Source organism: Nicotiana tomentosiformis, chromosome 12, assembly GCF_000390325.3.
Source record: "Nicotiana tomentosiformis chromosome 12, ASM39032v3, whole genome shotgun sequence".
Classification (NCBI taxonomy): domain Eukaryota; kingdom Viridiplantae; phylum Streptophyta; class Magnoliopsida; order Solanales; family Solanaceae; genus Nicotiana; species Nicotiana tomentosiformis.
In genome coordinates, this window is record NC_090823.1 from 86,119,786 (window position 1) to 86,191,874 (window position 72,089).

The 72,089-nt window shown below is 38.4% G+C and overlaps 1 protein-coding gene and 1 long non-coding RNA gene across 2 annotated transcripts; one reads left to right on the forward strand and one right to left on the reverse strand.

Moving 5' to 3' along the window:
- Positions 1–7,641: 7,641 nt before the first annotated feature.
- Positions 7,642–18,033, reverse strand: LOC104104647 (uncharacterized). The gene is made up of 5 exons (XR_688169.4): positions 17,502–18,033; positions 9,273–9,399; positions 8,891–9,164; positions 8,699–8,769; positions 7,642–8,054 (listed from the first exon to the last, which is right to left on the reverse strand). It is a non-coding gene; the product is annotated as an uncharacterized lncRNA (long non-coding RNA).
- Positions 18,034–33,615: 15,582 nt separating this feature from the next.
- On the forward strand, positions 33,616–41,912 carry LOC104104648 (short chain aldehyde dehydrogenase 1-like). Its single transcript, XM_070190881.1, has 3 exons — positions 33,616–33,739; positions 34,379–34,611; positions 40,929–41,912. Exons 1-3 carry the CDS (start codon positions 33,616–33,618, stop codon positions 41,775–41,777), a joined length of 1,206 nt encoding a protein of 401 aa, XP_070046982.1. The 3' UTR covers positions 41,778–41,912.
- Positions 41,913–72,089: the final 30,177 nt, after the last annotated feature.

A 72,089-nucleotide genomic window follows, 5' to 3' on the forward strand; every position in this document is an offset into this window, starting at 1 on the left:
CTTGCCCGGAATGTGCTTCAAGGCGAAATCCTAGACTAACTTGGTTGGAAAAATGATGTTGGGCCTTCCTTGGACCGCTATTATGCCTAATCTTCCTACCCTTGCATATTTTACTTAGTCAACCCCTTTTGAGACTTTAAACCTTTTCTTTGGCAACCATGTTACAAACTATCGCTCTTTATTGATTTTCTTTTCTACCCTTCACCCCCAAACTTAGGCTTTTAGCCTATGTTCATACTTCAAAGTACTTAAAGAGGTAGGGTTTTGGCTCTTTGATTCACTAAATAGTTTCTTAGGCTATATGTGATTTCCTTGAGATTCATTGGTTTCAATTGGCTTTTGGATTTATATTCCACTTGAGTTTTCATGTGCCATGTGTGGTGAGATTTATTGTGAAGTTCTTTTGCATCATTTGTAGTCTAGAACTTGCCCGCAATGTGCTTCAAGGCGAAATCCTAGACTAACTTGGTTGGAAAAATGATGTTGGGCCTTCCTTGGACCGCTATTGTGCCTAATCTTCCTACCCTTGCATATTTTACTTAGTCAACCCCTTTTGAGACTTTAAACCTTTTCTTTGGCAACCATGCAACAAACTATCGCTCTTTATTGATTTTTTTTTGGTACCCTACCTCTTTAAGTACTTTGAAGTATGAACATAGGCTAAAAGCCTAAGTTTGGGGGTGAAGGATGGAAAAGTTGTGATGTGAAAGTTGCTTAAAAGGTGAAAGGTGATATTAAAAAAAAGAAAAAAAAAAGAAAAAAAAGTGAATAAATGGAAGACTAGGTGGTATAAAAAAAAAATCAAAGAAAGGGTAGAAAAGTTCTTGAAGGAAGTGTACTTTGATTGTTGAAAAATTATAGTGCTTAGGGAGGTTTTGAGTCACTCTTCCAAATTGTGCCCTACCTTAACCAAAAGCCTAAACTACAACCCTTTTAAGTCCTAATTGATTTTGAATCAAGTTTGTCTACATTAGTGGAGAAATACATGAAGGGCAAGCCTATGGTACTACTTGTATGCATTTGAATATCTTTGTGAAAGAGAGTTAATTCTTTCCATTTGATATCCCGTGTACGTGTTGAATTGCAATTTATGAGTTGGGGATTCTCTCTTAAAGTGTGAGGGCACATGAGATTTGAGTTGTGAATTTAACTCCATTTTTAATTGGGAGGAATGAGTGAGGGAAGATAATTGTGATAGAGAGGTAAATTTTGAAGCTTTAGTGTCATGACTTGGTTGCTACTTTAATTAATATAGTGTATGAGCACTTGAATTAAAATAAAATTTGTGAGTAGTTGGTGATTCATATGCTTTGGATTAAGTGTTGATACCAACCGAAGCCATTAGATTGTGCTTAAGTGAACCCTTTTGACTTGCAATGATGTTTGGTATGCCATTGAGCTTGATTGGTAATTTTATTGAAGGATGTTCTTAGTTGTTGAATTGCTTGAGGACAAGCAATAGTTTAAATTTGGGGGTTTGATAAGTTGGTATTTTACCCACTTATTTCTTTTTAATATTTAGGCTTTTGTATGATTTTGTTAAGAAACTAAGGCATTTATTGAGGTTTATTAGCATATTTCAGGTATCAAGTGATTTAGAAGTGATGGTGAAGAAACCAAGTGAAAACGAGTCAAAAAAAGCTAAAATGGACAAAGGAGATCTGCCCAGTGAATTACCCTTCGCGAACGCGAAGGGTTAGATGCGAACGCGAAGCATCAGGACAACAAGCCTTCGCGAACACGAGATGCTGTACACGAACGTAAAGAAGGAGGAATCCAACCTTCGCGAACGCGAAGGAGATATCGCGAATGCGAAAGAAGCAGAAATCAAACCTTCGCGAACGCGAAGAAGAAACTGGGAGGAAAAACTGGGCAGTTCTGGAATTTTACGATTTTGACTCCAAACCATTTTAATACGCGACCTAGCTCATTTATCGGAATCATATCATATCTTGGAGGATTTTTGGCTTATTTTTAGTGCATATACTAGAGAGAACAAGTCTTGGAAGTTAGGGTTCTTGCACACACACTTGGGTCTTGAAGATTTGAAGCTTTTGGTTGAGAATTTCTTACTCCTTTATGCTCATTTCTTCATTTTCTTGCTTTGTATTGTATATCTAAGTGTGTAATATTTATTTCCAATACTTGAATCTTGTTTATGAAAATATTCATATTTAAAGTGTGGATTAAATACCTTGTTGTTCTTATGTATTGAACGATTTTTATTTATTATGAAGCGAGTTGTTGTTTCTTTAATTATTCTTGTTCTTGAATATTTCCAAAGGGATTAGCTAACCCTAGGACTCGCCCATTTCCTTCGAATTAATTTTGAAAAAAATAGTTCGGGGTTGGGAAAGATTAATTAACAAGAACTTGAGGCGTTAACCCTCACTTTATAGATTCTACCTAGGGATAGGAATGATCTACTTGTAGCCATATTCGGGTGTGCTTAATCTCTTAATTGTTTTAGGGATAATTCAATTAGGAAGTCTTGTTAGTCTTCGAGAGAAGCTAATTTAGAATTATTATCCGAGGCTAATAAATAATAAACTCATTCATATTTATAAAATTATGAAATATATTGGATCGTTACTTGAGTGTAAATCCCGATGCACCCATGCTTGTAGCCATTGATCATTTTACTTGCTTTCTAGGTTAGTTTATATTTTCGCATTTAGCTATAATATTTTCTCAACAACCATTCTAAGTGTTTGGCATTGCATAATAAGTGATAATTCTCTTATATTCCTAATCGCCTATATATTGTTCTCAGTGGGATTCGACCCCGACTCATAGTTGAGTAAATTATATTGCATGCGACCGTGTCCATATACTTTTTAGTAGTGGATTTGGACGTCATCATGTAGCGGCAAAATTTATGTAGAATTAATTTTTTTGAGTTAAATTAGGAGTGATATACTCTAATTGATTCTCTTTCCGTTATTAAATAACTGGACTCTCCTTTTTTTAGGTGAATTCCGCTATTGTATTCATGAATACAGTAGCATTAGCGAATACAGTCGAACAGTTGGGCTCCCCTATATTTTAGACAAATGTTTCTACTGTATTCATGAATACAGTAGCGTGAATACATCGAATACGGTCGCATAACAACTAAATAATAGTTACATGAAGTAATTACGTATATGCTAGTTATAGGAAGTTAATGGTGTTAGAAATATGCTTTAGAAGCTGAAATTAGTAAAATTATTTTATTGTTTTAGTTTAAGAGTTATTTACTGCAGTAATTTAGTTGAATTTGAAATAATTTTGAATTAGTCTTTAGGAGTGAACTAGTCTCTAGGAGTTTGTTATTTTCAGCAGATTTTGTGTTGATTTTTAGGTCTTTTAAGTTAGTATTTCTCTTATAAATTGTAGTCCAAATGCAGTAAAATAACATAGAATTTTTAGCTTCAGTTCCTTTTACATCTATTCTAGTATACTCTTTTTATGTTCTTGTCATCTTCCCCTGTTATTTTTCTTTGTTTCTTTCATCAAGAACCAACAAGTGGTATCAGAGCCAGGTTCTTAAGAGACCTAAGTAAAATCTTTTCTTGAGTGAGATGGAGACTGAAACGAGTTTTTCTCAATTGGCTCCTCCAGTCTTTGATGGTGAAAATTTCCAATTGTGGGCAGTGAGAATGGAGACTTACTTGGAGGCTTTAGATCTTTGGGAGGCTGTGGAAGAGGATTATGATGTTCTTCCGCTACCTAACAATCCCACCGTGGCCCAGATCAAGAGTCACAAGGAAAAGAAAACTAGGAAATCAAAGGCGAAAATAACTTTGTTTGCTGGTGTGTCTGCAATAATTTTCACGAGAGTTATGGCTCTCAAATCAACATTTGAAATTTGGGATTATCTTAAGGAAGAATATACAAGAGATGAAAGAATACGAGGCATGAAGGTGTTGAATTTAATAAGGAAATTCGAGTTGCAAAAAATTAAAGAATTTGAGACCGTCAAAGAATACTCAGATCGGTTGCTTGGCATTGTTAACAAGGTAAGGTTGTTTGGTACTAAATTTAAAGATTCAAGAATTGTTGAAAAACTTATTGTTACGGTGCTTGAAAAATATGTAGTATCCATAACTATCTTGAAAAATGCAAAGGATCTATCCAAGATTACCTTGGCAGAATTGTTAAATACATTGCAGACACAAGGGAAAAGGAGGCTTATGAGGCAAGATGGTATAGTTGAAGGAGCCTTGACAGCCAACCACAAAACTCAAAGTAAGGGTAATGATACAAAGAAATATTACACACCTTATCAGCACTGTGGCAAAAAAGGTCATCCACCATTCAAATGTTGGAAGAGGCCAGATGCAAAGTGCAAAATCTGCAACCAACTTGGTCATGAAGCTGTAATTTACAAAGGCAAATCTCAAAAGCATGAAGCGGATGCCCAAGTCGCCAATGAAGAAGAAGATCACTTGTTTGTGGCAATTCTTCTTTCAACCACGAAATCTGATTTTTGGATAATTGATAGTGGTTGTACAAATCACATGACATATGACAGAAATCTTTTCAAAGAATTCACGTCTATGGGAAATGAGAAAGTCAGAATTGAGAATGGTGATTATATTCTTGCTAAAGGAAAAAGAACCGTTGCAATTGTAACAAATTCAGGTACTAAGAAAATTTCAGATGTTCTTTATGTTCCTGATATTTATCAAAATTCATTGAGTGTTGGACAACTAATGAAAAAGAGATTTAAAGTATCCTTTGAAGATAAACATTGTTTCATTTATGATGCAACTGGACTTGAAATTATAAAGGTTAAAATGAGAGGTAAAAACTTCTCATTTGATCTAACAGAAGATGAAGAATGGAGCCAAAAGAATCTACAAAGTACAGATAATCCTCCAACTGAGGATATATGTGAAAATAAGGCAAAGAAGAAGTTGTCAATATTTCAAAAAAATAAAATCTGGAAGAAAGTTGACAAGCCTCAAGGCAAAATACAAATATAGAAGAAACTAGACAAGTCTCAAGGCAAGATGCAAATGAAGCCAAAAAAAGAGCCAACTTATTTCAGATGCAACAAAGTAGAAAAGTGATCTCGATTTACTGCAAGTTCAAAGATCAGTTGGCAAATTTACGTACAAAGTCACTTCCAGTTAAAGGTTTACAAGGCATAAATTCAGAATTTGCAGCTTCAAAAGCAAGGAGGAGTGTTAGAAATAAGCTTTAGAAGCTGAAAATAGTAAAATTATTTTACTGTTTCGGCTTAAGAGTTATTTACTGCAGTAATTTAGTTTGAATTTGAAATCATTTTGATCTACTTTTTAGGAGTGAACTAGTAGTCTCTAGGAGTTCTTATTTTCAGCAGATTTTGTGCTGATTTTAAGTTAGTATTTCTCTTATAAATTGTAGTCCAAATGCAGTAAAATAACATAAAATTTTCAGGTTCAGTTCCTTTTACATCTATTCCAGTATACTCTTTTTATTTTCTTGTAATCTTCCTCTGTTATTTCTCTTAGTTTCTTTCATCAAGAATCAACAAATAGCCACTAAACATTAGTTATTTCTGAAAATTTCTCTATTTTAAACACATGTGGTGGAAGTAATTAGTAAAAGCCAACATTAACCTATGAATTTCAAGAAAAGATTATGAAGAAAAATAGAAGAAACGAAACCCGAGAAATGAAGGGAAAAAACTAACCTACAGAAGTAAGATACATTCTAGTAAAATAGTGGCGTTCCTCTAGACATATAATAAATGATATTTTTGATAATTATTTGCTCTAAGTTTAACCTAAAAATAGTTCTTATGGTCAAAGCTAATATTAAAGAAAATCGGCTCACTGATGACCAAATTCACTTCACTTTTATGGTAAAGGAAATAAAATAAATAATTAAAATAACAAGTAAAGGAAAGAAAGCTTATTGATGATTGTTGATCACTCCTAAAATTGCGGAATCTTAAGTAAAATAAAAGACTGATTACATATATTTTGAGATATTCAAATGAGTGTACAAAATAAGGTATTGGACCTTATATAAGAATATACGGTTGTAACGTTTCCCTACTTAATTCTGACTCATTATTAGCATTAATGGTCTTAATTGCTCGTTACCAAATTTACTTGTAACAGTTATGGTAATACTCCCTCTGTTCCACTTTATGTGAACCTATTTCATTTTTGATCCGTTCAAAAAAGAATGATCACTTTCTAAATTTGGTAACCATTTAGCTTAAACTTACAATTCTACCCTTAATGAGAAGCTTTTATAATTACACAAATACTTTGGGCCCCTTTTTGACTTGTTTAGGACCACAAATTTTAAAAGTCTTTATTTTTTCTTAAACTTCGCGTCCATTCAAACAAGTTCACATAAATTGGAACGGAGGGAGTAATACATAATCAAAACCAACATCGATTCCCTTTCCATATTTATTACCAATTCGTGAATCTTCCCTTTTTATGGTTTTCATACATCTCATTTCCTCTTTTCTATAGGTTGACAGTGGAGGGCCTACAGAGAGGTAGAGGTAGGCCAAAGAAGAGGTGGAAAGAGGTGATTAGGCAAGACATGACGCAACTTCAGCTGACCGAGGACATGACCCTTGATAGGAATGTTTGGAGGTCGAGGATGAGGGGTAGTAGAGTAGGTAGTCTAGAGTGTTCATAACAGTAGTATTGGCACGCAGTCTTGCTTTCTGTTAGTAGTAGATTTTTATGACTAACCATTATTTTTTTTCATTGTTAATCACCTTAATATCTTGTTGTTTTTATTCTGCCTTTATATGCCTTTTTGGTACTGTCCCTTCTTGTCTATATTTTCATTAATGTAGTGCTTATACTTTCCTGAGTCGAGGGTCTATTGGAAACAACTTCTCTATTTTCATAAGGTAGGGGTAAGGTCTGCGTATATACTACCCTCCCCAGACCCCACAGTGTGAGATAATACTGGTATGTTGTTATTGTTGTACTTGTCACCTCGCTGATGGTCCACATGTCATGTCACTACAAGAAAAGTGCCATTTACATGGGGATTGTTTTAGGTATTTTAATGCAAAATTCGCAGGTAAAATATATACCTGGGGATTTTCATGCAAACATGAATCCGCAGGAATAAAGGTCGTGGGTAACTATTCCTACGAATTTTAAAGTCCCTAGGTACGTTACCTGGGGATAAATTGGCCGCAGGTGCATTACCTGGGAATGTTAAATCCCTATGTAAATTACTTGCGGACTTTTCCGCAAGAAAAACCAAAAGATCGTAAGTAAAATTTGGTAAAGAATTGTGAAAGAAAGGAGTTTTCCTTGGGATTGTCATGGGCAAATATTCGCATGTAATTCCGCAACAAAACCCCCAAGTAAATTTGGAGAAAATATTCAATAAAAATTCCGTGGGAAAAGAGAATTTCGTGGGAATTTGATGTGATAATTACGCAGGAGAATTCCTAAAAAATTCACATGTAAATCCCCATGTACTGTATATTTGCAAGTAAATTTCCAACAAAAGATTGTTCCGCTTCAGGGCACTTTCCCATGAAAATTCACGAGTAACTTGTACATTTTTAAAAGCAAATTTATTGGTATTTAGTCCCAAATTATATTCCACACAATTCAATGTACATATGATATTAATCCTTTTTTTTTCAAACAAACAACTCTGCACAAATCTGAAGTAATATATAACCAAAATATGATCCATAAATTAATAAATAATAATGCATAATTCCTAAATGAAAAAAATGAAAAGTCTAAACTGTAAATCTTAAATAGTACTACCAAATATCTCAATCCTAATCATACTCATCTACAGAGTTGTCGTTATCATCATTATCACTCTGAATCTTAATTGTCTTCCGAAGATGAAAATGAAAAATCTAAACTGTAAATCTTAAATAGTACTACCAAGTATCTCAATCCTAATCATACTCCTCTACAGAGCCAAGACCTGCAACTATTCCTTTTTTCTTTCCACCAACTGATAGCACCCAAATATCCATTTCACCTAATTGAGATAGCTCGCTAGCTGAATTAGTTTCTCCATCAACAGATGCACTTTGGGAAGCTAATAATTCTTCTTTTTTCAAACTTATTCTGCACAAAAGTATTGAAACAAATATTAGTATTTTGCATTAAAACAAATATTAATAATTTTGACAACTGCTAGCACTTAAGCACATCTTTCCCTGGCATTTTAATTGGACTGGAAAATACTAAAGAAAATGGAGCAAAGACTCCACACAAGTAATCAGATGTTTACCTGAATTAAACCAAAAAGGGTACTTAAGAATAGAGTTCAATATAATTAGTTTTTTGGGATTAACTAATATAGGCTGACGAGTATAAAAATATATCTACACTATCAAGTTACTTAAAAGGCAATTACATGCCTAAGTTTAAAGTTCAATCAGAAGCTTTAATTTAATAAAGCTAGTAGGTCCAATTTAGAAAGATTAATATTACTCTTGCTTATTATCACTACAATAAAATAATGGCTACTTGGCCGCTTCCTTTTTCTTATCTCCTTTTCTATCTTTTATGTTTTTCATAATGGTCTAATCTAAAGATCTGCCCAGGCCCTGATAAGGCATATTAATTACATAGAGCAAGTGTGTGCATAAGTTTATTGGACTACTAAATTCTCTGCTCTTCTTGAAACAACCAATTATATATCAACTTAATAGAGTAATGACAGTTAAATAATTTCAATACATATATGTTGTAGAAGAAAGACTTACATAAGTAGCTTTAGCTTTCTCATTTACCCAACTTTTATCTTTCTCCTTTCGATGAGTGCGAAAATAAAATTCTGAAAATGAAGGATCTTTTTCAGTAGCTTCCTTATGTAATTAAAGGAAGATGTGTATGCTATCAACATTTATATGATCTATGTACTAGAAAAAATAAATTAAAAAGGAACTATATATTACCAATCTCTTCCAAATCACGCGATGAAGTATACAACCACCTGTATGAACCGAGGCACCCGCATTTGCATCGCGATTCTTTTTGTTTTGTTCCAACTTTAACTTAAATTGAGGAGACTCACAATGCTCCTTCATCTCCTTGAATACTGCATCACCCATCCAATTTGGTTTCATCACACACAAGTCCTTTCTAACATCTGGGAAAAGTTGGGTCATTCTTGAAGATGCCCTTTTCTCAAAATTGTGTCGTATAGCATCATTATAATGAGGGAGCCATCTAAATTTAGTATTTTATAACACAACACATATAAATATAAAATCCGAATCAGTCCTATAAACTTACACACCAACATTTGAACATGAATCGTATTATAAATATCCTTACCTTGAATTCTTCAAACCACATATCCCGAGTAGGTTGTGGGAATTTCTTCCAAGAAGGTTTAGCCAGCTCAAATTTACTACGAATGCAACTAGCAATGCCTTCAATAACCGGCTTATGAGGATCAAACCTACATAAACCCTCAATGGTAGAAAAAAATTAAAATGTCCGAAAACATACCTTCTAAATTAGTCATAGCAAGTAGGGTACTAAAGTAGAAACAACCAATATAATAACTTAAAGTAAAGAAAACTTTTACCAAAACTCAAGCTATTCAATTAACTCCAACAAAATAAAGCGAATGAATAATTCAAGTTTCTAAAGCTTAACCAAATATTAATGAAATATAAATCCTCAAAGCAAGTCAAGCCATTATATGTCAATGGGTCTCTATAATTCACAATTCTTAAGGAGAAAATCTGGGCAGCAGCTTTGCCCTGTATTGCGGCAGATTTTTGAGGCAGTAAACCACAGAACTGGATATCTTGGTCTTTATAATAATTGTAGATATATCTCTTATCTTTTTACAGCCTTTTGAATCACCCCAATTTGATTTTTAGAGAAAGGGTTATGCCCAAAACAGTAACTGCTGTCCAATTCAAAAACAGGATTAAATTTCTGATTTTAAATGACTAAAATTCACCATGCAAAAGATATATTAATTCACATATAGATAGAGTAAGAAACTTACTGCAAGTTTGAGAGAGTTTCTCCACAAAATCCAAAACCTAGGGTTTCCAAAATAAGCTCATTCCATTTTGATTCTTGAAGGTAAAATCCAAATCTTCTTTCAATAGGTAAATAGGTTTTAATATTTTAAAACTTGAATTTTAATGATGGAAAAAGAGTTGCATGTATATGTGTTAAGCTCTTCAATGGTGTTTGATATATGAAGAAAGAGGAGAGGACAGGACTTTGATAGATAAGGGGACTGCCAAACGAATCCCCCAAAGAAAAATCCTAGTATCTAGGGTTAAAAGATTATGCTTTATAAATTTACACTATAACCCCATTTTACCTAGAATGGGTAAAGAATAGTCATTACTCTCTTAAAATATATATACTAGACCCATAAGATTCTTTTTTTTATCTTTCTATTTGTCTTATTGGCCCTTAGAAAATCTCTACATCTCCTTAAAGGTCCGTCACTGGTATAAATTATTTTTCATAAGTTAACTAAGCAATACATTCTAAAGTATCTAATGAACTAAATACAAATACATATTTGAATTAAATAAAAGAAAATCAATTCTATTAACAAAATAACTTTTAAATAACATGGAAACTTAAATTTAAAGAAAGGGTGAAAATATTTTAAACAACATATACATGGTTAAAAAAATAGTCAATTAATACATATAATATTTTATAAAAATTAGGGTGTTACAAAGACAAGAACTCAAATGATAAAATTATTCTCAAATAGACACATTCAAACCCCTAATGAAATAAGCCATGAATATGTTGCCACTAATAATTTAATATCAAAAAGTAATTGATTGGATGTCTTAGTGAGATTTATCGTTGTATTTAGAATTGTGTTCAAAATAAATAAATAAATAAATAATTTCTCACTAAAAGAATTATTTTAATAAGATAAAACTATAATTAATAAAACAATACTTATAGTAATCTTACTGTAATCGAGGCCAAAAGCAATATGTGGCAAAACATCAATGATAGTAAGATTAATATAAGTATTATCGTCGAGCAAACGGAGTATAAAGGTGATATATTAGTTTATATAAGCAATATATTGCTTATATCACCTTTATATTGGTTTATAAACCAATAAACCAATATATCACTATTATAGTCAGTTTACTCGACGATAATCATCTTGTTCTTTATATATTGCTTATATAAACCAATATATCACATTTATAATCAGTTTACTCGACGATAATGACTATAACAGCAAGTCCCTTTACTCCTTGATATTCACTAATTATAATATTTTTTAAATAAAACGCTCTAGAGAGGAGCGTTAGTAGACATGAAGTAGGCGAAGTGTATGGTTCGTAATGCAAAGAAAGATACCATAAAAGTCAATTATTTGCTGATAATATACTTCTACAATGTATTTCACGTGGCTCAATAACACATGAAATTCCCCAAATAATACCACAGGTATATATATCCCCATGTAAATCCCCAAGAATAAGTCCCCATCTAAAATCGCAACAACTTTATTCCCATGTAATTCTGCATGTAGTAATATCCCCAAGTAAATCCCCAAGAATAAATCCCCAACTAAAATCGCAGCAACTATATCCCCAAGTAATTTCACAGGTACGTATATCCCAAGGTAAATCCCCAAGAATAGATCCCCAGCAAAATCCGTAACAATAATATCCCCAAGTAATTCTCCAAGTAAATAATATCCCCATATAAAACCCCATGTGATTATCCCTAGCAAAACTCGCAGGTAGACTACCTGGAGATATTCATGCAGATTATCAAAGGAAAAGTTTTTATTATTTTTTCGTTCTCGTTCCTGCGGATTTACCTGCGAATATGATATATGCGGATTGAATTCCCAACTAATTTTTCAAGTATTATTTTCGCGCTAGATGGCGCTAAATATACCTGCAGAATTTCCTGGGAATTCTGTTTTCGCAAGTACAATATTCTTATATTTAGGAATTTTAGATTTTCCCATGAAAATCCGCATGTATTACCTGCAGAAAAAATTCCCATGTAAATGACACTTTTCTTGTAGTGTGTCTTTTTCCACCAATACAAATAGTCCCCCTACTTTTTGAATATTCTTAACTGAACGTTCGGGAAGTGGTAAGTTTATTTATGGCTCACTTCTAAGAATAATAAGCGTGTGCATAATGAAGATGTGAAACCTCCAGCAGTGAAGATAGCAATGAAGGTTAAAGTAAAAGAGGCAACAAAAGTTAAGGAAAATGATAGGTTGAGAAGATCATGGGATGAGTCATGTGCATGCAAAGGTTACAGTGGTTGTAGTATTTGCAGTGCTGATGAGTATGAAATCTTTGCACTTGGAGCTGCTTTAGATGCCCTTTAAGCCTCACGAAAATAGGCATAACACTAGGGTGCTTTTGGCTTGGATTCATTTTTAGGTGAGAGGCTAATTTTAATTAATTTGTAATAGTAGTAATTTTAAGTTTTGTAGTTTTTAGAAATTTTATGTCTGGGATAGAATACAAGCTTTTAAAAGAAATTGTTCTCGAGTTAACTTCAGTTCCCTTAAAGTGAATCATGACTTGTTATTTTTCCACTTTCAGCAACACAATGGAAGGATAATTAACATGTATATCATATACTATATGTGATTTCTTACCATTAAATAAATATCTAACACAAATGATAAAGCTACATTGTTCATGCAAATTAAAATTAGGAAAAAAGTTTAGACCCGCACCACAATAGTGGTCTTTAATTGTCACCACTCACCACTCACCAGAATCAAAACCCGCAAAGAGGATCCAAAAAGAATTTCAAAATTACAGGAAAATTAAAGAATTCAAATCGAATGACATATTTAATTTTTTTGTTCTTTGGAATATAAAGGAAAATCAATCATAGCCCAAAGCTCAACCAAAGTACAGAAAATTCAAGGATTAAAATCAAATTAGACTACCAATTTTCTTTTAAAACAAAAAAATAGACAACAAAAGAGACTGAGTTGGACGATGAAACGAGGTAAACTCTAAAAGAGAAATATTTATTCAATTAGAAATTTGGCATATCCTTTTAGACTTTATCTTTTGGTTAGATATAAAGATATATATGGAGTAGTAGTATATAATTTTATTGGTTTATTGGGAAGAAATAGAAAGGTGACGGAAAGAGGAGGAGATGGTGGCAGCAAAAAGAAAGAAGAAAGGTGTGGTGTGGCGCTGAGTAGCGGTTTACAAACCGAACTGGAACCGGAGCCGAAAAGTCAAATCAAACCGATTAAAAAACCCAATGAGGTTTGGTTTGATTTGATTTAGTATTTAATAAAAAAAAAATAATTTATATATACTTTTAAGGCTTTATATAGAATTTTCTTTAAATAATGTCTAGAAATATTTGGGATTCTCTTATTGAAGTAATATTTAATAGAATATGATGTGCTCCATTTTTATTAACTTTAAATAATGTATTTTATGATCACTTTCTTATCAAAGGTTATTGCAATGCATCAATCTCTTTGTTTTTTCATATTCATATGTCAATATCTATTAGATTCTTATATTTTTTTCGAATTTGAAGTGGTATTTCGATAATTGAAAATTAAATAGAACATACATTATTATTTACGTATCGTATTATTTTTTATGTTTAATTATTAAATTCGGTTAACTTTGAAAGTTTACATCAACGAAAATTTATTGTCACACAACTAAAAAAATATTATCATGTGTTAATAAGAAAATTCTATCATAAGAATATTTTAACGGATCATATATTTGTCAATTTTTTCAATTTTTATTAAACATATATTTACTTATCAAAAATCTAGCAAAGTAAAATTGACATATTATTCATGTAAAATAAAACCCTGAAAAATCCGAAAAATCCGATAAAACCGAACCAATCCAAACCGATATAGTTGGTTTGGTTTGATTTTAATAAAGACCGAACCAACCCGATCCATGTACACCCCTAACGCTGAGTTTGAAACAAAAATGTGATCCCTTTCTTCTATTAATTTTCAGACCTTTTACCCCCTTTTCTTTTACCTTTTCTTTTTTTGTTTTTATTTATTTTAATCACTTTTAAAGATAAATCGGAAAAGGGTCATCAATGCCCCTAACGTATTGAAAATGGCTCAAAAATGCCATCAGTTAACCTTTGGGACTAGAAATACCCTCAACGTATTTTTTTTGGGCTCAAATCTGCCCATGAGATTTAACAGACCAGTTATGGTCAAATTTACAATTTAAATTTTCACATGGCACGTTATAAGTGTGCCACGTGTATTAAACAATAAACAAAATTAAAATCCTTCTCTAAAAAGATACCTGACCCGACCCGCTGACCCATAATACATATAGCCCATTTAACTAAAACCTAAAAACGAGCGTAAGTTAGGTTAAACACACACACACCCATTCCTTCTTCCTCATTTTTGCTTCTTTAATTAGGTAAATTGTCTTTCTTCCTCTTATTTCTTCCAATTTAGTTTATCATAATCTCCCGTTATCTTTGTATAAAAATTTGTTCTTTTGTGATAGAATGTCTAAATATTTTGTTTCCTCTCAAAGCTCAACCAATTGAGTAGATGTAATTGCGGACAAGTTATGAGTCAATTTACGGCCAAAATTCCTATTAATTTATGAAATTAATTTTTGCCGAGAAAGTAATTATCTGCTATTGACATGGCCTGAAGCTTATTTAGTGCCATTACCTGAAGCAAACTGTTGAAATACAAAGAAACAACTGAATAATACTAAAATGCTTACTACCAAACTGCTTAAATATATATAAAAATTTTGAAAAATACTAAATTGCTGAAAATCACCATAAAAGCGTCATCGCCATAACATCAAGTTCACCACAAAAGCAAAGTCATTGTCGTAACTGATTCGACACAAATATATTATTGTTTAGAATCAGTAAGACCATTGGCGTAACTGATTCATCACAAAAACAACAAAAGATAATCAGTTTACATGTCTAATTTTCCTAAAGCATGGCCTTTTTAACTTTCAGTTTTGTAATTCTTCTTTCCTTTTCTTCTACCAATGGGTTTTTCCTTCCCAAGTGATCTTTCTTGGGGAATATGGCAGATCAGTAGGTATTATACACCATTTTCATCTCCCATGAAATTGATCTTCCAGGTACCAGTAGGATTTTGCAGCAGTTGCCTTTGTTTAGTGTTAGCTTCAGAAGAGAGGAATGTTTTGCCGAAGAATAGTCGTCAGTTTTAGGTTTTAGTTAAATGGGTTATATATGTTATGGGTCAGCGGGACGGGCCGGGTATCTTTTTAAAGAAGGATTTTAATTTTGTTTAGTGAAAATTTAAAGTGTAAATTTGACCATGACTGGTTTGTTAAATCTCATGGACAAATTTGAACCCCAAAAAAAAAATATTGAGGGTATTTCTGCTCCCAAAGTTTAACCGAAGACATTTTTGAGTCATTTTCAATACGTTAAGGGCATTGATGACCCTTTTCCGAAGATAAATTCACCAATTCACGCTACTCAAACACATGCATATCATACATTTTGTAAGTGTTATACTCCATTTTTAAACGAGTCAAATTAGAGTATAACGTATTGTTGATTCCAGAATTAATTATCAACTAAAGAGTCACCACCTAACTATATTAAAAAGTAAGTTAGGGCACCTAACTTGTCCATTATTCTCCATAAGGTCTGCTAAACATTAGAGATTCTAAGGTAAGGGTTCAATTAATCTTAAAGAGAAGGTGTAAGGCAATCCTTAAGATCCATATTAAAATAGTTGCTGACCGGACAAAATTTAATTAAGGGTAAGAGTTTTAGACCTAAACGTTAAAAAAGTTAATACATGAAAAACTATTTTTGCTATTGTTAACTATTGTGTAAAGAAAGACCTGACTTGATTGAAAAGACGAGTAGAACTAGCATTTGGGAGAAAATGCTTTCAAGGAAATAAGTTACTGCTTTTAAAAGTTTTGAAAATATATGTAGCTTTGAAAACAAATTATCTTTTAAGCTCTTCCAAATTTGATACCTAAAACTTACATTGTCCGAAAACCTTAGATGTCTAGACCAAGAAATCAGTTAACTTAAGATACTTCAAACTTTAAACACATTCACCAAAGCAAATAAGAATTCGTAATAAGCAACTGAAAGAAAGTTATCGAGCATAATGTCCAGAGTAAACAACTAAAGGAGGACTATAGCAGGATGTTCGCTATATTCCTTCGGCCCTCTTCATTCATTCTCTGTTCGGATGTATTTTGAGAGAGGCGAGAGAGAGGTGTGGACGCAATGAAGATATGGATGCGTGTTCTTGGTCTAACGGCGGTATCGAGTATTTCAGTAAGACTCAAGAACGCTCCAGTGCAAAAGAAAGACAGAAAGATTAGAAGGTGGAAATCTATATCTTTATTTTAAAAGACAGAATAAGTAAAATAAAGTCACCACCATTCAAGTCCCTATTCTGTAAACTAATATTTTCATATAAGGAAAGAATCCAAGACTTAAGCATGCTAATAATTGCCCCTAAAATGCATTCTCTGACCAGCACACTAATTACAATAAATGTGTCTTTGTTTTACTTAAACAGAAACAAGAAGAGGCATGTTCTCTAATGGCCATATAAGAAATGAAATAGAAAGATATAAGTACTTCCTACTATCAAAGAAAAGGAAATATTCTAGCATTTATTCACATAACTCATGTATGAATCTCATAAACCGATTCCCTTTAAAGCACATGTAAAAACCTTAAGTAGTAGTATCATTATCATGGAGGAATAGAAGCGCAAGTCACCCATTTCTTTTTTAACTTAGCGATTGGTTTATTGGAATAGCTCCTACATTAATGTTCCTAATGTAACATGAAGATGTGGTGGTAGCAGGTAATTTAGACTATGATAACCACTTAAGTGAAAACTAAAATGATAGTTAAGTTAAAGATATGATCTCTAGTTTGTAACTAAATGTCTAAAAACTTTGTTGCACATTTTTACACAATATGCTTTCTACAACAGTATTCATGCTTAGAGTTATGTCAGGAATGTAATTTAAGATACTTAAAAAAATAGGATGTATGTTAAACAAACATGACTTCTAAATTAATATTTGGACACTATGATTTGAAGAATAGTAAAAAATCGACAAGGTTTGGCCAACAAATCTGAAAACAATGGAACATTAGAAGCATGAAAACGTCAACCTCTTTAGACAAACACGGACTTGTTAACTCTAATAATGAAACATTTGGACATGGTGTCTATGAAACAGTATATCTAGATATTATCTATTCAAGAGAACAGTGAGATATACTAGTATTCAATGTTAATAGAGACCCAAACAAACTATTAAAGTTAGCTAGATCATGATATCACATTATTCAATAACCAACACTACTGTACATACAAGAGCTCACATAAGCATTTTTATCGTCATTTATCATTCAGTTACATGGAAACAAAAGATTCCTATAGTCATGGCATCTAAACGCACAGGATCAGAGAAGCAAATCAACACTCTTTGAATTGCATGACAGAGCATAAATTATCTAGAACAAATGAAAGCAAGTGAAAGGAAGAGCACTGACTTGTTTGGGGGCAGTGAACTAGGACTTTGAGGGCTCAGATCTACCACTCCTTAGTTGTCGAGAGTGTAAAAATGGAGACTAAATATTGAGAAGTTTTCCACAGATTGTAAAGCTTGAGATTAAAAGAAAAGTGGAGTATGATATAAACGGGATTTCCAAGATGTTTCAAACCCGGTTCTCACCGTGTTCAAGCCCCTCCTTCGGCTGAAGATTTTGAGAGGTATTTATAGGTGAAACAACTGGGGGTTTTTATGAGAGGGAATTGAAAGAATCGTTTGAAATTCAAAATGCCCGTTTGAGATCAGTCCAAAATGTGGCAGAAAAGAGATCAACCAAATCGTCCCTCTGCCTCAGAGTTACATCGATTTGGTCAATATTTGATACAAAAGTTTTCTTTTCAGTAATGGATTTGAATACATATAAGCTAGAGAGGGAACTTTGCTGAAATGGTGAAATTTAGTGGTGGAGGCGAGTTGAAATTTGTCCAAGAGAGGAAAAGGGTGGGGGCAGCCACATAGAGAGATTAGGATTTCAAACACCTAGCAAGTCAGAACACTGTTAGGTTTTAATCTTAAGAAAGGAGGATCGTTGGATCATTCCAATTTTAATCCTACGGCCTAGATAAGAGCTTCCGGATTGGGCTTAAAAGAAATCTGATTGGTTAAATTTACTTGGGCTCATTAAGTTAGTCCTTTTAAAAAAAGAATTTGAATACATGGGCTAACTTTGGGCTATGAAATTGGTCTGAATTTTATGGCCTTTTCCTTCTTCAACTTAATTTCTTTTGGGCTCCCTTGTCTTAATAATTTAGACTCAATAAAAACACTTTGAGCTTATATAATATTATATATTAAAATAAGTGGTTAACTTCAATAATAGTCATGTTAATGATAATAATCATGCTAATTGTACTAATAATGACATTATTATTAATAATAAAAATAATAATATATACTATTATAGTAGTAATCACTCCTATTGTAATTATAATAATAGTAATAAATAATTTAAAAAAATAGAGCATTAGATTATTAATGACTAGGGAGCACCAAAATAATTAATCAGAAGAAAGGTAGGACATAATTGGGTATCAACAGTAAGATCGGTCAACAACTAAAGGGGTTTAAAATATTAGATTTGAGCAAATTTAGGTATCAGATAAAACCTCGTGAAGTAGGAGGGTCGGGATATCAAATCAGTGCAAGTACAGGTGTCTGTTGCGTTATTCTACCGAATTAATTGGCACATTTTAAACATGTGTTAGGTTTTTAATAGGTCAAGGATTAGTTGAAGTATTAAAATGACAATTGAAGTTAAGTTTAGGAGCTATATATATTTATGCATTAGGTAAAGCTTTGAATTTTCTGATTTACAATTACCATGTTAAACTAGCTAGTATACCTAATTTAAGTGATGAGCATAAACAAGTAGATCTTCAGCTCCAATCGTGATTGTTTTTTTTTTTTCATTTGGTACGAATAGTTTCTTTCCATCACAAATAACAAGTCAAGATGTAGTGAATGACCTAGCGAGAAGTATGGTCCCGCACCTACAATTGCGTAATTATTTATATGTAATTAGACACGTTTCAAGTTTAACTAATTAATTAGGTTTGAAATTTTCGAACCTTGCGTCCATGGTCTTCTAAATGCTTAGTCATGTTCACGTAGCTTCTTATCAAGTTTGAGACTCCATAACTTCTCAAAAGAGTTGAGTTATATGTATGATAATATTATATTTATACTCAGTGGGTAATAGTAAGTCACTTATTATAACAATCCAAATCACACTAATAATAATCTATATAAAGACTGCCACGTATAACTTAGATCCCTTCTCAAAAGTAACCATAGCTTTAAAGCGCTAAATCTTCGGCTTAATGTTTTATTTGTCGGAGCTTATAATCAATTACTTTTACTCTGAGGCGTTGTTTCTTGTGGGAGGGAAATATTGGGGAGGCCAGGGAGGTATGATGAAATATTGTGGGACCCACATATGCTATTTGAGAAATACTGTCTCGTTTTAATTTTTTTGTTAAACTCGTCTTTATTCTATGTAAAAAAGAATGATTTTTTATATATTTAGTAATGTTATAAATAATATTTTATTTATACTGAATGTATATCTTTTAGAAAAATTTTTGAGTTTGTTACTTTGTGTCTAAGTCACTTTTCTTATAAATAGATGGGTTCTATTTCATTGCTTCATCCAAAATCAATAAGAATTTTCTCTCTCTACTTTTGTCTACAATACTCTTCGTCTCCTTATATTGTTTTATAACATGTTATCAGTACGAGACTCTGACCAAATTGAGTAGAGGGAGGTTGTTTTAATTTGTATATATACTATTAATTAGTTGTCTAATATTTGAGATATTAGTTGTCTAGGAATTTGCGTGAGGCTATTGCGTGAATGCATTGATATTCAGATACTAGGCATCTGCTTTGGTCATCAAGCTTTGGGATTGCATGGTGCTCAACTTGAACATAGTATTGAGCATAATAATTGTCAATTGATACATGAACTTTCTTTAAGAATAAATCTGGATTTAAGGTAAGAATTTTACCTTTTTTCCTTTTAAATTCTTGAAATTCTATAATTTAATTTTAAACACAAGGAAAGACAATACATTTTGTTTATAACTCTAAAGGAGTTTGTAATAAATTATAACCACCAGAAATGATAAAATTTCTATGTCTACGATCAAATTCATGTATGATTGTGAGCACAAGAAGTGGAAACTTGTCCCATTGAATTTGCTTCATTCTCGTTCCTTTAAGAGTGTAACGACCCGATCGATCGTTTTGCTTTCTAGATCCCCATTCCATTAAATAAGACTCCCCGTATGTACTTTTACTATTTTATGACTTGGGGGATAGTTAGTTCGGGTTTGGAAGGGTTCAAGTTGAAATAGGAACTGTTAGTTCCTCAATATTGGCTTAAAAGGGATAAGTTTGACTTCGGTCAACATTTCTAGTAAATGACCTAGGAACCGAGATTTGACGGTCCCAATAGGTTCGTATGATGATTTTGGACTACGGCATATGTTCGGATCGGATTTTAGATGACCCAGGAGCATTTTGGCGCATAAAGTTGAAAGTTGGCGCATTGAAGGTTTTATAGTTCTTTAAACTTGGCTTGAAGTTGGTTTTGGTGTTATCTAGTTATGTTTGGGATTCTGAGCTAGGGAATCATTTCGTATGGTGATTTAAGACTTTCACGCAAAATTTGGCATCATTCCGAGTTGATTTGATAGGAATCGGACGCAAGAAAGTGTTTCTAGAGGTTTTTCAGTTTCATAATTTGATTCATGTGTTTTGGCATCCGACTCGTACTTCTAGATGTTATTTTGGTATTTCGAGCAAGCGAGCGGGTCCTTGTTATGTTGTTAGATGTGTGAGTGTTATTGGATGGGGTCCCGAGGGCTGAGGGTGTGGATCGGATTGGAAATCGGACTCGAAATTTGGTTTGGGGGACTGCTGGTGCACCAGTTATGGTGTGTCCGCACCTGCGAGATTTTGGCCGCAGGTGCGGGCTCGCAAGTGAGAGCATTTGATCAGAGATGCGGTTTTGGACGAGGTGTATGTGGCCCGCAGAAGCGGAGGAATTTCTGCAAAAGAGACCTCGCTTCTGCGATGAAGGAGCCACAAGTTCGAGAAGGGGTTGTCCAGGCCTGGGTCGCAGGTGCGAGAGGTGAGCCGCAGAAGCGGACTCTTAGTTGTGGTGCCCTTCCGCAGGTGCACCCATAGCTAAGCTTTGTGTCTTTCGCAGAAGCGGACCTTTGTCCGCAGAAGTGGCGTGGCAGGTGCGACCCAAGGTCCACAGAAGCGGGATCGCCTGAGGTAATGAGGTCTTTTAATATCGGGACTTAGGAAATTTTAGCTCATTTCTTTCATCTCGTGCTCGATTTTGGATCTTTTTGGAGGCGGTTTCCATTTAGCTATTGAAGGTAAGTAATTTCTATCCAATGTAAATTAAATACATAGATTATGGGTAGATTTTAACATGTAAAATTATGAAAATTGTGGGTTTAGTCTAAAACACTAGGTTTTGATAAAAATAGGATTTAACCACGAAAATGATTATGAAATTGTGTGAAAATTATATATTTCAGTTCGTGAGGTTATGGGTAATAATTATCTACGAAAATTTCTGGAATCCGGACATGTGGGCTCATGGGTGAATTTTAGGAATCTTTCAATTTGGGTTGGGTAATTACTCTAATAACTAAAGTATTAACTTTTGAGTGTATATTGATTATTTTATATGACATTTGGCTAGCTTCGGATTGTTCGGCACCAAGTTGGGTCCTTGCAGTAAATTTGTGGCCGGAAAGTGAGTTTTAAGACAAAGTAAGTCTCTTGCCTAACCTTGTAAGAGGTTATTTACCCCATAGGTGATTTAAATTGCTATTTGATTCTAATTTTGGGGGTAACATATGCACGGGGTGACGAGATTCCATGCGTAGCTACTAATTATGCTTAAGTCCAGGTAGTTTAGGACCCAAATCATGAAATACTTGTGATGTTTGCATCCTACTTGTTAATTAAAGTGCTTAAACTATATTGAAACTTGTGAAAGGATTTGTAAAGACCGAATTTCACTTACTTGGGTTGTGGCGGGTCACTTGAATGTTAATAGAGATTGTGCTTCTTTGTGTATTAGCCTTATAATGGCTTTTAAATCAGATGTTCATAGAGTAATCTCTCTTCTTGTGGAGCGGGTGGAACGCCTCATCAGTATAATAGATCCATCTATGGTTCATGTCGCTCGACCCTTAGCAGTGTAGACATTATTCTGGATCGGGTCGTACGACCTCGGCATCAATCGTGCGTGCTAATGCTTGGAGCCCAAATACACTTGATATTATTTTCATGAATTGAGAGATTATAACTTATTTAATTGCTCGACATTTATTTGGAATTTGTATGTGTTAGTGGATGACTTTTGGAATTTATTATTAGTTAAAGAATTATTTAATTACTGTTGTCCTTGTGTTAATATTATTATTCACATATTCTATGTCTATTTAGCATTCTGGTATTTTATTGTTAGCCCATAGTAAGTATCGATGTCGACCCTCGTCACTACTTCTTCGAGGTTAGACTAGATACTTACTGGATACATGTTGTTTATATACTTACGCTACACTTCTGCACTAATCGTGCAGGATATGAGGCAGGTGCATCTGCTAGTCATTCCGGCGCGCACCCCCGATACCCCGAGACTTAGTGGTGTGCTGCTTTCTGAGTCCGCTCTATAACACCCGGAGTGTCTCTTTTGCATTTTATTTTTTGTGTACTCTATTTCAGACAGTAGTTTAGAGTTTTGTATTTTCTACTAGTGCTCATACACTTGTGACACCGGGTCTTGGAATATATGCTAGTAGACTTTATGGTTTTTGGGAGCATTTATTTCACTGTATTTGCTCACTCATTATTTCACTGCCTATAGAGAAAATTGGGTTGTGACAACATAGCATTAGAGAACTAGGTTCACATAGGTCTCACAAGTTATGAGCAAGCCTAATAGAGTCTTGCGGATCGGTGCAGGGACAGACTGCACAACATGAGGATATTGGAGATCCATGGGGTGGACTTTACCATCTTTCAGCTGGAGAGCAGGGCCCGTAGATGGTGGCAATCCTATCTTCTCGGCAGACCGACAGGTTTACCTCCCATGACTTGGGACCAGTTCACACGCCTCTTCCTCGATAAATGTATTCCACCCTCTTAGAGGGAAGAGTTGCGATTGCAAGTCGAGCAGCTCCAGTAGGGCCAGATGTTGGTGACCGACAATGATGCGAGATTCTCTGAGTTGTCTCGCCATGCACTTATAATACTTCCTACTGATGCAGAGAGAGTGCAAAGGTTCGTTACGGGTTTGCACTCTGGTATTCAGGCCACTATGGCATGAGAGGTTGCAATGGGGACCTCCTACGAGCTAATTGTAGAGATAGCTCGGAGGATCGAGGGTGTTCGTCAGTGGAGCCGAGAGAAGATTACTAGGGATAAGCGGTTTTGATATTCTAGAGGGTTCAGTGGTGCCCTGGTTGGGGACAGAGGTCAGTTTCTGAAGGGTAAGTTTAGCAAGCTCACATATCCAGCACCGCCGCCTCCTCAGGGTGTTCTAGTGCGGCTCTATTTTAGCGCCATGCCAAAGAGCTCCTACCGCCTACCAGTTATTCAGGTTTCTCCAGTGGTCCTTCAGGCCATCAAGTTCAGACTTCACGTCAGCATTCCACCATGTCGTAAAGTTGTTTCGAGTGCGGGGATCTTGGTCATGTGAGGAGGTTCTGACCCAGCCTTAGAGGCAAAGTAGTGCAGTAGGGTCTACAGCCGATGATTACAGTACCAAGCTGCCACACCAGCCGTCCGGCCACCCAGAGGTAGAGGGCAGGTGGGTAGGGGCCGTCCTATAGGATGAAGATATATCGAGACCTGAGGCAGTATTATTGGTGGAAGTGGATGAAGGACATAGTTGAGTATGTTGTGAGGTGCCTGAATTGCCAGCAGGTTAAGTATGAGCATCAGAGGCCAGGTGGCCTACTCCAGCAAATGGTTATACTTGAGTGAAAATGGGAGTGCATCACTATGGACTTCATATTTAGGTCGCCTCGGACCTTGAGGAAGTTTGATTCAATTTGTGTCATTGTTGACAGGTTGACCAAGTCGGCACACTTTATTCTGGTTGTGATCGCGTATTCTTTAGAGACATTAGCCCAGATTTACATTCAGGAGATTATTCGGTTGCACGGTGTGCCTGTATCCATCATATCAGATAGAGGCCCTCAATTTACTTCGTATTTTTGGAGGGCGGTACAAAGTGAGTAGGGGACTCGGTTTAAGCTCAACATAGCCTTTCATCCGCATACCTACGGGCAGTCGTAGTGAACGGTGCATATCTTGGAGGATATGCTTAGAGCATGTGTAATTGACTTCGGAGGGTAGTGGGATTGATTTTTTCCTTTGGACGAGTTTGTTTACAATAACAGTTATCAGTCAAGCATTGAGATAACTAAATTTGAGGCTTTATATGGTCGGCGATGTCGTTCGCTCATCGGATGGTTTGAGCCCGGTGAAGCTAAATTATATGGTACTGATTTTGTGAAGGATGCCTTGGAAAAGGTAAAGTTGATTCAGGAGCAACTTCGCCAAACACTGTCTAGACATAAGAGTTACGCGGATCAGAAGGCGCATGATTTATCATTTATGGTGTGCGAGAAGGTTCTCTTGAAAGTCTCACCGATGAAGGGAATTATGAGGTTCGGGAAGAAGGGCAAGTTGAGCCCAAGGTTTATAGGTCCATTTGAGGTTTTGAGACGAGTTGGGAAGGTTGCTTATGAGCTTGCTTGGCCTCCCAGTATATCGGGAGTTCATACGGTTTCCACGTGTCTATGCTCTGGAAGTATCATGCCGACAGGTCGCATGTGATAGACTACAACACGGCTCAGTTAGATGAGAGCCTAGGTTATGAGGAGGAGCTATTTGTCATTATTGACAGGCAGGTTCGTCGGTTGAGTTCGAAGAAGATTTTCACGGTAAAAGTTCAGTGAAGGGGTCAACCAGTTGAGGAGGTGACTTGGGAAACTGGGGAGGAGATGCAGAGCAGATATCCAAACTTATTCGGCACTCCAGGTACGATTCTAGACCCGTTCGAGGACGAACATTTATTTAAGATGTGGAGAATGTAACGACTCGACTGGTCATTTTTCTTTCTAGATCTTCGTTCTCTTAAATAAGACTCCCCGTATGTGCTTTTACTTTTTTATGACTTACGGGGATGGTTAGTTTGGGTTTGGAAGGGTTCGGGTTGAAATTGAAATACTTAGTTCCTTAATATTGGCTTAAAAGGGGTAAGTTTGACTTGGGTCAACATTTATAGTAAACGACCTCAGAACCAGGATTTGACAGTCACAATAGGTTTGTATGATGACTTTGGACTTGGGCGTATATTTGGATCAAGTTTTGGACGACCCGGGAGCATTTCGGCGCATAAAGTTGAAAGTTGGCGCATTGAAGGTTTTAAAGTTCTTCAAACTTGGTTTGAAGTTGGTTTGGGGGTTATCGAGGTCCATTTGGAATTCCGAGCTCGAGAATAGTTTTGTATCATAATTTAAGACTTGCACGCAAAATTTAGCATTATTCCGAATTGATTTGATAGGAATCGAACGCACGAAAGTGTTTCTAGAGGTTTTTTAGTTTCATAATTCGATTCATACGTTTTGGTGTCCGACTCGTACTTCTAGATATTATTTTGGTGTTTCGAGCATGCAAGCAGGTTCGTGTTATGTTGTTGGATGTGTGAGTGTTATTGGATAGGGTCCCGGGGACCTCGGGTGTGGATCGGATTGGAAATTGGACTCGAAATTTGGCTTGGGGGACTGCTGGTGCACCAGTTATGGTGCATCCGCACCTGCGATATTTTGGCCGTAGGTGCGGGCTCGCAAGTGTGAGGTTTTGATCAGAGATGCGGTTTTGGATGAGGGGTCTGTGGCCTGCAAAAGCGGCCTCACTTCTATGATGAAGGAGCCGCAAGTGCGAGAAGGGGTCGTCCAGGCCTGGGTCACAGGTGCGAGAGGCAAGCCGCACAAGCAGGCCCACAAGTGCGGTGCCCTTTCGTAGGTGCGCCCAAAGCTGGGTTGGATGTCTTTCTTAGAAGCGGACCTTTGTCCATAGAAGCAGACCTTTGTCCGCAGAAGCGGCGTCGTAAGTCCGACCCAAGGTCCGCAGAAGCGGGAACGCTGGAGGCAGTAAAGTCTTTCAATGTCAGGACTCAAGCAATTTTAGCTCATTTCTTTCATCTCTTGGGTTATTTTGGAGCTTCTTGGAGGGGGTTTCAACTTAGCTATTGAAGGTAAATAATTTCTATCCAATGTAAGTTAAATGCATAGATTATGGTTAGAGTTTAACATGTAAAATTGTGAAAATTATGGGTTTAGTTGAAAAAATTAGGTTTTGATAAAAATAGGATTTAACCACGAAAATGATTATGGAATTGGGTGAAAATTATATATTTGAGTTCATGAGGTAATGGATAACAATTATCTTCAAATATTTCTGGAATCTGGGCACGTGGGCCTAGGGGTAAATTTTAAGAATCTTCCAATTTGGGTTGGGTAATTACTCTAATAGCTAAATTATTAACTTTTGAGTGTATATTGATTATTTTATATGACATTTGGCTAGGTTCGGATTGTTCGACACCAAGTTGGGTCCTTAGAATATATTTGTGGCTAGAAAGTGAGCTTTGAGACGAGGTAAGTCTCTTGAAACTTGTTAATAGATTTGTAAAGACCAAATTTCACTTACTTGGGTTTTTGTGGGTCACTTGATCGTTAATAGAGATTGTGCTTCTTTGTGTATTAACCTTATAATGCCTTTTAAATCGGATGTTCATAGAGTAATCTCTCTTCTTGTGGAGCGGGCGGAACGCCTCGACAGTATAATATATGCATCTATGGTTCGTTCTGCTCGATCCTTGGCAGTGTACACATTATTCTGGATCGGGCCATACGACCTCGGCATAAATCGTGAGTGTTAATGCTTGGAGCCCGAGTACACTTGATATTATTTTCATGTATTGAGAGATTATAATTTATTTAATTGTTCGGAATTTATTTGGAATTTGTATGTGTTAGTGGAAGATTTTTGGAATTTATTATTAGTTAAAGAATTATTTAATCACTGTTGTCCTTGTGTTAATATTATTATTCACATATTCTATGTCTATTTAGCATTCTGGTATTTTATTGTTAGCCCATAGTAAGTGTCGATGTAGATCCTTCGTCATTACTTTAGATACTTACTGGGTACATGTTTTTTATGTACTCACGCTATATTTTTGCACTAATCATGCGGGATCTGAGGCAAATGCATCTGGCAGTCATCCCGGGGTGCACCCCCGATACCCCGAGGCTTAGTGGTGAGTTGCTTTCTGAGTCCATTCTGCAGCACCCGGAGTCTCTCTTTTGTATTTTATTTTCTGTCTACTCTATTTAAACAGTAGTTTAGAGTATTGTATTTTCTACTAGTGTTCATACACTTGTGACACCAGGTCTTGGAACACGTGTTAGTAGACTTTATAGTTTTGGGGAGCATTTATTTCATTGCATTTGCTCACTCATTAGCTTTTGCTTTACTCTATTCAATTTTCTACTCCGTATTTTCTTGATAAATGAAATTCAACTACTTGAAAATTTATTAAAAAGAACAATTACATGAGTAGTTCACTGTTGGCTTGCCTAGCGGCGACGTTGGGCGCTATCACGGCCTATAGGAAAATTGGGTCATGATAAAGAGAATGTGGTAGAAATATGTAATAAATCTGAAAGAAGACAAAATTAGTATCGTGAATATATCAATGGATGTGGACATGACAATAGATGAAATTATAATCGCCATTATTGTGGTAATGAGAATTATAAGGGTTCTCAAAATAATCCTTCACTATGTGAAAGTAATGTTTGTCATCGATTTGACATGAGATTTTGTAAAGCACACATAGATGATTATGGTCCATTCATGATGTGAATGTGACAACATGTGATTTATGAATAAATATTCATTCTTGGAAGAATATGAACATGCTAGTGGTAGTGGATATACTACACTAACCTCTAGAAAGAGGTTTGAGATGAAATAAGAAAATAATTTCATTATTATGGTATGAATGGTCATTGATCACGTACTTATAATGATTATGCCAAAATATTATGAAAATGTGATTATTAAAGGATAACAATAATGCAAGAAACAGATCTTGCATATAATTCCAAAGTCTATTTATATAGCTTATATGACGTTAATTATATGAAAATCCATGACGGATTTAAATGGCTTAACGCATATACAATTCTTGATCTTCAAGTACCACATCCTCAGTGAAATTTGTGCATAAATATATCTTACTATAACTATAAGCATGACAATATGATAGCAAGAGTTTTTATCCCTCTGTGAAGATATTGAAATGACGATTCCAACAAGATCATATGAAGACAATACATCTATCAAGGATGATAATTTCAAGGTGAAACAAATTCGTTCAAATTAATATGGTTGATTTGTTTATCATATTTGTACCAATGATCTTTTGAAGATGGTACACAAGATTGGAATACATAGGCTCAAAGATGTAAATTAATTCTCTTATCAGGGGGAGTTCATATGCGTTGTACTCTTTTTTCCCTATAAGGTTTTGTCCCACTGGATTTTTCTTACAAGGTTTTTGTAATGACCCGACTGGTCGTTTTGCTTTCTAGAACCCCATTCCCCTAAATACGGCTCCCCATATGTGCTTTTACTATTTTATAACTTACGAGGATGGTTAGTTCGGGATTTGGAAGAGTTCAGGTTGAAATCGGAACACATGGTTCCTTAAGGTTGGCCAAAAAGAGGCTAAGTTTGACTTCGATCAACATTTTGAGTAGACGACCTTGTAATCGGGGTTTTCCAGTTTCAATAGGTTCATATGATGATTTTGGATTTGGGTGTATGTTCGGATCGGGTTTTTGATGACTCGGGAGCGTTTCGACGCCCAATAGCGAAAGTTGGCTCTTTGAAGGTTTTAAAGTCCTTTAAATTTGGTTTGGAGTAGATTTTGGAGTAATCGAGGTCCGTTTGGGATTCTAAGCCCGGGAATAGTTCCGTATGATGATTTAAGACTTGAACGTAAAATTTGATGTCATTCCAAATAGTCTAAGTATGATTCGGCGCGCTCGGGGCGATTTGGAAACTTGGAGTTTAAAAACTTGATTCAATTTGATTTTGGGGTGTGATTCTTGGTTTTTTTTTTGTTTTACACGTTCTGAGAGTTTGATAAGGTCCATATTATGTTTATAGACTTGTTTGTGTGGTTGGACGGGGTCCCGAGGGGCTCGAGTATGTTTCGGAACCACCCGGAGCCAAGTTAAAGAAACCAGATTTTTCCAGTTATGGTTTCCTTCTTCGCGTTCTTGTACGCCCTCTCACGTTCGCGAAGAAGGATTTGGGCAGTGGGGCAATTTTCCCTTCGCGTTCGTGAAGTCCCCCACGTGTTCGTGTAGAAGGAAGGGACTTGGGGGGAGGTCAGTATCATTTCTCTTCACATTCGCGAAGGTGCCCTCGCGTTCACGTAGGGCAGGACTAGTAAGCCTTCGCATTCGCGAGTCCCCTGTCGCGTTCGCGTAAGCCAAGTTTTCCTGGTCCTGGACCATTTGCCTTCATGAACATGAGGCCTTTTTCGCGTTCGCGAAGAAGAGGGCAGGTGGGCAGGGAGTTTTAAAATCGGGACTTAGCCATTTTTGGGTTCATTTATTGCACTCTAGGGCGATTTTGGAGCTTCAAAAGGGGGATTTCAACCTAGCTATTGAGGATAAGTAATTTCTACCTAATGTGGGTTTAATACATAGATTATGGGTAGATTGTAACATGTAAATTTGTGGATAGAATGGATTTAGATGAAAAACTTAGGTTTTGATAAAAATGAGATTTTAACCACTAAAATGGTTATGGAATGGGATGAAAATTGTATAGTTGAGTTCTTAAGGTTATGGGTGACGATTTCCTCTGAAAATTTTCGGAATTCGGGCATGTGGACCCGGGGTGAATTTTAGGAATTCTTTAATTGGGGTTGGGCAATCACTTTAATAATTAGGATATGAACTTTTGAGCATGTATTGACTGTTTTATATAATATTTGACTAGTTTCAAGTCGTTTGGCACTGAATTGAGGGTTTAAACACAATCTTGGACCGGAAAGTAGGCTTTTAGACGAGGTAAGTCTCTTTTCTAACATTATAAGAGGGAATTAACCCCATAGTTGAATTTAATTAATATGTGCTTCCATTTTTGGGGGGCTACGTACGCACGATGTGACGAGAGCCCGTACGTAGCTACTAATTATGCTTATGTCTGGGTAGTTTTAGGTTTACACCATACTTTGTTGATACTGTTAATTGATTATGCTTACTAATTATCTTGGATAGATCTGAGGTTGAGGATTTCAATATTTTAAAAGTTTCGAGTTGAATTTCTTGTTTTGGAAAGAATTGAGGGATATTATGATAACTTGAGAAACCTATGTTCAATCGCGTCGCAAATATATTCTGCGAACGGGGTAAATTTCCACTACTCTCATGGGAACGGGTCGTTCGCCTCGGTAGGTTAATAGATGTATCTATGGTTTGTGTCGTTCGACCCTCGACTGTGCACACAGTATATGTATATGTATTTTGGATCGGGTCGTACGTCCTCGGCATAATTCGTGCGTATTAATACTGGGAGCCCAATTGTAATTGATATTGTTTCATTGGCTTGAGAGGTTAAATGGCTAAATGAGGAAAATTGATTTGGTACTTACTGTCGGTGAAAGGATTATTTATTTATTCATTGCTTGCTTCTGAGTTCTATTGTCATTTACATATCCTATGTTTAAGTATAATTTTATATATTTTATTGTTGACCCATAGTAAGTGTCAAAGTTGACCCCTCGTCACTACTTCTTCGAGGTTAGACTAGATACTTACTGGGTACATGTTATTTATGTACTCACGCTATACTTCTACACTAAATGTGCAGGAGCTGAGGCAGGTGCATCTTTATATCAGTCCGGCACGCATCCTTGACTACTACTAGACTTTGTGGTGAGCTATCTTCCGAGCCCGTTCTGCAGCAGCCGAAGTCTTTCTTTTGCTTTATTTTCTGTCTATTTCATCTTGGACAGTAGGGTAGTACTCTTTTGTGTATTCTACTAGTAGCTCACACACTTGTGACACTAGGTCTTGGAGATTTATGTTATGCAAGTAGACACTTGATGGTTTTGGGTTATTTTACTTATCTCACTTGCTTTAAAATTTTTATCTCTCATTTTTATTAAACTCTTACTTCTTATTTATGCATAAACTAAAAAATCAACTATTTCAAATCTTTAAAAGTGAGGATCACAGAGTTAGTTCATGGTTGGCTTGACTAGCAGTAATGTTAGGCGCCATCACGGCCTATAGGAGAAATTAGGTCGTGACAACATGGTATCAGAGCACTAGGTTCACATAGGTCTTACAAGTTATGAGCAGGCCTAATAGAGTCTTGCGGATCGGTGCTTAGACGTCTGTACTTATCTTCAAGAGGCTATAGGGTATTCGAAAACCACTTTTTCTTCTTCTCCTATCGTGCAATTGATGTTATACTAAGTGTCATTCTCTTATTCTCTCACAGATGGTGAGAATGCGCATGACAGATGTTCCAGACCCGGGAGAAGCTGATCCCCCTGTTGCCAGAGGCCGAGGCAGAGGCCGGGGCAGGGCACCAGCCTGAGGTAGGGGACGAGGACGTCCCAGAGTGGCCCCAGCTATACCACCAGCAGATCCAGTAGAGGATCTTATTATCGAGGATCAGGGCGAGATGCCTACAGTAGAGCCAGCCCTAGTGGATTTCATGTCCGCACCAGGATTTTAGGAGGTTATGGGCCGTATGCTATGGTTCATGGATACTATAACCCATGCTGGTTTATTTCCAGCAGACCCAGCCATATCTTAAGCGGGAGGGGGAGCACAAACCCCTACTGCTCAGGCTCCTGGGCATGCAACTATTGTATATCAGACCCCGGGCACACTCCCCGTGGGCGGAGCCCAGCCAGTGGTAGCAACCGTACCTGAGCCCATACCAGCTGCGGACGGTGAGCCGTAGAGTCTACTAGACAGATGGACTAGGCTACACCCTTCTGTCTTCGGGGGTGAGCGACATGAGGATCCCCAGGACTTCATTGATCGGTGTAGGGACAGACTGCACAACATGAGTATATTAGAGTCCCACGGGGTGGATTTCTCTACTTTCCAGCTAGAGGGCAGGGCCTGTAGATGGTGGCAGTCACATCTTCTCAGCATGCCAGCAGGTTCTCCTCCCATGACTTGGGATCGGTTTATACGCCTTTTTCTTGGATATGTATATTCTACCCTCCCAAAGGGAAGAGTTGCGGTTTCAGTTTGAGCAGCTCCGACAAGACCAGATGCCAGTGACCGATTATGAGGCGAGGTACTTTGAATTGTCTCTCCATGCACTTATGATACTTCCTACTGAGACAGAGAGGGTACGAAGGTTCGTTGCGGGGTTACACTCCGGTATTCGGGCCACTATGGCCCGAGAGGTTAAAATAGGGACCTCTTACCAGCTGGGTGTAGAGATAGCTCAGAGGATTGAGGGTTATCGTCAACGGGACCGAGAGCAGATGCCGCGGGACAAGCGGTTCTGTCATTCGGGAGGATTCCATGTTGATCCATCTGGGGGAAGAGGTCAGTTTTGGAGAGGTCAGTAGAGCAGGCCTACATATCCAGCACCACTACCTCCTCAGGGTGCTCCAGTTCGACCCTATTTTAGCGCCATGCCAAAGAGTTCCTACTATCCACCAGCTATCCAGGGTTCTTCCAGTGGGTATTCAGGCCATCAAGGTCAGATAACAGCAGTCCATCGCTCTAAGGGGTTGTTACGAGTTCGAAGATACTGGCCACATGAAGAGATTTTGTCCCAGACTTCGGGGCAAGGTAGTACAACAGGGTCAGCAACCCATGATTATAGCACCAGTAGCCGCACCAGCCGTCCGGCGACCTAGAGGTAGAGGGCAGGTGGGCAGGGTCCGTCCTAGAGGTGGAGGTGAGGCAGGTGGCGCTCCAGCTAGATTCTATGTTTTCCCGGCCAGACCAGATATAGTGGCCTCAGATGCTGTGATCACAAGTATTATTTCTGTCTGCGGTAGGGATGCTTCGGTATTATTTGATACAGGGTCTACCTATTCATATGTGTCATCTTTGTTTGCTCATTTCGTGGATGTTCCTCATGAGTCCTTGGGTACTCCTGTTTATGTGTCCACTCCGGTGGGCAATTCTTTTGTTGTGGATCGGGTCTATCGGACCTGCATTGTTACATTCTATGGTTATGAGACTAAAGCAGATCTTCTGCACCTCGATATGACCGACGTTGAGGTTATCCTAGTCATGGACTGATTATATCCATATCACGCCATCCTTGATTGCCATGCCAAGACTGTTACCTTGGCGATACCAGAGTTGCCTAGATTGGAATGGAAGGGTTCATTTGTTAGCACACCTAGTCGAATCATCTCTTTTATGAAGGCTCGACACATGGGCGAGAAGGGTTATTTGGCTTATCTAGCTTATGTTCGGGATACTACCACAGAGACTTTGGCAATTGATTCAGTACTCGTAGTTTGGGAGTTCTCCGATGTGTTTCCTTGTGATCTTCCAGGCATGCCACCAGATCGTGACATCGATTTCTATATGATTTGGCTCTAGGTACCTAGTCTGTATCCATCCCACTGTACCGTATGGATCCGAAAGAGTTGAAGGAGTTGAAGGAACAACTTGAGGAGTTTTTCACAAAGGGGTTCGTCAGGCCGAGTGTATCACCTTGGGTTGCACCAGTGTTATTTATGAAGAAGAAGGATGGGACTATGCGGATGTGCATTGATTACCGCTAGTTGAACAAAGTTACCATTAAGAAAAAGTACCCGTTATTGCGGATTGATGATTTGTTTGACCAGTTGCAGGATGATAGGGTGTTCTCTAAGATCGACTTGAGATCGGGGTACCATTAGTTGAAGATTCGGGATTCGGATGTTTCGAAGATTACTTTCCGGACTAGATATTGCCATTATGAGTTTCTAGTGATGTCCTTCGGTTTGACTAATGCCCCAACGATGTTTATGGATTTGATGAACATGGTGTTCAAGCCTTATATTAATTCGTTTGTCATTGTCTTCATTGATGACATTTTGATCTACCCGCACAACATGGAGGAGCATGGGCAGCACTTGAGAGTGGTGCTTTAGAACCTTACAGGAACATAAGCTATATGTTAAGTTCTCCAAGTGTGAGTTTTGACTAGATTATGTAGCATTCTTGGGGCATGTTGTATCCGGCGAGGGTATTAAGGTGCATCCCAAGAAGATTGAGGCAGTTCAAAGTTGGCCTCGTCCTGCTACGGCGACTAGGATCAGGAGCTTCTTGGGGTTACCAAGTTATTATTGTCGGTTCATGGAGGGCTTCTCATCTATTGCATCACCTGTGGCTAGGTTGACCCAAAAGGGTGCTCCGTTCCATTGGTCCGACGATTGTGAGGTGAGCTTCCAGAAGCTCAAGACAGCTCTTAATACAACACCAGTTCTAGTGTTGCCTTCCGATTCGGCGATGCATACCGTGTATTGTGATGCTTCACGCGTTGGCTTGGGTTGTGTATTGATGCAGGAGGGGCGAGTTATTGCATATGCTTCACGTCAGCTGAAGCCCAATGAGAAGAATTATCATGTACATGATTTGGAGTTGGCCGCTATTGTTCATGCTCTTAAGATCTGGAGGCACTATCGTTATGGCGTGTCTTGTGAGGTTTACACTAATCATCGAAGCTTGCAGCATTCGTTCAAGCAAAGGGATCTCAATTTGAGGCAGCACAAGTGGATTGAGTTACTAAAGGACTATGGCATTACTATTCTTTATCATCCGGGCAAGGGGAATGTAGTTGTGGATGCCTTGAGCAGAAAGGCAGAGAGTATGGGTAGCTTGGCATTTATTTTAGCAGATAAGAGGTCATTAGCTTTGGACGTTTATTCCTTGGCTACTAGATTTGTGAGGTTGGATATTTTATAGCCCAGTCAAGTTCTTGCATGCATCGTTGCCCAGTCTTCACTATTAGAGCAGATCAAGGCTCGACAGTTTGATACTCCGCACTTGTTGGTTCTCAGGGAGACGGTACTACAGGGTGGTACCAAGGAGGTTACTATCGGTGAGGATGGTGTTCTATGACTCCAGGGTCATCTATGTGTTCCTAACATTGATAGCTTGAGGGAGAGGATTCTACAGGAGGCACACAGTTCACGATATTTTATTCATCCAGGTGCTACAAAGATGTATCGCGACCTGAGGCAGCATTATTGGTGGCGGCGGATGAAGCAATACATAGTTGAGTATGTTGCGAGGTGTCCAAATAGCTAGCAGGTTAAGTATGAGCACCAGAGGATAGGTGGCTTACACCAGTAGTTGGCTATACCTGAGTGGAAATGGGAGCGCATTACTATGAACTTTGTAGTTGGGTTGCTGTAGACCTTGCGGAAGTTCAATGCAGTTTGGGTCATTGGCGACATGTTGACCAAGTCGGCACACTTCATTCCGGTGGTGACCACGTATACTTTGGAGAGGTTGGCCCAGATTTATATTCAGAAGATAGTTCGATTGCACGGTGTGCCTGTTTCCATCATATCAGATAGAGGCCCTCAGTTTACTTCACATTTCTGGAGAGCGGTATAGGGTGAGTTGGGGACTCAAGTAGAGCTCAACATATCATTTCATCCACAGAACGACGGGCAGCAAGAGCAGACAGTTCAAATCTTGGAGGACATGCTCAGGGCATGTGTGATCGACTTTGGAGGGCAGTGGATCGATTCTTTCCTTTGGCCGAGTTTGCTTACAACAACAGTTATCAGTCGAGCATCGAGATGGTTCCATTTGAGGCTTTATATGGCCGGTGATGTCGTTATCATGTCGGATGGTTTGAGCCCGGCAAGGCTAAGTTATATGGTACTGATTTTGTGAAGGATGCCTTGGAAAAGGTAACGTTGATTCAGAAGCGACTTCGCACAGCATAGTCCAGACAAAAGAGTTATGCGAATCAGAAGTCACGTGATTTATCATTCATGGTGGGCGAGAAAGTTCTCTTGAAGGTCTCGTCGATGAAGGGGATCATGAGTTTTGGGAAGAAGGGCAAGTTGAGCCCAAGGTTTATAGGTCCATTCGAGGTGTTGAGACGAGTTGGGGAGGTTGCTTATGAGCTTGCCTTTTCTCCTAGCCTATCGGGAGTTCATCCGGTTTTGCGCGTGTCTATGCTCTGGAGGTATCATGCCGACAGGTCACATGTGTTAGTCTTTTGTACGATTTAGTTAGATGAGAGCCTGGGATATCAGGAGGAGCTAGTTGCCATTGTTGATAAGCAGGTTCGCCAGTTGAGGTCCAAGAAAATTTCTGCGGTACGGTTTCAGTGGAGGGGACAACCAGTCAATGAGGCGATTTGGGAGTACGAGGAGGACATGCGGAGCAGATATCCACACTTATTCAGCACTCCAGGTACGATTCTAGACCCGTTCGAGGACGAACGTTTATTTAAGAGGTGGAGAATGTAACGTCTTGACCGGTCGTTTTACTTTCTAGAACCCCATTCCACTAAATAAGGCTCCCCGTATGTGCTTTTACTGTTTTTTAACTTGAGAGGATGGTTAGTTCTCGATTTGGAAGAGTTTGAGTTAAAATCGGAACACTTGGTTCCTTAAGGTTGGCCAACGAGGCTAAATTTGAATTCGATCAACATTTTGAGTAAACGACCTCAGAATTGGGGTTTACCAGTTCCAATAGGTTCGTATGATGACTTCGGACTTGGGCGTATGTTCGGATCGGGTTTTGGATGACCCAGGAGCGTTTCGACGCCCAATAGTGAAAGTTGGCTCTTTGAAAGTTTTAAAGTTCTTTAAATTTGATTTGGAGTAGGTTTTGGAGTAATTGAGGTCCGTTTGAGATTCCTAGATTGGGAATAGTTTCGTATGGAAATTTAAGACTTGCACGCAAAATTTGGTGTCATTCCGAGTTGTCTAAGTATGATTCGGTGCGTTCGGGGCGATTTGGAAACTTGGAGTTCAAAAACTTGATTCAATTAGATTTTGGGGTATGATTCTTGGTTTTGTTATTTTTTTACGCTTTCTGAGAGTTTGAGTAGGTCTGTATTATATTTATAGACTCTTTGGTGTGGTTGGACGGGGTCCCTAGGGGCTCGCTCGGGTGTGTTTCGGACTACCCGTAGCCAAGTTAAAGAAACCAGATTTTTTCAGTTCTGGTTTCCTTCTTCGCATTCGCGTACGCTCTTCGCGTTCGCGTAGGGCAGGGCTGGTAAGACTTTGCGTTTGCGAGTCCCCTATCGTGTTCGCATAGGCGAATGCGAGGCTTGTTCTGCGTTCGCGAAGAAGAGGGCAGCTGGGCAGAGAGTTTTAAAATCGGGACTTAACCATGTTTGGGTTCATTTATTGCACTCTTGGGCTATTTTTGAGATTCAAAAAGGGGGATTTAAACCTAGATATTGAGGGTAAGTAATTTCTACCTAATGTGAGTTTAATACATAGATTATGTGTTGATTTTAACATGTAAATTTGTGAAAAATATGGGTTTAGATGAAAAACCTAGGTTTTGATAAAAATAATATTTTAACCACTAAAATGGTTATGGAATGGGATGAAAATTATATAGTTGAGTTCTTAAGGTTATGGGTGACAATTTTCTCTGAAAATTTTCGGAATCCGGGCACGTGGGCCCGGGGTGAATTTTAGAAATTCTTTAATTGGGGTTGGGCAATCACTTTAATAATTAGGATATGAACTTTTGAGCATGTATTGACTGTTTTATATAACATTTGACTAGTTTCAAGTCGTTTGGCATTGAATTGAGGGTTTAAACACAATCTTGGACCGGAAAGTAGGCTTTTAGACGAGGTAAGTCTCTTTTCTAACCTTGTAAGAGAGAATTAACCCCATAGTTGAATTTAATTAATATGTGCTTCCATTTTTAGGGGGCTACGTACTCATGATGTGACGAGAGCCCGTACGTAGCTACTAATTATGCTTATGTCTGGGTAGTTTTAGGTTTACACCATACTTTGTTGATACTATTAATTGATTATGCTTACTAATTGTCTTGGATAGATCTAAGGTTGAGGATTTCAATATTTTAAAAGTTTCCAGTTGAATTTCTTGTTTTGGAAATAGTTGAGGGATATTATAATAACTTGAGAAACCTATATTCAACCACGTCGCAAGTATATTCTGCGAACGGGATAAATTTCCACTACTCTCATGGGAGCGGGTTGTTCGCCTTGGTAGGTTAATAGATGTATCTATGGTTTGTGTCGTTCGACCCTCGGCAGTACACACAGTATATGTATATGTATTTCTGATCGGGCCGTACATCCTCGGCATAATTTGTGCGTATTAATATTGGGAGCCCAATTGTAATTGATATTATTTCATTGGCTTGAAAGGTTAAATGGTTAAAAGAGGAAAATTGATTTGGTACTTACTGCCGGTGAAAGGATTATTTATTTATTCATTGCTTGCTTCCGAGTTCTATTGTCATTTACATATCCCATGTTTAATTATAATTTTATATATTTTATTGTTGGTCATAATAAGTGTCGAAGTCGACCCCTCGTCACTACTTCTTCGAGTTTAGACTAGATACTTACTGGGTACATGTTATTTATGTACTCACGCTACACTTCTGCACTAAATGTGCAGGATCTGAGGCATGTGCATCTGGATATCAGTCTGACGCACATCCTTGACTACTGTGAGACTTTGCGGTGAGATGCCTTCCGAGCCCGTTCTGCAGCAGTCAAAGTCTTTCTTTTGTTTTATTTTCGGTCTATTTCATCTCGGACAGTAGGATAGTAGTCTTTTGTGTATTCTACTAGTAGCTCATACACTTGTAACACCAGAACTTAGAGATTTATGCTAGTTGACACTTGATGGTTTTGGGTTATTTTACTTATCTCACTTACTTTAAAATTTTGATCTCTCATTTTTATTAAACTCTTGCTTCTTATTTATGCATAAACTAAAAAATCAACTATTTCAAATCTTTATAAGTAAGGATCACAGAGTTAGTTCACGGTTGGCTTGCCTAGCGGTTATGTTGGGCGCCATTACGACCTATAGGAGAAATTGGGTCGTGACAGTTTTTAACGAGGCAACCAAAATGCGTATTGTTAGATATGTGTACTCTTTTTCCTTCACTAGAATTATTCTCCATTGGGTTTTATTTTAGTTAAGGCTTTTATGAGGCACATTATATGTTGAATAGATATTCAAGGGGAAATGTTATAAATAGTATTTTATTTATGGTGAATGTCTATCTTTTAGAGAGATTTTAGAGTTTGTTACTTTGTGGCTAAGTCACTTTTCCCTATAAATAGAGGGGTTCAATTTCATTGTAATTCATCACAAATCAAGAAGAATTCTCTCTCTCTACTTTTCTCCGCAGTACTCTTTTTTCTCCTTATATTGTTTTATTTAGCTTGAGAATAAAGTATAGCATAAGTTTTGCCAGAAATTTTGTATTCTTACAATGGTTGTTGATTTATACATATAATTAGGAAACAAGATCATAGGATCACGCCCCTCTTAAATGACAAAAAAGGGCCATTGATAAATGTGTAACGGCCGGCCATGAATACCAAAATTCTCTGCAACGGCTGCCCATTTAATTCTAGGGAATATTCTTCATTAAATGTCATCTCGTGACAAACATTCGACCTGCTCCCGTTGATTATGCTCCCTTTTGGGTCTATTCGATACCGTCTGCAGCTATTGTTCCCGGCCTTAGTTCTTACTCGATTCATCTTTCGTCTGTCTCCGATTTCACATGTCATACAATCATTCGATCATTTAATATAAACCAATTTACCCTACACAATATGCACTCACAATGTTATATGTACTCACATAACTTCATACTCAAGTCATTTAATGGGTAATATAACAGGTAGTCACCTGTTCTAACAAATGAAAATACCCTAATGATCGATATAAAGACTGCGAGTGTGTATAATTTAGATCCCTTCTCAAAAGTAACCATAGCTTTAAAGCGCTAAATCTTCGACTTAATGTTGCTTGCCATAACTTACAATCAATTATTTAACTCTGAGGCGCTGTTTCTTGTGGGAGGGCAATATTGGGGAGGCTAGGGAAATATGGTAAAATCTTGTGGGACCCACATATGCTTTGGAAAATATTTTCGAGGAAATAGACTTTCATGGATTTTTACAATATTAAAATTAAAAAAATATTCTTTTTAAATCTTTTATGTGTAAAAAAAAATAGATCTCTAAAAGCAAATCTTCCTATGTATAAAAAAAGAGATAGAGTTATAAAATTAAAAATAAGTTTAATAAATTATATAGTTGGTTTTGTAATGGGCCACAAAACCAATTGATTATTCTATTTAAAAAAGGATAATTCTTTATATATATAATAAATTCTTAATTTTAACATTTTCATTTTACTTTTAATGACACTCCTGTAGATACGACAACTCCATGTGGATATATGACATGAGATATTTAAGATTACCAAAGAATAGAATATTTTGATATATTATACACACTTTTAAATTTAGGCGGTAAGATTTAAAAGTTTTCTTTATATTCTTAAATTCCGATACTCATATTTGATTTCCCACTTTGGCCAAATTCATTTTCTTATAAATAGAGCCTCTCTCGTATGTGAACAACAGAGAGCTCTCTAGTTTGAGAAAATGGCCAGCTCATTTCTTCAACCCCCAGTAGCCAAAAAGTTATTTCCTTTCTTTATTTTCCTTATATCTTGATAATTCTTTTCCTGTGCACTTAGATAAGGATCATACTAATCTTTATTTTAACTTCTTTTTACAGGTTAGAAGGTAAGGTAGCATTTGTAACTGGTGGTGCTAGCGGCATAGGAGCAGCAACAGCTAGGCTTTTTGTACAACATGGTGCAAAGGTTATAATTGCAGACATTCAAGACAGACTCGCAACTAGCGTTGTTCAAGAGATTGGCACAGAAAATGCAGCCTTTGTCCATTGTGATGTCGCGATTGAATCGGACGTCCAAAATGCGGTGGATGCCACAGTTGCCAAATTTGGTAAGCTCGACATAATGTTCAGTAACGCTGGTGTACTGGGCAAGCCAATATCCAGCATCTTAGAGGTCGATTACGACATAATTAAGACCGTGTTTGATGTAAACATTGTTGGCGCCTTCTTTTGCGCGAAACACGCTGCTAGAGTGATGATTCCGGCCAAGAAAGGTGTCATTCTTTTCACGGCAAGTGCTTCGACAGAGGTCTACGTTCCTGCTATCATGCACACCTCTTCGGCCTCGAAAAATGCACTTGTGGGGCTTTCCAAGAACGTTGGAGTCGAATTAGGGGAGTATGGAATAAGAGTTAACTGTGTTTCTCCTTATTACATTAGCACACCGCTTGTATTAAGCGGATATGGAATAGACAAACAAACGGCGGACAAATGGTTTGCAGAAGCAGGAAATCTGAAAGGAGCATTACTAGGTGTAGAGGATGTTGCAAAGGCAGTATTGTATTTGGCAAGTGATGATTCCAAATACGCGAGTGGTATGAATCTCGTTCTTGATGGTGGTTTTAGTACCACAAATGTGGCTTTAACAGACACCTACAAGAAATTATTTCCATCAACTATTGAGTAACCATTTGCTTGGCGAGAGTGAGAGTGTGTATGGGCGCGCGCATGTGTGTAGTGTGTGTTATGTGTTTGTTTTGTGCTTAAATTATGAATCTATATCAATAAAAACAGGGAATAAAAGCTCGCTCGCTTTGATCAATTGGATTGTAGTACGAAATAAAGTTAAATGATTGATTCATGTTTCCTTCTTATTATATCATAATATTCCAAATTGATACAGTATACTTCTGCACCAGTTTAATAAGCTTATGTTTTACCTTTTTAGTATGATTGATGTGTTGTACATTAATATGATGTTATGAATTAATGTAACATTGGCGAAGGCTCTCAAGCAATTCCTATCTCTATATTTCATCTCAAACCAAGATTCTGGTGCTTCTCAAATCAATTTATCTTTGTTTGCATCGGGTATAATACATACTACCTCCGTTCCAGTTTATGGAACATATTTCCTTTTTGGTCTGTTTCAAAAAGAATGACCCATTTTTTAATTTGGAAATAATTTTGCTTAAACTTACAATTCTACCCTTAATGAGAAGCTTTTATAACCACACAAATACTCTGGACCCCTTTTTGAATTGTTTAGGACTACAAATTCCAAAAGTCTTCATTTTTTTCTTAAACTCCGTGTCCAGTCAAACAGGTTCACATAAATTAAAACGGAGGGAGTATAAGTTTTCTGCAGCCCTTAACAGTTTAAACCCTCTCAACCGTTACTGTTCAAATGTTTGTCTGGCATGTTTCATGTAGTCAAAACTTTCATCATTTTTCGCATTTGTAATCTAATTAGGAACATCAAAAAGGTCATTAAATTTCCATAATTAGTACTTAGAAAATAAGAAATCGAGAAAAAAATAAGTTACTTCCTTTTTTTGTTTTATGTAGCACTATTTCTTTAATAGTTACTTCAAAATAAGAAGGACATATTAACATATTTGGAGATAATTTTTACTTATTACCGTTTTACTTTTAAGAACATGTTTCCATAGCCAAAGAAATGTCATAATAGGTTCAAGACCACAAGTCTATAATCTTAAACTCCGTCCCAAGTCAAACTTAATAACAGAGGACGTACATGGCTTACTGAGATCATTTCCCATAGCCCATGTAACAAAGGACAGGCAAGAGTGTTTTTCTCTGCAGCATCAGCCAATTGTTCCACTTCTAATTCTGTGAGCACGTTGCTTTTGATGAAGTCATTTATTTTAAACACATGTAATGGGAGTAATTATTAAAAGCCAACATTAACCTTTGAATTTGAGAGGAAATGGGAAGAAGAATAGAAGAAACGAAGCCCGGGAAACGGGAAACAAAACTAATTTGCTGAAGTAAGAACAGTGGAAAATGACTAAATGAGTGGGTTAAGGTGGATGGAGCCTTTTTAACTTTTTAAAAACTTGTGGGTCACCTATAAGGTTTGAAAAATAATATATCTCTCTTATTTTTCCATCCAAATTCTCTCTCATCTCTCTACTCTCTCTCTCTCTTCTCTCTCTCACTCAACCCCCTTGAACACGGTGATTTCCGGTGGAAAGGGACAAGAATGAAGCTTCGATTTTAGGTGGAATCGTCTCTATAAACCCAACAAGCACTGTATTAAAGCTCAAAATGCGTCAATTTTGATAAATCCTAAATTTTTCTTTTTCCGTTTCTTACATTTTTTATTTCGAGTTTTGTAGAGTGATTCGTTCATGTGCATATTCAAGATCGATTGGGTTCTGTATAACCGTATCTTATATGGCATGGGTGGTTATATTTGCTTCTTGGATTGTGCTCTGTATTTTAGAATTTCGTCGTAACTGGCGACCTAATATTTATTGATAAACATGTGGACGATGATTTTTGGGTCATAGACGTTTGCTGGGATTGGGGCTTATTTTTCTTATTCCGATCATAAGTTTCAAATTATTAAATGTGATATTACATATTTGCATGTAGGTAACATGAGGAAGAGAGCAATTGCTAAGAAGTATATTCCTTTGGCAACGGAGACAATTGCACAACCTTCAAAGCCTCCAAACAGGAAAGAAAATACAGAAACACAAGAAGCATCGCCAAGTAAAGCAAATGTTGGGCCTTAAAAAATGCTACTAGGAAACGAAAATTAGATATTTCTAAAGCTTCCCCTAGTAAAGGAAATGCTGAGATTTCTAAGCGTTGATAGGAGAAAAAAGAATAAAGAGCCATCAAATTCTACTGGTAAAAAAAGAACAAGATCAAGGTCTAGATTAGTTGACGAGGACATACATGTTAGTAAATAATTTATTTCAAGGAGGTTACCATTATAGGGTATTGATGAGGAGGATAAAGAAGGCTTGGACATAAATGCAGCACAAACTCAAATGGAAGAACAAGTTTTCGAAAAAACAATTATCGAAAAAGAAAAATACAGTGATGATGAAGCTTTAGGTGAGAAGGATGATGAAAATGGTGATGATGCTGCTCACGAGGTTGATAAAAATACTAAAGAAGAAAAATAATAAGATGTAGTAGAAGAAGAAGAAGAAGAAGATGAAGATGGAGAAGATGATGATGATGATGAACAACAACTTGGAGATGGTGAAGATGGGCTGGAAAGTGAAACACATACAGCAGTTGAAGGTGACCAGGATGCTCTGTCAATTCCTGCGTTTGTAAGGGCGATCGATGCATCTAAATATAAATTTAGGATTTTTCTAAGAAAGCATAGATGTTTCCCGGCCAAGATTAGTGTGAGATGTAGGATCAATGTATTCTATGAGTTCAAGGATAAATATAGAACAATCAAATTGATAGAAAAGTTTAATAGTAGTTTTTTTTGGACAGTTTATAAAACTTTCAGAGCACTGGACAGAGTTCAATGGACAGCTTGTCCATTCTCTGTTGATTTGCCGAATTTATTGCGCGAAGAAGTGCGAGTTATGATTTTTAGTTGGAGGCAAGCCTGTTCACTTTGGATTGAAGAAATTTGCTATGATGACTTTGGATTGAACTGTGGTGCCAAACCCAGTAAAGAAGAAATGAAGAAAGTGATGGATGATGGCGAAGTATTCTGCGACAAAGATTTCCAGTTTAGCAGGAAGGGAGTGGATGCAGAGCTTCTTTTGAAACAGTTGAAGTCAAAGAGGTTTGACAGAGTTGAGAGGTTTAAGATTGTATTGGTGTGGTTTGTCCATTCAGTCTTGCTTGCAAGGGATAACATAGCGTGCGTCGATAAGAAGTGGATTCGTATGGCTAACAATCTAGAAGTTTTCATGAAATATTCATGGGGCAAGGAGTATTTTGAGCTTAAAATTGAGTACTTAAAGAAGGACATGTTGTCAATGTAAAAATTATATGTGAGCAAGAGGAAAGAAAATAAAATCTCTGGTAAAAAGCCCAAATCGGCTAGTTATGCCCTGTACGGCTTCCCATGGGCATTCATGGTAAGTATTAAAAAGATTTTCAATTTTTTTTTGAAGTTGAGTACAATTATTTTATTTACTACAGACAGAAATTAGTACTTTTTGGTTCATGAAAAAGTGTAGGCATGGGCATACGAAGCAATTCCGCTATTTGGTCGTAGTGCCGAGAAATCAAAGGTCGTACTAATGTCGTTGCCAAGGATGTTGAGATGGCATAGCAAGAAAGTGGCATCTGACCCTGATTGGGATCCCTTTAATCAGAGAGTCGATGACCCTGGTGTGGTAAGATAGGGGAGTGCAATAACACTCTACCAGTAGATTAGAATCAACCAAAGTAGGAGATTATCATAGACCTCGTATCTATTTTTTGTATTGCTTGTCTATTGGCTTCTATCTATACTATATTTCAGGAGGTACACCCTTACCTTATTCCTACCCTACGTGAGATGGATATGGACTACATGAAGAATTTAGAACCATACAATGATGAGGTAACGGATCCTATAATCGATCAGCTAGCGGTTGATTTGTAATATGTGACTGACATTAAAAAGGCACCTGGTGCAGTGAGCTTAGAGACTAATGGTGAAATTGACATTGCTGATGATGAACCTTTGGTTGTGAGTATTCTTAGTTCACCACTAGTTGGTAATTTTTCTGATATTGGTAGAGGGGGCTCATGCAGGATGTGTAATGTTCAGTCAAGTGATACAGTTGTGCGTGAAGAGTTGAAGGTTGTAAATGAGAAATAAGATAAGGTGTTGAAGATCCTTGAGGAGATGCAAAATCAGAATGAGAGCCATTCTAAAATAGTTGAGTTACCTTGGTACATGGTTACAAGATTGCAAAGTATATTGAGGAATGCTATAATTTCTGCAAGCAAGATGAGGAAGTTGAAACTAATCAAGAAGAAGAAACCAAAGGTAGACGTAGTCAAATCAGTTTTGGAGGAAAATAAGAAATTATTTAGTGAATGGTTTGACAAGAAGGAGAAATTTCCCAAAAACTTTTTGACTGATAGCTATGGTTGGAGATTTTTTGAGCAGTTGTGTGGTGCTAACCGTCTGTTTTAATTTTTGTAAGTCCCTTAATCACTGCTTGTATTTTATTTTTTTTAGTAGCTCCATGTTTAACGTACATGTTTTTATAATATTTAGCATATGGAGGAACTTTGGGCACTGATGCGTGTATGAAACATAAAACATCCACGCCTTTATGCCCATAGTCATATTGTTATGGATGTTGCATTATGCAATAAAATGGGCACTGCATAGGATAAGATCAAGGAGGCTGTCAGTAAAGAGGGAAAAGATTTGGACTTTTGTGAGATAGTTGCTACTTGCCAAGACTTGTGCCTTACACATCTGATACTATATCTTCAAGGAAGTATGCCAAAATATGGGGTTGTGGAGTGGTGCAAGGCTATGGTATTGTACTGTGTGTGGAAAATTGATAACAAATATTTTATACCTGTTGTTTTCCACTTGAAAGAGGGTTTGATTCGAATTTATGATAGCAATGTCATCTTGTATGATGATGGTAAACTAGAAGAACCAGTACAACCCCTCGCACTCATGATGCCTAGGATTTTGATGAAAACTGGACAGTTTACAGACTTAGACCAAGATGTGCTTATAAAGAAATGGTCCTGGGAGAGTATTATGGATGTGCATCCATTCAGCAAAGGTAAATTAAATGTGCCATCCATTATGTTTTACTCATTCTTATGGTTTCTTTAATAACTAATTGTGTCTTTAATTATTGTAGTGAAAGCAGTGGAGAATATGCAGTAAAAGTTATTGTCTTCCTCCTAACTGATACGTTGCCGGATCAGCTCAATGATAAGAGAATGGAGTTGTTCAGGGAAATATTTGTAGTGAATATCTTCAGGGGGAGGATGGACCCTTCTTAGTTTTATAATTATAATTTAAATTTGTGTTGGTCATGGGACAACTTCATTTTGGGTGAACTTGTAGAAATTTGTGATATTTTTATCTACCTCTATGTAATGAAACTACCTCTTTGCTTATTAACTATTGATTCTGTAAGTTTTGTTTTCTTAGCATTTTCTTATTGTATTACAATAGGCAGCTAGAGGTTGCTAATAGACAATGTGTCTAGTAATAAATTAGCTACTTGGTTGCGTAGTAAACACTGGGTCTATCAATAAACTAGCTACTTGGTTGAGTAATAGATTCAAGTCGCGTAAATAACTTCATCAAGTATAATATTGCATCAGGCAGCTATAAATTTGTGTCACGCCCCAAAACCCCCTATAGGTCGTGATGGCACCGAACGCCACCGTTAGGCAAGCCAACAGTGAACTACCAACTATACATTTTATTATTTTTGAAATCAAGAATCTTATTAGATAGAGAAATTAATGCATTAAAAATCGTAGATACATACATTTTGTATAATATATAAAGTAAAAGTGTATCAATGTTAAGCAAACCCATAAATAAATTCTAGAACATCCCAAAATCCGGTGTCACAAGTGCATGGGCGTCTACTAAAAAGTGCAATAATAATACAACAACTGTATAGAAAATAAAATAGACAGGATAAAGTAAATGAATAAGATGGAGACTCTAAGGGCTGCAGTGCGTAGCATAGGAAGCAGCTCACCATAAAGTCCCCTCAAAATTTGCGCCTACGCGCCAGGATGACCACCAAATGAACTTGTCAGATCCTGCACATTCAGTGCGGAAGTGTAGCGTAAGTACGTAAATCAACGCGTACCCAGTATGTATCTAGCCTAAACTCAAATAAATAGTGATGAGGGGTCGATATCGATACTTATTAGTGGTCCAATGAATAAAATGCAGGAATCATAAGCAGTCATGAAATACAACAAGAATCAATAGAATAAGGAAACAATAGATAATGAAATCCATTCATAAATATCATCAGTTTAAAAATCCCCAAGTACCACATGCTATCTCAACAAATAAGAACCATTAATTAGATATCTGATCTCAAGTCAAAAAGAGAATATTACGTAATTTCCGAGTTCAATCAAGGAGGGGGGGGGGGATAATCTCGTGGGTATTCGGACTCCTAGCAATTTTACGCACGAATTATGCCGAGGTCGTTTGGCCTAATCCATATAGTCGTGTACATATATTGCCGAGTTCATACAACCCGATCCATGGATGCATCTCACATATACATATATTGTCGAGGCATTCAGCCCGATCCCCAGGAAGAGAAGAAATTTATCGACTTACGAATCACGTATTTACTATGCATGGTCAGAGACGTAACGTAAACACGATATTTACCATCAATCGATTATCCTTCCAAATAGCTCACGAAATTGAGATTCGAGTAATTAATGCACTTATAATGCACAAATTCCGAAAACTTTTAAAGACAATAATTACCCATAATACTACGAACTCAAATATATAATTTATTCCCAATTTCATATCCAATTTCGTGGTCAAACTCCAAAAATATCAATTCTAGGTCTTCTACAACCCCCCCCCCCCCCCCCCATATTTTCCACTTAAATTCTTGAATTTACAAACCCAAATTCGTGTATTTAACTCACAATGCGTAGAAATCACTTATCTCATGTTTGATGATGAAAATGACACTCTAAAATCGCTCCAAAGTTGGCTCTCACGGAAGAAATGAAATGAAAATGAGCCAAACCCCCAATTTAAAATAACATTGCCCAGCACGACCTTCTTCGCAAACCGGAAAGTCCCTCGCAGTCGCGAAGCACTACCAGCATCTGCTCCCCAATTCCTATACATGAATTCGGGACAAGGCCCGCGAACGTGAAGCTTTACCATCCTGCAATCGCGAACGCGGATGCATATCCGCGAACGCGAAGACCAAATTCCCCACTAGGTCAGCTTCTTCATCGTGAACGCGATCTTTCTAACGCAAATGCGAGACAATAATCGCGAACGCGAAGCACAAAATCCCAGCAGCCAAAATCCTTCTTCGCGTTCGCGTAGAACAAAACCAGACACCATCACCAGCAGTTGTAAAACAAGGAATCATACCCGAGGCCCCTGGGACCCCGTCCAATCATACCAACAAGTACCAATACCTTATCCAAACCTATCCAAAGGCTCAAAATGCCACGAATAACATCAATATCACGAATCGACTGCCAAAATTCTTATTTCAATTTTCAAACATTCAAACTTTGACGAACGCATCCGAATCATACTTAGACATTCCAGAATGACACCAAATTTTACATACAAGTCACAAATCATGATACAAATCTGGTCCAAGGCTCAGAAATCCCAAATGGACATTAATAACACCAAAGTCTACTACAAATCAAACTTAGGAAATTCAAAAATTTTCAAAATGCCGGCTTTCCACAATAAGCACTGAAATGCTCTCGGTCCACCCGAAACCCGATCCGAACATACACCCAAGTCCAAAATCACTATACGAACCTATTAAAATTTTCAAATCCCGATTCCATGACCGTTTACTCAAAAGTCAAACATTGGGATAATTCTTTCTCGACCTAAAGGATGCACTCGATTTTTAACTCATTTTCCTTCAATTGTTTGAGTAATGTTTTTCGGAAGTAAAAATTAGGGTTGAAATGTGATCAATTTTGTTTTGAGATGGCAGGTGAAATGGTTAATTTTAAATAGGTCAAATGTGTTAATCTAAACGGGTCAAAAAAATATGGTTGAAATGTGATCAATTTTATTTTGATCACATGGCCGATCAAATGAGTAATTTTAAATGGGTCAAATGGGTAATTTCAACGGGTCAAAAAATATATGGTTAGGGATAGGCCAAGTAGACATATTTTAATTTACTGAACAACACAAGTTGTCTTCCATCAATCACTAGTCACTGATAAACTTCTTTAATAGTCTATAAACCCTTAAACCTAACCCCAACCCTGAACCCTAACCCTGGCATTTAACATAAATCAATAGACTTCCTTAATGGGCGAGTGTCAACTTGAGGTTTCGTCCTCAACACTTATTGCAGTCGAGGGTAAACTAATGGTTGAGAATTTACTAAAATAAGGGTTACACCACGTTCGACCTTGATGTTTTTGATTTTATAACAATTAAACAGCTTAATAATCATCATGGAACATTTAAAGTTATTATACTTGTGTAACGGCCCGACCGGTCATTTTACTTTTTAGATCTTCGTTCCCCTAATTAAGACTCCCCGTAGGTTCTGGTCACGACCCAAAATCTCACCATAGGCGTCGTGATGTCACTTAGCCTCTAAGACTAGGTAAGCTGGTTACAATTACATTTCGAACCATTTTGTTTTTTAAATAGATAATTGAAGCCAATATCGGAAATAATTACAAATAACCTCCTAAGACTGGTAAATATGAGTCACGAACTCTAACTGAATGCATGAAATGATCTCAAGGATCGAATACTCAATAGTGTTTAATTAATAATCAATAGTACAATAAAACTATAAAGGCTCCAAGGGACTATAACGACCATGCAGCTCTACCTTGAATTCTTACGATCACACTCTAACTCTGTCCTAGTCCGATATCTCCAATACCTGGCTCTGTACAAATGTCACGACCCAAACTCCCTTTGTATAACGTTGTGACGGCACCTAGTCTCTACGAATAGGTAAGCCTAACAAATTGCGGAAATAACAGTACGAAAGTAAAACTTATCAACTAACTACAATAGATACTGAATAACCAATAACAATGCCACTCGGCATGTACAACAATCAAAACGCTAGACGTACACAGCTTCCCAAAACCTGGAACATCATAAGTCACAAGCTACAGAAGGAAACTAGTATCTCTATACACTAGAGTCTAACAAAAGAAGTACGGAAGGTAAATGACATAGGAGAGAATAAAGGGGGACTCTGAGGTCTGCAGATGCGGCAAATGTACCTTGAAGTCTCCGTACAACAGTAAGTACTTCTCAGCTAGTAGTGGGGCTAATAAGAAGAACCTCGATCTGCATACAAAAATATGTGCAAAAGAGTAGCATGAGTACACCACAACCGTACATACTAAGTGCCAAGCCTAACCTAGGTAGAGTAGTGACGAGGTCAGGTCAGGCCCACTGGTATATAATAAATAAAGCAGGAAAATATAATAGTATAATAAGAGATTGGAATTTAACAAAAAGAAAACATAACGATATAACAATGCAACACACATGGATAAACAGCAGGGGATCTCCCGAGATACCGTCTCGTAGTCCCAAAATAAATATGTAGGGAGAACTCCCAAGGTACCGCCTCGTAGTCTCAAAAGTAAATATATAGGGAGAACTCCCGAGGTACCGCATCGTAGTCTCAAAATTAAATATGCAAGGATAACTCCCGAGGTACCGCCTCGTAGTCTCAAAAGTAAATATACAGGGAGAACTCCAGAGGAGCCGCCTCGTAGTCTCAAAAGTAAATGTGCAGGGAGAATTTTCGAGGAACCGCCTTGTAGTCTCAAAAGTAAATATGCAGGGAGAACTCCCGAGGAACCGCCTCGTAGTCTCAAAAGTAAACACACAGCTCAACTGATAAATACCATAGTTAACAGCAAGAATTTTACAGTTAAGACTGATAAAGAGCAAGGAAAAGCAGGAATAAACTAGGCATGCTTCACAGAGTTCAAATAAGCAGTTAAAGCACGTAAATATGCTATATTAGACTAAATAGGATAACTACGCATGTTGGAATAACTCAATTAAGAATGAAAAATAGACTAATACTCATTTAAACGGTATAACTCAAATTAAAGGAAAAACAAACAGGTTGCTACTCAGTAAAATAAATTGGGTTTTTCAACAAATAGCCAGTGTATGTACTTGTCACCTCATGTACACGGAGCTCACATATCACAACAGTACCAAATCCTAAGGGGATTTCCCCCACACAAGGTTAGGCAAGCCACTTACCTCGAACCAAACTCAATCAATCGATAACAATGCCTTTTTCATGAATATCTGACTCCGAATGACCCAAATCTAGCCAAAATTAATTACATAACATAAATACAACTATAAGAAATTAATCTAATTAATGAAATCAAAACTAATGCAAGAAATTATAAAATCGCCCCAAAAAGTTGACCCGTGACCACATCTCGGAATCGGGTAAAAGTCACAAAATATGAACACTCATTCACTCACGAGTTCACTCGTACCAAAATAATCAAAATCCGACGTCGAATGACCACTCAAAACCCAAAATCAAACTCTTCAAATCCCTAGCCTCAAACTCCCAAATTCCACCGTAAATACACATTAACTAGGTGGAAAAATAAATGGGGAAGCAAGATTATTGATCAAAAATAAGCACAAGGGACTTACCTCAAGAAATCCTTCGAAAATGCTCTCAAGAAATCGCCAAATCCGAGCTCAAAATGTCAAAAATGAGCAAAAATCGCGAACCCTTGCATTTAAGTGATCTATCCAGAAATTTCACACCTGCGGACCTCTAGTCGCACCTGCGACGCCGCATCTATGACAAAACCATCGCAAGTGCGGATTCAACTCATGCACAGGGTCTCCGCTTCTGCGGACCAGGGATCGCTCCTGCAATCCCAAACCTCCCAGGCCTCTCCGCTTTTGCGTTCAAGCTTCCGCAGAAGCGACTCCACTCGTATGGCCTTCATGTCGCACCTGCGACCCAGGCCAAACTCCTCCAGCCCACATCTGTGATCCTCCTCTTGCACGTGCGAGTCTGCACCTACGATCACCCACCGCAGGTTCGAAAACACCAGAAACCAGCAACTTCAGCAATTTACATGTCCAAAAATGATCGTTAACCACCCGAAATCAACCCGAGGCCCCCGAGACCTCAACCAAACACACCTACCAGTCCTAAAACATCATACGAACTTAGTGGAGTCCTTAAAACACGTCAAACAACAACAAAAACACGAATCACCCTCCAATCCAAACTTAATGAACTTGAAACTTCAAATTTCTACCACCGATGCCGAAACCTATCAAACCACGTCCGATTGACCTCAAATTTTGCACACAAGTCATATTCAACATTACGGACCTACTCCAACTTCCGGAATCATAATCCGGCCCCGATATCAAAAGTTCACTACCAGTTAAAATCTCCAAAATTCGACTTTCGTCAATTCATGCCTAAATCAGCTACAGACCTCAAATTCACAGTTCATACATGGTCCTAAGTCAAAAATCACCCAACAGAACCGACGGAACTCTATTCCGGAGTCGTCTTCACATTGTTCCGACTACGGTCAAAATCCTAAGGTTTAAGCTTCCATTTACGGACTAAGTGTCCTAATTCACTCCGAAACTACAACAACAATCTCCCGACAAGTCACATAAGCAGAAAAATATACGGGGAAGCAGTTAATACGGGATCAGGGCTATTACTCTCAAAACGAACGGCCGGGTGGTTACATCCCCCCCTCTTAAAACAATCGTTCGTCCTCGAATGAGCATAAAGACATACCTGAAGTGGTCAAAAGATGAGGATAACGGCTGCGCATATCCTGCTCGGTCTCCCAAGTCGCCTCCTTGACTGGCTAACCCCTCCACTGAACCTTCACTGAATCAATAGTCTTTGACCTCAACTTTCAAACCTGCCTATCCAAAATAGCTACTGGCTCCTCAACATAAGATAAATCTTTGTCCAATTAGACTGAGCTGAAATCCAACACATGAGACGGATCACCGTGATACTTCTGGAGCATAGAAACATGGAATACTGGATGTACCCCTCCTAGACTGGGAGGCAAGGCAAGCTCATAAGCAACCTCCCCAACATGTCGCAACACCTCAAATGGGCCGATAAAACTTGGGCTCGGCTTGCCCTTCTTTCCGAACCTCACAATGCCCTTCATAGGCAAAACCCGGAGCAAGACCCGCTCTCCAACTATGAATGCAATATCACGAACCTTCCAGTCCGCATAACTCTTCTGTCTGGATTGGGCTGTGCGAAGTCGATCCTAAATCACCTTCACCTTATCCAGGGCATCCTGAACCAACTCTGTACCCAATAATCTAGCCTCGCCTGGCTCGAACCAACCCACTAGAGACCGATACCGCCTACCATACAGAGCCTCATACGATGCCATATGGATGCTCGACTGATAACTGTTGTTGTAGGCAAACTCCGCAAGTTGCAAGAACTGATCCCAAGAACCTCCAAAATCTATCACACACGCACGGAGCATATCCTCCAATATCTAAATTAGTGCGCTTGGGCTGTCCGTCTGTCTGAAGGTGAAATGTTATGCTCAGCTCAACCCGAGTACCCAACTTCTGTTTTACAGCCCTCCAGAACTGTGATGTAAACTGCGTACCCCAGTCAGAGATGATAGATACCGGTACGCCATGAAGCCTGACAATCTCGCGGATATAAATTCGAGCCAACTGCTCGGAAGAATAGGTAGTCATCACAGGAATGAAATGAGCTGACTTGGTCAGCCTATCCACAATCACCCAAATTGCGTCAAACTTCCGCTGAGTCCGTAGGAGTCCAACAACGAAATCCGTAGTGATCCGTTCCTATTTCCACTCTGGAATCTCTATCTTCTGAAGTAATCAACCTGGCCGCCGATGCTCATACTTAACCTGCTGGAAATTTAGACACTGAGCCACAAACTCCACTCTATCCTTCTTCATCCTTCTCCACCAGTAATACTGCCTCAAGTCTTGATACATCTTTGTGGCACCCGGATGAATGGAGTACCGTGAACTGTGAGCCTCATGGAGAGTCAAGTCACGCAAACCATCCACATTAGGCACACATAATCTGCCATGCATCCTCAATGTACCATCATCCCCAATTGTGACCTCTTTAGCATTACCGTACTGGACCGTGTCCTTAAGGACAAGTAGATGGGGGTCATCATACTGATGCTCCCTGATACAATCATAAAGAAAAGACCAAGAGACCACACAAGCCAATACTCGACTTGGCTCAGAGATATCCAATCTAACAAACTGGCTGGCTAAGGCCTGAACATCCACGCCAATGGCCTCTCTGCTGCTGTTAGATATGCTAAACTCTCCAAACTCTCTTTCTGGAGACTCAAAGCATCGTCCACCACATTGGCCTTCCCCGGATGGTACAAAATGGTGACATCATAATACTTAAGCAACTCCAACCACCTTCGCTGATGCAAGTTAAGATCCTTCTGTTTGAACAAATGCTGCAAACTCCGGTGATCGGTGTAAATCTCACAAGGAACACCGTACAAATAGTGCCGCCATTTATTCAAGGCATGAACAATAGCTGCTAGCTCAAGGTCATGGTCAGCATAGTTCTTTTCATAAACCTTCAGTTGTCTGGACACATAGGTAATCACCCTACTATCTTGCATCAATACCGCACCGAGACCCATCCGCGATGCATCACAATATACAGTATAAGACCCCAAAACTGTAGGCAATACCAATACTGAGGCTGTAGTCAAAGCTGTCTTGAGCTTCTGAAAGCTCTCCTCACACTCCTCTGTCCACCTTAATAGAGCACCCTTTTGGGTCAGCCTGGTCATAGGTGTTGCAATAGATGAGAATCCCTCTACAAAACGACGGTAATACCCCGCCAAACCAAGAAAACTGCGGATCTCCATAGCTGATGACGGTCTAGGCCAACTCTGCACTGTGTCCACTATCTTCGGATCCACCTGGATCCCATCACTCGATACTACATGACCTAAGAATGCCACTGAGTCTAGCCAGAACTCACACTTTGAAAATTTTGCATATAACTTCTTTTCCCTCAAGGTCTGAAGCGTAATCCTCAGGTGCTGCTCATGATCCTCCCGAGTCCGGGAGTACACCAGAATGTCGTCAATAAACACAATGATGAATGAGTCAAGATAAGGCCGGAACACACTGTGGATCAAGTGCATAAAAGCTACTAGGGCATTATTTAGCTCAAATGACATCACAAGGAACTCGTAGTGACCATACCGAGTCCTGAAAGCAGTCTTCGGGCTATCTGTCTCTCGAATCTTCAACTGATGATAGCCTAAACGTAAGTCAATCTTGGAAAACACTCTGGCACCCTATAACTGATCAAATAGTCATCAATACGAGGCATTGGATACTTGTTCTTCACTGTAACTTTGTTCAGCTGGCGCAAATCAATGTACATACGCATAGAACCATCCTTCTTCTTCACAAACAAGACAGGAGCACCCCAAGGTGACATACTGAGCCGAATGAAGCCCTTATCAAGAAACTCCTCCAACTGCTCCTTCAATTAAAGAAGAGCCATACGATATGGAGGAATAGAGATGGGTTGAGTGCCCGGCAACAAATCAATGCCAAAATCAATATCTATGTCGGGCGGCATGCCCGGAAGATCAACTGGAAACACATCTGGAAAGTCCCTCACTACTGGTACTGACTCAACTGTAAGGGTATCAATACTGACATCTCTCACATAAGCTAGATACGCGCCATACCCCTTCTCAACCATTCGTTGAGCTTTAAGAAATGAAATAGCTCTGCTGGGAGTATACTCTAAGGTACCTCTCCACTCTAATCACGGTAATACTGGCATAGCGAGCGTCACGATTTTAGCGTGACAATCAAGAATAGCATAATGGGGAGACAACCAGTCCATGCCCAAGATAACATCAAAGTCTACCATGCTGAGTAATAATAAATCGGCTCTGGTCTCAAAACCACTAAGAGCAATCAAAAACGACCGATACACATGGTCCACAATAAGAGAATCTCCCACAGGAGTAGACACATAAACAGGGGAACTCATAGAATCCCTAGATACCCCCAAATATGGGGCAAAATAAGAGGACACATAGGAATATGTAGATACTGGGTCAAATAATACTAACGCATCTCTATGACAGACCAGAACAATACCTGTAACGACAGAGTCGGAAGCAACTACCTCTATACGAGCCAGAAGAGCATAATATCTGGCCTGGCCTCCCCCTCTAGGGTGACCTCAACCTCCTCGACCTCCACCTCGAGTTGGCTGAGTAGGTGGGGTGGTAGCTGGTGCTGGAATCATAGCCTGAGGACCCTGTGGAGCACGCAGTGGCTGAGAAGTATGTGGAGGTGCACCCCTCCTAAATCTGGGGCAATCCCTCACCATATAGCCGGTGTCGCCACACTCAAAACAAGCCCTCAGAGAGCGTGGCTGATGTGAGTGGCTCGGGCCAGGTCTGCTGGAATGACCGCTAAAAGTACCCCGTGCAGGAGGTGCACTAGATACTGGTGGTGCATAATAAGGCTCCTGGGCTAGATGGGACCGGAATACCACTAGCGGCTGGAAGAGCTGCATGAACGGGGTGAATCACATAACCCCTACTATGGCGAGCTGCTAGGGCACGAGCACCAGAATAAGAACCAATCTCTCGAGACCTCTTGGCCTCTCTCTCTTCTCTATCCCGGGCAAGCATGCCCTCCAATCTCCTGGCAATACTCATAACCTGCTGATAAGAAATTTCCATCTCTAACTCCGTGGCCATACTAATCCGGGTATTGGGGTGGAGTCCCTCAATAAACAGCTGAACCCTCTCTCGAACTATGGCAACCAAGGCTGGTGCATGTCGGGCCAAATCACTTAAGCGGACTACATGACACAGTCATAGCACCCTGGTACAGCTACTCAAATTACCTGCGCCATGAGTCCCTGAGGCTCTGAGGGACATACTCTCTCATAAACATGTCCGAGAACTAAGTCCAATTAAGTGAAGTTGCCTCATCCGGACTACTCAACTCATAAGCATGCCACCACTGATAGGTTGCTCCTCTAAGCTGGAAGATGGTAAAAGAAACCTCACTCGTCTCCGCTACGCCCATAGTACAGAGAATACGATGACACTCCTCTAGAAAACTTTGAGCATCATCTGTAGCCAATCCGCTGAAGGTAGGTGGGTGGTACTTCTTGTACCTCTCAATGCTGAGCTGCTCCGCCTCAGGTGCCTGCCCTCAAGCTGGAGCTACTGGGGGCTCCTCTGTAGCAGCTCGTGCGGGATTTCTAGCTACACCGCGTGGACGTCCTCTACCCGAACCCCAGCCTCTCATGGCTCTAGCAGGGGGTGGGGGTGCCTGGTCATCAGATTCGCCTATACGTGTCCTCACTATCTGTGAGAGAATAGAATACAGAAGTTTAGAATTTTTTTATGTTAACAAATTTCGCACGACAAGGAATCAAAGAAGTATAATTTTTTCTAACAATTCCATAGCCTCCCAAAGATAAGTATAGACATCTCTATACCGATCCACGAGACTCTAATAAACCGGCTTGTGACTCACGACACATATGAACCTAGAGCTCTGATACCAACTTGTCACGGCCCAAACTCCCTCGGTATAACATCGTGCGGCACCTAATCTCTACGACTAGGTAAGCCTAACAAATTTCTGAAATAACAGTACGAAAGTAAAACTTATTAACTAACTGCAATACATACTGAATAACTAATAACAATGCCGCTCAGCATGTACAACAATTAAAATGCTAGACGTACACAGCTTCCCAAAACTCGGAAAATCATGAGTCATAAGCTACAAAAGGAAACTAGTATCTCTATACACCAGAGTCTAAGAAAAGAAGTACGGAAGATAAATGACATAGGAGAGAATAGAGGGGGACTCCGAGGTCTGCGGACGCGGCAGATATACCATGAAGTCTCTGTACAACATCAAGTACTTCTCAGCTAGTAGCGGGGCTGATAAGAAGTACCTGGATCAACACACAAAAACATGTGCAGAAGAGTAGCATGAGTACACCACAACGGTACCCAGTAAGTGCCAAGCCTAACCTCAGTAGAGTAGTGACGAGGTCAGGTCAGGCCCACCGGTATATAATAAATAAAGCAGGAAAATATAACAGTATAATAAGATACTGGAATTTAACAAAAAGAAAACATAGCGATATAACAATGCAACACATAGGGATAAACAGCAAGGGATCTCCTGAGATACCGTCTCGTAGTCCCAAAATAAATATGCAGGGAGAACTCCCGAGGTACCACCTCATAGTCTCAAAAGTAAATATACAGGGATAACTCCCAAGGTACCGCATCGTAGTCTCAAAAGTAAATGTGCAAGGAGAACTCCCGAGGTACCGCCTTTTTAGTCTCAAAAGTAAATATATAGGGAGAACTCCCGAGGAACCGCCTCGTAGTCTCAAAAGTAAATGTGCAGGGAGAACTCCCGAGGAACCACCTCGTAGTCTCAAAAGTAAGTATGCAGGGTGAACTCCCGAGGAACCGCCTCGGAGTCTCCAAAAGTAAACACATAGTTCAACCGATAAATACCATAGTTAACAGCAAGAATTCAACAGTTAAGACTGATAAAGAGCAAGGAAAAGCAGGAATCAACTAGGCATGCTTCACATAGTTCAAATAAGCAGTTAAAGCACATAGACATGCGATATTAGACTAAATAGGATAACTACGCATGTTGGAATAGCTCAATTAAGAATTAAAAACAAACTAATACTCATTTTTCATGAATATCCGACTCCGAATGGTCCAAATCTAGCCAAAATCAATTACATACCATAAATACAACTATAAGAAATTAATCTAATTAATGAAATCAAAACTAAAGCAAGAAATTAGAAAATTACCCCAAAAAGACGACCCGGGACCACATCTCGGAATCGGGTAAAAGTCACAAAATATGAACACCCATTTACTCACGAGTTCACTCGTACCAAAATTATCAAAATCTGACCTCGAATGACCATCAAAACCCAAAATCAAACTCTTCAAATCCCTAGCCTCAAACTCCCAAATTCCACCGTAAATACACACTAACTAGGTGCGGATTCCACTCATGGCTGGGTTTTCTCTTCTGCGGACCAGGGATGGCACCTGCAATCTCGCTTCTGCGGAGACCCTTCTGCACCTGCGATCCCAAACCTCCCAGGCCTCTCCGCTTCTGCGTTCATGCTTCCGAAGAAGCGACTCCGCTCTTGTGGCCTTCATGTCACACCTGCGTCCCAGGATAAACTCCTCCAGCCCGCATCTGCAATCTTCCTCTCGCACGTGCTAGTCCGCACATGTGGTCACCCCACTACAGGTGCGAAAACACCTGAAACTAGCAACTTCAGCAATTTGCATAAGTCTAAAAATGATCCGTTAACCACCCGAAATCAACCCGAAGCCCCCGGGACCTCAACTAAACATACCTACCAGTCCTAAAACACCATACGAACTTAGTGGAGCTATTACTCTCAAAACGACCGGAAGGATTGTTACAACAAAAATGTGCAAAACTGTAGTATGAGTATACCACAGTCGGTACCCAGTAAGTATCAAGACTAAGCTCAGTGGAGTAGTGACGAGGTAAAGTTAAGACACTCACTAGTCTAATAACATGTGCAATATAGTATACAATAATAATAGGAAACAAATAACAATGATGGCAAAATTAATCAACCAATGATATACACAGCAGGGCAACAAGAATACCATAAATATTGCTCAACAAATAATGAATACAAGTACAACCAATTAATCAAGTCATTTAAATATAAACCTTTAGCCTATATGTTTTTCAAATAATAATCTTCAAGATATAATACTTTCCAATAAATATATTTTGAATATACTTCCTTCAAAATGAATATCTTTCATACATAATTCTTTCAAATAAAGCTCTTTCAAATATAATTCTTTCAAATAAATATCTTTCGAATAAATGTGACCCTGGGACACCTCATTACAAAATCATAAAATACGGGTCCCAGCCCACTTTCATATTTTCACGGCACCTCGTGCCAATTTCTCTATTACAACCACACGGACAACTCACGTGCCAATATCATCATCATTTACTCACGGCACCTCGTGCCCACATTCCATATCACAACTGCACGGACAATTCACGTGTCAATATCATCATTATTTACTCACGACACCTCGTGCCCACATTTCATTTCATAATCCGCCTGGCAATAGCCGCAGACTCCCAATTTCAATATAGATCAGACTATTATCAAGTTTACCGAAACAACAAGACAAATTGCACAAGATATAAAAATAAACACAAGGAAAATCACAACATCACTTGAAAATTACCAATGCAATAACCCCACATCATCACATAAAAGTTACCAACACAATAACTCCACATCATCGCATATCATCCCGGACAGTAGCCACCCTTATCTTCATTAATCCAAATTCTTGATAATTATATTAATGTCTCAGTTTAAACTTATTTAATTAATTATTTGTAGATGGAAAATCCATAATATAATTATTTCCAGGAAATATCAAATCAACAAATACACGAAATTCACATAAAATTCCAAGTCGCAATCACACCAATTTATCATATAAATACAAACTCAACAAACAAAGAATGAGGCATGACAAATCACGGATTTACTAAGTTTCCATAATTTTTCAATTTAATACATAAAAGCATCTACGAATTTTAACCGATATAACTTGCACATATAAACCAAGTGCGTACTTGTCACCTCGCGTACATGGTTTTCAACTACACAATTTACACATAAGACTCAATGCCTAAGGGGTAATTCCCCCACTCAAGGTTATGCAAGATACTTACCTTTTTAAGGTATGCTGATATTCTAAAAATCGCCTTCTTGCTTGAATTGACCTTTGGACAGCTCGAATGTATCCAAATTGATTGTATAACTTCATTAAAATTCATCGAAAATAATTCCAGATAATATAACGTCGATTTACAATTTTATTCTAAAAAGTCAACTAAATTCAATGCGGGGCTCGCCTCTCGGAACCCGACATAATTTTTACGAAATCCAAACACCCATTCCGATACGATTTCAACCATATCAATTTTATCGAATTCCAATAACAAATCGTTCTCCAAATCTTGAGTTTCCATTTTTGAAATGTTTTGACAAAAAGCCCAATTTCCTCCATTAAACTCGAATTAAACAAAGAATATAACCATGGATTCATGAAAATTAATCATTCTTGGATGTACAACACTTACCCTAGTCGAAGTCGTGAAGGAATCCTCAAAATCGCCCGAGAACCGAGCTCCAAAAATCCTAATCGAAATGAAGAAATGACTAATCTTCGACCCCCTTATGTTTCTATCTATTTTCGCTTCTGCGGACGAATATGCCGCATCTGCGGTCTCTCTTTTGCGAAACAAAAATTGCATTTGCGATCCTCACTGCCCAGCCCAAGCTCGCACCTGCGAAGCCATTTTCGCTTTTGCTATGGCCAGGCGCATCTGCGCTTGCACTTCTATGCAGAGATTGCCGCTTCTGCGGCCTTCTTCTTCATCTTCATCCCAGGTCGCTTCTACATTGGAAATCCTCATTTCTGCGACCAAATTCTCGCAGAAGCGGTCGCATCAGTTGCTGTCCAGAACAGCAGAATTCCAACAGCTTTCTTCAAGTCTGAGCTGATCTGTTAACCTTCCGAAATCCACCCGAGACCCTCGGGACCTTAACCAATTATACCAACATGTCCCAAATCACAATACGAACTTAGTCGAAGCTTCAAACCATGCCAAAAGTATGAATCGTGCATCGAATCGAATTATGAGTTTTCAAATCTTTCAACTTCTATATTTTGCGCCGAAACGTATCAAATCAATCCAGAATGACTTCAAATTTCGCACACAAGTCATAAATGATGCAATGGAGCTTTTCCGATTTCCAAAATCAAAATCCAACCTCGTTATCAAAAATTGAACCTTCGGTCGAACTTTCCAAAATCTTCTATTTTCCAACTTTCGCCAAAATGCGTCGAATTTTCCTACGGACTTCCAAATTTAAATTCGACATACGCCTAAGTCCAAAATCACCGTACAGAGCTATTGACACCAACAAAATTCCATTCCGGAATTATTTGGTCAAAAAGTCAAACTCCGGTCAACTCTTTTCATTTTAAGCTTCAAAATTGAGAATTGTTCTTTCAATTTAATTCTGAATCTTCCGAAAACCAAACTCGAACACACCCGCGGGTCATAATACACATTATGAAGTTGCTCAAGACCTTTAGTTACTGAACGAGGCATAAATTCTTAAAATGAAAAGTCGGGTCGTTACATTCTCCCCCTCTTAAACATACGTTCATCCTTGAAGATGCCAAGAATTATTCTGATGACATTAAATTCATGAGTGCATTATTTCACACATACTGACGGTGATTCTACGTCACCATAAATTTAACAGGGGTCCGACAACACCATCGCAGTGGAGATTATTTCTATTAGCCACACTTATAAGCTTTAAATCCAATTCCTTACACTCCAATCAATTTCAAATGCTGAATTTTTCACATCAACATACGGTATTAGTCTCAACCGGCTGTAGCAATTTCGTGCCTACACACATATTATACGTATGCCCATAACCACATCTTTGTTCATAATACTTGTTCATAATTAATTCCAGCATCCTCAATTAATCTCATATTAACCAAAATCTTGTTTCATGTTTTCATAACACCGACAGCAACATGTGAGTCATGAAGACCTCATAATTATTTATCTGAATTAATAAGTTGCATTTAACGACACCTGGGCACTCACCTTATAATTTAAAACTCAATTTTTACAACACGGATATGGCTAAATATGCACCGAAACATATAAAAAAATTATCAAATAAGCCTAACAAGCATGACTCCCTATTAATACTATAGTACAAATTTAATTTCACAAAGAGGGAATTTAAACTCATAAAATTTTTACCACAAGAACCTCATCCTTATATAACTTCCACTGCGGCTTGTAGCCCAGTTTAAATATTTCACATCATATGAAAATGCGAGGATCTCGTCCTCAACTCTGAATTACAAGTATTTTGCACCTTGTGCCAACTGAAATTTTCAATTTCCTTTCTTTCTTCTTTTCAATAAATCTCGTAAAGAATTTTCACAACACATAATAAACCTCCAGTCCAATAGTGCATATAATTCATAAAATTGAAATCAATTATTCCGAAATCATATCAAAACCCACTGCAGTGAGTAATAGAAAGTCATTCTTTTTTTTTTGGACTTATAGCCCTCAATAGTGTATAAAAATACAAATGATAGTCACGGGCTAACATCATCAAATCTCCCAATAGGGATAAACATATAAGTGGGTCACAAAATTACGAAGCCCACCCATAAGTGGAGCATAATAGGAGGACTCGCCTCAATATTTAGAACCGGATCAAATTAAGGAAAAATATCCTTTTATAACATAGCAAATATATTAACGGGCTGGGCCTCCCCCTCTAGGGCGCCCTCTACCCGCATGTCCTCCACCCCTAACTGGTTTATGCACGTGGGGTAGTAACTGCATTGGGGCCCATAGCCTGAGTGTTCTGATGAAATCCACCCCTCCCAAGTATGAGGCAATCTCTCATGATGTGACTAGTATCACCACACTCATAACAACCCCTCTGAGGTCGCGGCTACTCGTACTGAGTCTGTGCCGGATAATTGGAATAACCACTGTAAGAATTACGTGTCGGTGGTGTACTATAAGAACTTACTGGAGCACCCCAAGTAATCTGATGTGCGGACTGAGCTGGTCAACTGCTTGAGCCTCCGCCATAATGGGTCATAGCTGAAGAGTAAAATCCACTAATCCCTCCAGAGCTTCGAGACCTTTTGGCCTCCTTAGACTCCCTTTCCTCACCTAGAACACCCTCAATCCTCCTCGCAATCTCCACTACTTGCTGAAATAGAGTATCAGTTTGCAACTCTCGAGTCATGCATACTTTAAGATCATAATCGAGCCCCTCAATGAATCTGCAGACTCGCTCTCTGACTGTAAGAGCCAAGATAGGTGCATGACGGGCTAACTCACTGAACCTGATAACATATTCTAACACTGTCATAGTGCCCTGACGCAACCGTTCAAACTCTATGCACAACGTATCTCGGCGAGTCTGGGGAACAAGCTCTTTCAAAAACATCTCTAAAACCTGAGCCCAAGTAGGTGGTATTGCATCGGCTGGTCTACCTTCTTCATAGACTTGCCACTACTGATATACTGCTCCTGACAGCTGAAATGTGGTAAAGGCAACTCCGCTCACTTCCATAATACCCATGGTGCGGAGAATACGGTGACACTTTTCTAGAAATCCCTAAGCATCCTCAGCAGATGTGCCACTAAAAGTAGGTGGACTATACCTCTTAAATCTATCTAGTCTCTTTTGTTCTTCTTTTGATGCCTCTGGCCTGACCTCAAGCTGAACCGGAATAACAGGTTGTACCGGTACTATACCCGGAACCTGACCAATGTAAACTCACTGCTCTAGAGTATGGGCGGTAGGAGTCTGAGTTACTCCCCCAATCTGTGAAATATTTGGTGCAACAAAGATCAATCCCGCCTGAGTTAATGTACCAAACATATTCAAGAGTTGTGCTAAAGTTTCCTGAAGTCCGGGGGTAACAACAGGTGCTTCTGGTATCTGTCCCCCAACTGGAGCAATTGGCGGCTCCTCAACTGCCCCTCTAACCGATGTTCTAGCTGTGACACGTGCCCTTCCTCGACCTCTACCTCAGCCTCGGCCCCGGCCTCTTGCGGCCCTAGCAGTATGTGCGGGTGCCTGCTCAGCTGACCCAGTAGTATGTGTCATCACCATCTGTGAGAGAATAGAGATACAAAAGCTCAAATTCCACAATCAACAAATCTGCATGACATGAATGAAAGAAGTGAAAATTTCCTAACAGTTTTGTAGCCTCTCGAAGATAAGTACATACGTCTCTGTACAGATCTGCAAGACTCGTTCGTGACTCATAGAACCTATGAGCCTAGCGCTCTGATACTAACTTTTCACGACCCAAAATCCCACCATAGGTCGTGATGTCACTTAGTCTCTAAGACTAGGTAAGCCGGTTACAATTACATTTCGAACCCTTCTTTTTAAAATAGATAATCGAAACTAACATCAGAAATAATTACAAACAACCTCCCAAGACTGGTAATACTGAGTCACGAACTCTAACTAAATACATGAAATAATCTCAAGGATCGAATACTCAATACTGTTTAATTATTAATTAACACTACAATAAAAATGGAAAGACTCCAAGGGACTGCGACGACCAAGCAGCTCTACCTTGAATCCTTAAGATCACACTCTAACTCTGTCCGAGTCTGATATCTCCAATACCTAGCTCTACATAAAAATGTACAGAAGTGTAGTATGAGTACACCACAGTCAGTACCCAGTAAGTATCAAGACTAACCTCAGTGGAGTAGTGACAAGGTAAAGTCAAAACACTCACTAGTCTAATAACCTGTGCAATATAATATACAATAATAATAGGAAACAAATAACAATGATGGCAACAATAATCAACCAGTGATATACACAGCATGGCAACAAGAACACCATAAATATTGCTCAACAAATAATGAATACAAGTACAACCAATTAACCAAGTCATTCAAGTATAAATCTTTCGCCTATATGTTTGTCAAATAATAATCTTCAGGATATAATACTTTCCAATAAATATATTTTGAATATACTTCCTTCAATTAAATATCTTTCAAATATAATTCTTTCAAATAAATCTCTTTCAAATATAATTCTTTCAAATAAATATCTTTCGAATAAAAGTTACCCTAGGACACCTCATTTCAAAATCATAAAATACCGCTCTCAGCCCACTTTCATATTTCCACGCACCTCGTGCCAATTTCTCTATCACAACCACACGGACAACTCACGTGCCAATATCATCATCATTTACTCACGGCACCTCGTGCCCACATTCCATATCATAACTACACGGACAATTCACGTGCCAATATCATCATTATTTACTCACAGCACCTCGTGCCCACATTCCATATCACAACTGCATGGACAATTCACGTGTCAATATCATCATTATTTAATCACGGCACCTCGTGCCCACATTTCATTTCATAATCCGACTGGCAATAGTCGCATTCTCCCAATTTCAACATAGATCAGACTATTATCAAGTTTACCAAAATAACAAGATAAATTGCATAAGATATAAAAATAAACACAAGGAAAATCACAACATCACATGAAAATTACCAACGCAATAACCCCACATCATCACATAAAAGTTACCAACACAATAACTCCACATCATCACATATCATCCCTGACAATAGCCACCCTTATCTCTCATATAACCACCCTTATCACTCCTATAATAGCCTCCCATATCCCTCCGCCCTTACAATATCAATAGCTACCCTTATCGCTCCGTATAATAGCCACCCTTATCACTCGGTCCAGACAATATCCCAACACACATAACCCCAGTGAAATGCCACCCTTATATCCTCATAATAATAACTCGAATCACACAAATATTTACACGTGATATTATCACGACAACACAACACAATCAATTCCTATCATCATTTTCCCAATGACTACAACCAATTCCAATGATATAGTAAAATCAATAAATTTCTCAAAAATAGCCCAAGGCTCCACACAACGTATATAAAACCTCAAAACAATCAACAGAGATGTAAAACATTCAGTATAGGGCAACACCTTCATTAATCCAAATTTTTGATAATTATATTTGTCACGGCCCGAACCTAGGAGCGAGACCAGCACCCGGTGCCTCACCTAACCTGGCGTACCAAATTGCGACTAAGGGACTCTGAACATATAATGTCATACTTTGGCCATGGGGCCACCTTGCAAGACAATTTGCGAAGCAAAATATAAAACTGAATGAAAACTAGTGCTAACTAAACATCAATATAAAGCTAGGCCGACAAGGCCGTCATAGCTACTACAGCTGACAAACCATCAAATATACATACCAGGCCTACAAACCCAACATACTGCACTAACCAATAGGATATGTCTACAAGCCTCTACTGATAGATATATTGTGATCGGAATAGGGCCCCGACCTACCCATAACATATATACAGATATACATAAGATGTACACAAAACTCTAGACCTGGCAACTCCGAAAGACGTGGAGCTTACCGATCAGGCTGAACTCGGGAAACACCTACTGAGGAGGTCTACCCGTCTGTCTGTCTAAACCTGCACGCATGAAATGCAGCGCCCCCAGAAAAGGGACGTTAGTACGAAATAATGTACCGAGTATGTAAGGCAATAAAATAACTGAAATCTAAAACTGAACTGATAATATGATAACTGAAATTAACTAGGAGTCAAAGATGGTCTGGCCCTATAAGGCTCGATACGTGTAACTGCTCGGCCGTAGTAGGCTCGCTCATAGGCGCTCGGCCATACTGGGCTCTGTACCTCGTCCATCCTGGGCTCGCTCATAGGCGCTCGGCCACAGTAGGCTCAGTATATATAACTTACCATCTGATCAGAGGTTGCCCAATAGGGGCCTGCCCACCGATTATAGCTCGATGGTGGTGAAAATAGTGTAATACTGTATATATATATATATATATATATATATATATATATATATAGACCCTCTGCTCTCTTGACTAAATAAAGACAAAACTAAACTGAATATGAAGTCTCGATAAGGAATAATATTGTAACTTATGAGACTAGAATAATGTGAATAAATTCATGAATACGAACTTCTCTTTATGTCTCATTTTTAACACATGTAGCTACGAGATCATGCCAAAATGAAGGAAGGGCTTAGCCTTAACATACCTTATCACAATCTTTCCAATCACCAAGTTGAACTCACCTCTTCGCACCTTAATCTACAAGAATGATAATAATACTATCGTTAAGTTACGAAAGGTACAACTATCGCACAACGAACGACAAACTTATTTTGTATTAAAACGGGCAGCATCTCCCCTATAATCCTTACTTCCTCCAAATTCAAGATAACACCAACAATACAAGAACAGAACAATAACAACATATATACACCATTTTTCAGCCCTATATACGCCATCAAATACTACAAAACAGCCCAACACACCCCAATCTCTTCATACACAAAACGACCACCGTAGTAGTGTCAAACGACCCGGAAAGGTTATGACGAATGACCAGCCAACCACCTTACATTTATATGGTGTTTCTACACCCCCTTCCTCCTCCAAAACTCTACAAAACAGTAGTAAAACACGCAGCCCAATAGCAACACAAAACAGTCCACAAAACAGTCCGCTACAAGTGAATAACTCGAACTCACGGCTTCCGATCACCGTCCCGTGAGTTCTTACAAGTATAGAACGACTTACCATGAATTTACAGCAAAAACAATGGATGAAAGAGATCATTAAACTCACCTTATTTGTTGGATAACTCAGCTCCTATCTTGGTTCTTCAAACTCTAGGTTTTACCTCCAATTAGAACTTGAAAGGGAGAGAAAATCAATTAGGGTTTGTGGGAAATAATTGGGAGGATTCTTTGCAGAGCTTATATCTGGTTATTATGCTCTATTTTAAGTCTAATATATGAATAAAATAGGCCTTTAAAAGGCCTCTTTGGACGACCCGAAATGGCCCATTTTTGGGCTTTCATTTAAGCAAGTAGGTGACACACCTACTTGTCACCTAGCAGCTTGTGCAGTATCGAAATAATGCCAATATCTCTCTACTCCGATGTCGTATTGACAAACGGGTTAATGCGTTGGAAAATAGACTCATAGATCTTTAATTTGATGGGTGGAACACCCCATAACTCTAAGTATATTGGGAGAACATTGCAGTTACATTTGACCCAAAGTTTCAGTAAAACTTATGAATGTAACTTGTGATGACTTTCATCGACTTTTGTTCCACAACTCGCTTGACTTCAAAACATAACACACGGATGTCATACGACTAATATAAATCATAACATAATCTCTTTGTCATGTTAATAACCCTAGTCTCACCCCAAATATACATGTTATAACATTCCCAACTTGTCGACTTTCGACGAAACATTATTTTATTTAATTGCTTTAGCTTCTGAACTGTCCAACCCTCTTTGTACTTGTTGTTCATGATCTTCAATATTTGTAACCTCAGAGGTAACATGATTAACTTACTTTATATACTTTTAAATATTATTTCATTTTTGGTCCTACATTAGTTTGCTTACGATGCATTTTTACGTACGAAAATATATGGTGTAACATCACTCCCCCCTTGGGAACATTCGTCCTCGAATGTTTACTCTTAGAGACTTTGGAAAATTTTGCTAGAGTATCCTTCATACACTAGGTTAAAACCAACCTGCACACAGCCAGAAAACATACTATGAATGCCACACATGGCCAATCTTTATAACTAGCAGCAATTTGCCTCACCGACCGTAAATCATAAATATTGAAAGTGAAAAATAAAAGCTTACCTGATGACCTGCTAGCCTACATAGAGCTATGTTGTAGCGTCCCATCTCGAACCATATCTTCAGTTTGAAATAGGTGGGGGTATTTAGACTTCATTTCTTCCTCCGATTCCCACGTCATCTCTTCTACATTCTTGCTCCTCCATAAAACCTTTACGGAAGCTACCTCCTTATTTCGTAGATTGCGGATTTGTCGGTCTAGGATGGCAACTGGAATTTCCTCGTATGACAAGTCCTCTGTAATCTGTACATCATCCGTGGGCACCACTCGGGTAGGATCGCCAATGCACTTCCGTAGCATAGATACGTGAAAAACCGGATGGACAGACTCCAATTCTGAGGGCAACTCTAACTCATAAGCTACTTGGCCCACTCTCCGAATGATCCTATAAGGCCCAATATACCGTGGGCTAAGCTTGCCTTTCTTGCCAAACCTCATCACGCCCTTCATAGGTGATACCTTTAAGAATACCCAGTCATTAATCCTGAACTCTAAGTCTCGTCGCCGCACGTCAGAATATGACTTCTGACGACTCTGAGCTGTCAACAGTCGCTCCCGGATAAGCTTTACTTTCTCTATGGCCTGCTGAACCAAGTCTAGCCCATGTAACCCAAATTCTCCAACATCAAACCACCCTATAGGAGATCTGCACTTACACCCATACAAAGCCTCGTACGGAGCCATCTGGATACTGGAGTGGTAACTATTATTATATGCAAACTCGATAAGAGGTAGATGTTCATCCCAACTTCTTTTAAAATCCAACACACATACTCGTAACATATCCTCGAGCGTCTGAATTGTGCGCTCGGCTTGTCCATCAGTCTGTGGATGAAAAGCTGTGCTGAGATTCACCTGAGTCCCTAGACCTCTCTGAAATGACCTCCAAAAATGTGCTGTAAACTGAGCCCCACGGTCAGATATAATAGAAACCGGTACTCCGTGTAGCCGCACTATCTCCTTAATATATAACTTTGCATAATCTTCTGCTGTATATGTAGATCTGACCGGTAGGAAGTGAGCTGATTTCGTGAGCCTATCGACTATCACCCATATGGAATCGAACTTATGATTAGAACGAGGTAAACCCGTGATAAAGTCCATGTTTATCACCTCCCATTTCCATATCGGGATCTCTATAGTCTGCATTAGCCCTCCGGGCTTCTGGTGCTCTACCTTCACTTGCTGGCAACTAGTACATTGGGCGACAAACTCAGCAATGTTCTTCTTCATATCATTCCACCAGTACATATCCTTAATGTCATGATACATCTTCGTCGATCCAGGATGGATGGAATACCATGAATAATGTGCCTCTAACATAATCTTGTCTCGTAGCCCTGCTACATCTGGAACACACAAACGACCCCTGTATCTGAGAACCCCATCTCCCTTGAGCTCTAACAATGGCTTCTTCTGCTGCGGAACTCGCTCTCTCAACTCGACCAACTCTGGGTCCTCGTACTGCCTTTCCTTGACTTCAGCTATGAGGGATGATTTTGCAGTGTTTTGGAGTACAACTCCACCATCCTCAGAATCTACTAACCGAACCCCCAACGAAGCCAATTGATGAATCTCTCTAGCTAATTGTCTTTTCTCGGGCTCTACATGTGCTAAGCTACCCATAGATTGGCGACTTAAGGCATCTGCTACAACATTAGATTTCACGGCCTCAATCTTTTGAGTGTCCACCTTTATACCTTCATCTGATACAATATGCCCCAAGAATGCTACAGACTTCAACCAGAACTCATATTTA

Coding starts and splice junctions, on each gene's coding strand:
- LOC104104648 (XM_070190881.1), top strand. CDS start 33,616: ATGGGCGAGAAGGGTTATTTGGCTTATCTAGCTTATGTTCGGGATACT. Junction 33,740..34,378: donor GTTTCCTTGTGATCTTCCAG/GCATGCCACCAG, acceptor AGTTTTGACTAG/ATTATGTAGCATTCTTGGGG. Junction 34,612..40,928: donor ATTGGTCCGACGATTGTGAG/GTGAGCTTCCAG, acceptor CTGTGCACTTAG/ATAAGGATCATACTAATCTT.